The 72,089-nt window shown below is 37.4% G+C and overlaps 1 protein-coding gene across 1 annotated transcript; it reads right to left on the bottom strand.

Annotated features, from left to right (window-relative positions):
* Positions 1 to 35,176: 35,176 nt before the first annotated feature.
* Positions 35,177 to 58,910, bottom strand: LOC145669548 (dTTP/UTP pyrophosphatase). Its single transcript, XM_081737743.1, has 4 exons — positions 58,638 to 58,910; positions 46,799 to 47,040; positions 40,578 to 40,724; positions 35,177 to 36,051 (listed from the first exon to the last, which is right to left on the bottom strand). The coding sequence occupies exons 1-4, from the start codon at positions 58,725 to 58,727 to the stop codon at positions 35,913 to 35,915; spliced, it is 618 nt and encodes a 205-aa protein (XP_081593869.1). The 5' UTR covers positions 58,728 to 58,910; the 3' UTR covers positions 35,177 to 35,912.
* Between the last annotated feature and the right edge of the window lie 13,179 nt (positions 58,911 to 72,089).

The raw sequence follows: 72,089 nt of genomic DNA on the forward strand, positions 1-72,089 counted from the left end.
AGATTTTCAAACTAATTATTTAAATTTCGATTTGTGACATTGAGATAGTATATATAATATGAGGTCTATATATTATCTTAATGATTTGTGACAAAGTGAAATTCAGAATCATGAGTTGTGAGTAAAAGTTTGATCTGTTTTTGAACCACAATGGTAACCTAAGTTTAATATGTAGCTAAAGCCTCTCAACATTACGAATATTTAATAAGTCTCGTCGCCACTTTTATTCTTTCAGCCTACGAATTCAAAATTCAAGTACCGGTAAGATATGCTCAGGAAACTAATTTACATCTCAAAGTGTATAATTCACGTAGTTCAGCACTGGTTTATGTTTTGTTGTGGTTGGCATGCCAAAATATGGATATTATATGTATATTAAGATTGAATGCATGCGTGTGATGACATGAATGTGTGAGTGTAGTTAAGTAATTAGTGCAGATAGGAAACTGATGGAGTATGTTTAGTACAAGGGGTCCAGAAGCACGTAAAAAAAAAAAACAGAAAATTTACAGGAAAAATGAATGAAGCAAGTACTTAGACGTAACAGAACGTAACCAAATGTAACCTAACCTAACTTAAAGTAACCAAGCTAACCTGAACTAACCTAAACCAACCTACTATTAGTAGAAGTAAGCGAAATTCTATCATTCTTTGGAAAAGTATGCTGGACCCATACACTAATATAACATAAACTAGCCGAACCTAACCTAAACTTACCTAAATTAACATAAACTACCCTAAACTAACCTAATGTGAAAAGAAATGACCAAAATTGTAACATTTTTTAGAGAAAAGAGCTGGAGCCCTTCTGCTAAACATAGGCCAAACTGATAATGTTGTATTGTTGTTTTTCATCTTTATCGAACTGATTAAATCTCATTTTCATAGTCGTAATATTTTGTGTGTATGATCGGTGGCTTAGGTATGGAATAAGGGAGCTAATATTACTAATATAAGTGTGCAATTCAATATGATAAGTGTAGGAAGATATGCATGTACACTTTATTGAGATGTTATACATAGTCCATTGATGGAATGCTCTACGTCAATTCCGAATAGAAATGGAATGCCTGCATTCGGACAGTAAATATATATCCTATGGGTAAAGCTCAAGAGGACAATGGGAGTCCAGGAGCTAGCTACTGCAATAAGAGGTAGCCAATGAATTATTTTGTTCCATTCCTTTTTGTATGTGCTATAACTAGAGTAGTTTTTCATATCACTTTCAACATAATCACTAATTACCATGCGTGTTAGGTTAAGTAGTATACTGTGTAATTATGCATGTGTTTATATTATAAAGTTTCTTTGGGTAGAGCAATAAAATGTACTCGGAATTTGGACTTTCCCTTCACCTTTTTATTATAAAAAGTCTTCTTATATACACAATTATAATATGTAATTCCTCTAATATCTAATTGGGTAAGATTAAGATAGGAACCCGGTGACCAAGAGTCGTGGGCTTTGAGGTGAGATACTCGCGGTGACCGTGCCTCGTGAGAGGGGTCTAGATTAGGTGTTTCTTTCTCCGTGACCGTGCGTCGTGGGAAAGAGGAAAGGAACCCGGTGACCAAGCGTCGTGGGTTTAAGATGGGTACCTCTCGGTGACCAAGCGTCGTGAGAGGGGTTCTAGGTGTTTAGATCAATCAGGGTAGATTGATGTTGGTCGAGGCGTGCAGTTCCCTTTAATCCTGTTTTGTCGGCTTCCTTCGGCAATCCTCATCCTTCCGACTGCTGGTGATGGTGGACGACTCCTCTTCGGGATCGTCTGCTTGTTTGTGTTTATTATCAACATGTGTAGTACGCTTGGCTATTGCATGGTACGGCGACGTGGGGATCCTTACACCCCCGGGGCGTAGAAAAAATAAGCCACTGGATTATTTTTGTTGTTTGTGCCATCATGTGGAATCTGCATATTGGGCACAGTACACACTGGAAATGCACTATAACACTGGAACAGAAAAGTAAAGTTAAAAGCACTGGTCACTGATATCACTGTATGAGACACTATCACACAAATAGTTTAAAATGAAAGTTGAAGTTTGTCCTCTTAATCTAAGCAGGATCCATATATTACGTCATCTCCCTCAGAGGAGTGGTTGTCGAAGCTCTGGGGATTACAGTTAGTATTTATACACTAGGTCACTAATAGTGAGGGCCGTAGTATATTGTTGTAAAGTTCGCACGTCATATGATGTCATTATAAAAAAAAAGTTTCTAATATCGGTCTAGTTCTTACTAGTCGTATGTAATGGATGACAGAACACAAGAGAATGGCCAAAGTCATTACTTTGATAAATGTAGTCATACCGGAAAAAGGTTGCCAATCAAAAGTCCTGAATTTCTAAACACTCTGTATATGTAGGTCAATATGTTAGGGATAGGTATATGATTCGCAGCGGAGAAGCGAAGAGAAAAAATGTTGCTGGCCTTGTAAAGTTCGTTCGCTCGAAGCGGAAAGAAAATGCTGGCTTACAATTTTGTTCACTGAAGGAAATTGTATGTATGGATGCTTGTTTAAATGGCAGAATGCAGGTTGGTTAGGAATTATAAGAGAATAATAAAAAAAAAGAGACCGCGATTTGAATACTAAGGTAGGTACAAAATTTGGTCGCTTCAAATAGTTAGCTGTATCATATGGTGTATCTTGTTTTCTTCTATTCCATGTTTAATTTCTTGTCTCGCTTTTTTGTCTGCCGCTGAAACATGAAGAGTGCGCTTCGCATGTCGCTCGTTTATATCTGATCCGCTGCGTTCTTCATTATCTTCGTGTGATATGTGTTCTTCGCCATCATGGTAAAGTTTGATTCTATAGATGGAAATATTCTGTTCTGTCCCTGAAATTATGGGGCATGCGAACTCGATAGAGATTAGTTTGTTGTTTCTGTTTTTTGTTCTTTTTTATCAAAATATTTCTTTTGTTGTTCGTGAGCCTTCAATAAGTTTTGTGTCTTTTCTCGAAGTTTTACGAGTTAATCTCGCTCAAGCTGTAGCTGAGGGGTAATCTGTAGTTTGTAATCGCTGGTTGTCCTGCGTTCGTACCCAAACATAAGAAACTTGATTTCTTCCTACCTAATTGAGCGAAACTGTTTAAACCAAAAGTAATACGAGGTAATAATTTTGGCCAAGTTTCATAGTTTTGTTGGACGATAATTTTTAAGGAATTCTGCAGTGTTTTGTTCATGACCTCGACTAATCCTATGTCTTGATGGTTGAAAGCAGGGCAGAACTTAAATTCAAAATCATATATTTCTGCTAATTTTTGAAGTTTCTTCGCTCTGTGTACAGGATGTCTGTCCAGATGAAGGAAACGAAAGGCGCCGAATTTCAGAATTATTTCTTCCAAAAAGAAATGTTCAATTGTGTCTGCAGTGATCCCATTAACAGCCTTCGTCACTATATAACGTGTACTTGTTTCGATGGCGACCAAAACATTTTGGTTTTCCTTCGTACGGATAGGGTCCTAAACCGTCAAACATCCATCTTTCTCCTATGAGGCCTGGTGGTTGATGAGTTCTCCCTGTGACTTTCGATAGTTTTTTCAAGAGTTTGCATTCCTTACAGTTCTTGATTCTGAATGCCAAGTATGATTTCATGTTTGGCATGTAGTCTTTGTTAAGGACAGTTTTGTCTTTGAAAACCCAAAACGGGACGCTGACGGGTCTTTATGAATAGACTCGAACCACTGTCCTGCCAAGTTTTTCGGGATGCACAAAAGATGAAGTAGCCCAAATTCTGGATGTTTATATGTGCGATACAATACGTTGTCTTTTAATCGAAAATATTTGGCTGCTCTCGTGGTAGAACTTTTTGCCGGTTCTCCCCCTTCCAAAACTGCTATTATATCAGCGTATGCTTCATCTTTGCGCTGTTCTTCCCGTAAGTTCTTCAAAGATCCTGAGAATTCTATTTGGAGAATGAGTTCCTCTAGAGAATTGGATCTGTATGCATTTAGATCTTCGATTGCCTGATGTGGGTTTATGGGTTTTAAAGTATCAGTGCTATTCTGCTCTAAGCGGCTGATATCAGCCGGATGTTTCTTCCCTTCAATGTGGCAGATATCGAAATTATAGTCAACTAAGAAAAGTCTATAGCGAGTGTATTTTCCTAGTCTGTCCGGGTGTGTACGCAGAGAAGTTAGACATTTTGCGTCTGTAAACAATTTAAATTTACGATTAAGTAGGAAATATCTGAATTTACGCAGAGCATAAATAATAGCGTATAGTTCTTTTTGCCAGACTGAGCTCTTGGTCTCAGTTTTTGTGAGACGTCTGCTACAATAGGAAACGATTCTTCCTTCGTTGGTTTTGGGGTCATAACATGCTAATAGCCCGCTGAGCTCATGTGAGGACGCATCTGTATAAAGCCTTATCTCTAGCTTTTCGTCGAAATGGTAGAGAGATGGGCATTCAAAATATCTTCTTTCAGCTTCTAGAATAAATCATCGTGTTTTTCAGTTCATTTAAATTTAGCATTTTTAGTAAGGAGTTGCTGGAAAGGTTCTATCTTGGTCTGAAGTCCTTAATATGACTTCGTAGATAAGAGCATAGGCCTATAAAGCTCTTAAGTATTCGTTTAGTTGTCAACTTTTTAAAATTCTTGATCTTTGCTATTTTCGGTGAGATGCTCATCTTTTCTCCGGATACAAGGAATCCTAATACTGGAAGCTTGTTATATACTAGGTCCGTCTTCTTGGGGTTGGCTCTGAAGTCGTGCTTTCTTAATTTTTGGAATAAAAGCTCCAAATCTGAGAGTCGTTGTTTCCATGTATAAGAACCAATGACGATGTCATCAGCGAAATTGGTAATGCGTTCTGGTAAGCCGTCTTATAGCATTTTAATTACTATGGTTAAGGATTGGGAAGAGAAACAATGGCCCATTACGCATCTAAGGAATTTATAGCTTTTGCGTGTACGATTTACCTCGAAAGTAATGGATGCAATTTTTTTCTGGAAATAGGATTGAGAAATGTCAAGCGTTGTTATTAGGGTTTTCCCTTTTAAAACCTGCAAAACGTCCTCTGTAGACTGGAACGGGACGCTCAAATATTTGGTATAGCTATTACATGCCTGTAGATTCAATACAAGTCTGAAATCTAAACTGTTTGGCTTTTTGATCGCAATTAAAGACGAGGAGAAATTACTCGTCTGTGTCAGTTATTATTTTGGCATCTAGCAGTTGTTGCATCTGCTTATCAATTTGGTTTCTGATCCCTAATGGGATAGGTGGTAAGCGGTGATGGAATGACGCACTTTTATCTATACGGATTTTGTGTTCATATCCCCTAAATTAACATATAACTTCTGGACTCTATGAAAAATCGTCAATGTATTTGTACAATAAGTTGGCTACAGCTATTCGCCGGTATTGCGGTAAATCTGGATTTATATCAAAAAGGTTAATGTTAAAAGTTTTAGCTGTTTGTCTTAATCTTTCCTTTATCTCTTCTTGAGTACGAAATTGGTACGTTTTCTTTTCATCTTCTATTCTAAATGAAAATTCTTCCACGCCCTCCTCTGTATACGCCACTGGTGTACTTTTATTTAGCGTTATTATTCGTAGGATTGGAAATTAGTGACGTAAGGTCATTATCCTGTCCTTCCGACTGTTGGTGATGGTGGGCGACTCCTCTTCGGGATCGTCGTCTGCTTGTTTGTGTTTATTATCAACACGTGTAGTACACATGGCTATTGCATGGTACGGCGACGTGGGGATCCTTACAATATCTATGTGATACTAACCAAGTAATGCATATGAATCGATCAATAAGTCTATTAACGTAACTATGAACTTATAACTGTGTTGATTTGATATTGTAGAAGTTATTTAAACATTCCACATGAACACTCTGTTAATCTGATTATCCTGAAGTTTTAATATTCACTGAAAGTTGTATGGAAGTTTTTTTTTTCGTGGACGTACCATGTCCGAGATATCAACTTTAGTTCCAAATTAACAAAACAAATAATAATTAAAATAATCTGGAAATGAAGCTAAAGGACTCTTATCATTTTGTAGGTGTCAGTGCATCGAATTAATTAATATACAGTAGAATTCAAGTTTTAGGTACTACTGAATGAAATGAAATTTTGTTGTGCTTAAGCAATGATCTAGTGGATGGGGGAGTTCTGTCCCTGACAAGAACTTTGGACAGCGTTTAGTATTCTTTTCAATTATGATAAATTTCGGTCAAATGAACATAAAAATTCCGTTGCGCGACTTTTTTGTTTTGTTGTCGTTGGGTTGTTGTGTGTTTAAATTCGAGTCCGTTAGTGGTGTTCTGTGTTATTTTGAGTCTTCCCTGATTCGAAATGGACTAGTCCTGTTCTCTGATAGGCATCCATATTGCAAAATATTATCTGTAAACATTAGGCAATATTTCCAAAGGCCAATACGTGAATTATCGATCTGTGCAGAAGTTGGACTTTAACGTCTTGTCTGTTCAGTCCAGATCATAAATGTTAGACAATTCTGTTTCGCATTAAGATGTTAAAGTGATCATTCAATACATGCAATTGAAAATAGATTTTGGATTCATATTAGAAAACCGTATTTGTCCAGGGAAGAATGTTTTACTATTCTACAGTTTAAAAAAAGTAATGATTCTTTAGAACACCTCAGTTTTGAAACCACAACCACCAACGTATAAGTGCTTTAGTATATAACAACACAATTTTAACTGTAAGAGTGAATTTAGAATAATAATATAACAGCAAAATAAATATCATCGTTTATTCTATTTGTTATGACAAGTGATCTTTCCATGGTTTACAATTGTTACTAAGGTTGAAGTATAATATTAATAGTACACAGAAATTAAATAAAATAGATTGTTGTTTGTTTGTTGTTTTTTTAAATAAGTTTACAATGTTGTGCTTACGCATATGATTAGATTCTTAAGGCATCTAAAAAATTACAACAGCGTTACGTTAGAACATACTTAAAACAGTTTTTCACCATTAATATTGAACGATTTGTTTGAACTGAATGCTTACGAACACTTCAAGAAACTGAAAGAACTAAGAGAATATGATGAGATACCTTCGATGGACAAACTTTATCAACTTTTCATAAAAAGTCTTACAAATTGTATTCTATCATCTCATAGTTGTATCCTCAGCAACTTGTTTACTAACTGTCACGAGCTGAATGATGTTATTCTACTTGCAGGTGCAGGAATAAATCTGGAGTGGATCAACTCTTTTGTGGAGAAAGGCAGACACCTATATGTGGCTATGCAGGGAGTAAGAGAATGTGGAATCCTAATGTTAAACAAACAAATCAAGCAACTCTTCGTGCAACTGAATCCTTTGTCAGATATTGACGTGTCTAGATTCACTGTTCCTCCATATTTCAGAGGGTCTAATTCTCTAATACGATCAACATCCTCCTCATCTGTATTTGCTTTGGAGTCAACGAAACTAGCATATCTTTTTCTTATTCGCGCAAACATATCCATAGATGAAATAAAAAAAATATTTTAGTAAGTTATTCCGGGCTAAGAACTTTTAGGCACGACCTTCTACTGTGTGCTATGTACAGTACATGGTTAGATTTCAGAAGAGATAAACTTAAGTTGAGAAATTTCGATATGACCTTCGATGATCACATGGAAGGATTTTCGTCGCAAATAGAAGCTGCACATGCATTGGAATGCTCTACGATCCTGTGTCCAGAAATAAGTTCTCTGAAGATAACAGACGGCGTTTTTAAATCAGAGACATAACTCTCTTCAGCTTACTAACTGATTCTCGGATACTGAAGAATTTGTAATAAGGAAGAGCGAGACACCAGATAACGAAAGCAGTACCGGTAGTTCTGAAACGAATGGAGATAAAGACATTGGTGACTGGATAGAGTCGCCTGAGGATCAAAATGAAGAGACACTGGAAGATCTTGAAATTGTTGAAGAAGCGGTAGCTGAGAAAATCTATGAGCAGTCAGTGTATGTCCAGAATCAACACGATTTCAAACCAACTAATGTAGTTATAACGTACAGAAGAAATTGAAAATACTAATCATTGAAGGAACACATGAATTAGATATTGAACTCATTTTGTTCTTCTGTACCAACCTTACACATTTAGCAGTAATGTTCACCTCCTTCTTCACAAGACAAACAGATAGAAGATTGCCAGCAAACTTCTTAACGATACTAGGTTTTGATAATACCTAACGGGCAAACATTTCCTTGGCACTTGTGGCAGTTTGTGCTGAAAGACAAGGAACTAAGGAAGATTGATCTGGGAGGATCCCGTACCCAATACTTGCATATAGAAGAATCCCTATTTCATGAAGTCACGTTTCAAAAGAATTGGACTAATTTGTACTCCATTGTCTTTGACAAAATTCAAAACCTAAATTTAAATCATATTCTAGCTATACTTAACGCAAAGAATGAATTATCAGCGTTAGTTGTTTCAGTGTGTCCGCGAATAACGCTCGAAGCAGCTCAGAAAATAGAAAATGAAATAAATATCTTTCAAAGAATATGATGTAGATTTCATTTTCACTGAGAATTTGTGAAACTGAAAAAAAAATCTGAAAAATAAATTTTGGCTTTTAAATTCAACAAAACAAGTATCTTTAAAATAGTTTCCATAAACTTTTTCTCTATGTGCTGGAAACTGGCACTTAGCTAACGTTCAAATACGTTCCATACAGTTTGTGCTGCTCTACCTTTCAGATACTTACACAGATGTTTTAATGGTTCATTTTGTTAATTAGTTCTCTGTTTTATACGTTTAAAGTTATTTGTCAAGATATATATATATACATTGGAAAAATTCGAATGTTTTGTTACTGTTAAAAATCTATCTAATGATTTATCTGATACAGTATAAATAACTGATACATTGAGGAGAGTAATTAACTACGAGGTTTCATCTAAATAATTAAAGGTAACCTGATATTGATTATTCCAACATTTATACTATGTGGTTAAATAAAGAAAACATGATGCAAGCATAATAAACTACGCTTCGGCGATTTGCTTCCCCGTCTCTTAACATCCTCCAATGTTCGATATAATATAGAAACTGTACATTAACAATTTTTTTTAGTGAATTTCGTTGCTCATATATGTAGGGAGGATATAAGCCAATATAGGGGTGATGACATGGCAAGTTTTTAGAAATTCTCAACTTAAGCATACGATGTAGTCACATTAAATGTCACAGAGTTGTTAGTCTTCAAAAATAATGCTGGATTGTACCGTGAAAAGATAATCTATTAACCTACACCTGAAATAAAATAATATTATGGAAATGGTAGTCAATTGTGTCCGGTGTTGTGAACCTATTTTTTACAAGGTATACGAGAATAGTCATCATATGTATACTAATGATATTATGAGTTGAAATTATGGAAACTAAAATGGTGTATGGTGACAATGTAAGAATATGCTGTGAACAGCACATGAATTGTGTTTATATAATATGTGCATATCAAATTTTTGCTTTATTTTATGAATATTTAATCGTTTAATTAGGGGAATTTACATATTTCTTTTATTGGATTTGCATACGTAACAGCGACGAGCAGATGACTTATTTGCATTTCATGTATATATATTGGTTATTTAGAGTATTTAATTAAATATAGAGTAACAACAGGACAGGACTTCATACTGGTACAGAGATATTGTAATATAATTTAAATACTACAATGGAGAAGATAGAACATTTTGAGTTTCACATACGCTATTTTGCTTGTCGTAGAGGCAGAGAAGTCCTCAGAGAAAAAAAAACTTTAAGAAAGCTTGCTTTTCTGAAAGAGCCTTGTTCTACAACAGCGTGGGAATGAACAGTGAGCCAATGTAGCTACCTTTATTCGGATAGAATAACCATGAGCTCCACACTTCACCTATCAGCAGAGCTAGTCTCACTTTCTAGTGTAGTAATAGTTAGGGACATACACTGATACTATGGAGACAGCAAGTCCGTCTGCTCGATAGTTTCGAAGCAAGCAAAATTATAGCGTATCCGTGTCAATTTGTCCATACAATGGAGTGTGAAGTTTTCCAGACACACCCCTTTTTCGCGTCCTAGTTACAGGATGCGTCGCTTGGTCAACGAGCTTCTATCGGAGAGGAGAAGTTTGACAAATTTGAAATTTTGGACGAGTCCATTTTAGTCCTGGCTGTAATCGTTCAGAATTCTGGTTGTAATAGTGCAGAAACATCCGGGAGATGTCTCTGTTGTGTGATCATTTTCGTCTGCTTTCCCGTGCATGATTTGCTACAATAGTATGTTTTGTAATATGTAAATAAACTTTCTGGATGTATTCGTATTACTTAGATATATTTAAATCGATATTTAGTTTGCATTATGATAATGGCTTGTACTAATAGTAATTATAAGCCTGGTTGATGGTTTTGAGAGGTGATCGACAAACAAACACAAACCTTAGTTTTTTTGTTTTTTTTTAACATCGACCAGATTCCAATGTTGAATGGTGGAGAAGAGAACCCTCAAACCATATAATAATACTCGTTTTAATGTGTCAGATCATGACAGCCCGGTTTGGGACTCTTTTAACATAATATCATATGTGTAGTTTATTTAAATTGTAGTATTTACGCTGAGAAAGCATGTTAAAATCAAAACTCCTTCAATGTAAAAATTTCAGGTTTATGCGATTCTCAATGTAACTTGGACAAAAAGTTATGCTCTTCATTACGATATGACACCGCTCGTCAAGACAAGTCCGCGAACATGTTGAGTGACAAGTTTACTAAATTTTTGTGTGTTTATTTAAACATTGCCAATTAACACGGCATAGTGATTGTGGGTGTTATATACCATAGTAAAGCTTATTAAATAAGCTAGCAAGCACATATAGTGACATTTAACAGTTAAACAGACGTGAGATAGAAAACGCATAAAAATAAGCAAACCTGTTGAATGTAAGAGTTAAGTAGGTCACTGGAAAACTTCCGGTGAAGGAGGTACCTACCCCACCTATTTTGGGAGAAGCGTTGGATAGTGGTTTGACCCGACGCGGAGTTCAAACAGACAATGAACTTCGGGTGAAATAAAACCGGAGTGGACAGACCACAGTAGACAGTTGACAGTTGGCAGTTGATCTTCGTTTGCAAGGCATAAACATCGTTCGCGAAAATCTTGGTTTCTTCGAAAGGACAGTTCACTGTTGATTTTCGAAGTCGAAGTATACGCATCGTGTGTGTCGAACTTGAGTTTTGCGAAATGACCGTTAAAATTTTAGTTGTCGTAGTATAAGCTTCGTTTACTACAAACTCAGTTTTCTGAAGTGTTAGTGGAATGATAGTGTAGGAAGCACATTTAACATTTGCGAAAGTTCTGTTCTCTGAAATGTCAGTGATTTAATAGTTTTGTTACGTAAAAAAATGTACGGCAAATACGGGTTAAAGGGACATTTCTTCATAATAACTTGTGAAGTGCTTAGCCCATACTAGACGTTAGAATCGTAATTCCAGCGCCGTAAACATGTTTAGTGTTTATACGCAGTGATTACTAAGTTTTATTCTAAATTATTGGTCAAAACTAACTTAATGCCTGTCATGTGAGGCTGTGACCAATGGTGCGATACTTTGCAGCTTGCTTAAGTAATTAAAATACGGTACAAGAGACTTAGCTTACAGCCTTGTACATATCAGTCGTGTTTTAGAAGTATAAAAATTTACGTGCGTTCATGTAACTGCGAAATAGTACAAACTTCCACTACACATTCAAATGGTAAATAGTACCATGACCCAGAGGACAACCCGCTTCAGCGCCACTGACGGAGCGCAACTCAGGTGCTGGATGGACAAACACCTGTAGAAGGAGAGTAGCAGCGACCCAGAAGAAGAAGGAGAATGGTAAATGCAGACAACCTTGGCCGCCTACTTCGGAAGAAACATCATAGTGCAGTATAAGGAGTTTTAACACACATGGACACTTCAAGAAAGAAGAAATCTGCGAAATTAACTTAATAAACTACACGAACAATTTAAGCGAGATCTCCGCTTTGCAAAGTGTGATTTAACATTAAAAGAATATTTTTTTAATTTCCTTTTCTTCGTGTCTCATTTTGAGACTGCGCGCGAGTGCTTCTGTATCATATTATATAATTTTACGTGCTTGGAATGTTGGATCTGCACATTAAAAAGATTCCATCAGAAAATTTGGGATTCTCGTTTCCTTTCATCAGTTTGGCTACCAGGTATGTGTTACCATTTCTGTCTATTTGTTTGCTTTTCAGGCCAGATGCTGGGATTATGTATGAGTCGTGAATACGGTGAGCGTGTTTCATGCTTACATTGGGTAATTTTGACACTCAGGGTGGCTGTTAAAAGTGCGCGCACCCTGTAAATAAGAGTTTCATGCTACATATGTCATAATTTAACTTTTCAAAATTTAATTTTTACTAAATCAGACTCTACCGACTGAACTAAATTCATTTATTTAACTTTGTGAGTGAAGGGTGCGCAGGATTAGAGTAATTTTCAGCTTGCATGTGAAGTTTCCTCCCACACTTGCATTCTAATATAGTAATTAATATTCTAAATTATTCATCACGTGCATTAATCCTTTCCCCCGTTCACAAAGAACTTGGCTGCCGTTCGCGTGGGGCACGGCACACACCATCCTGAATGCAAATTTTGTATCAATGTCCCTTGCAAAATTTTGTTTTAAATATTTAACGTTGTGGCAAGAGAGTAAAGTTTAAAATTAAGTTTTCATTTGTTTGTTTTATTTGAAATATGTTGCGACAACAAGAAATGAAAATTACCCAACGGATTCACGACAATTAGCACAAGCCAGACGCGTGTCAGTAAATGTTTTTCTTTCAGGTTGTCGCGGGAAGCCATCCAGAAAGTTTATAATTTATTTGTGTTTTTATTTTGGTGTTATATGTGTATATCTCTTAAAGTGTGTTGAAATTTTAAAGCCCTTTGGAGGGGAATACTTTATTAGAGAATCAGTTAGGCACATTAGAGAATAAAATTTGTTTAGTAGTATTACGTAAAACACATTTATGGTAATAACTCGTAGTAAAGCGAAAGCAATGGAGGGCTCTGCAGACAACAGTCTAGTTCAAGAACATTTTGCGCAGGTTATTGTGTTCCCGTCGGAGTCTCAGGACACCGTTAGTGATGCTATAGGCGACGTAAATACTTCTCTCCAGGAAGTAGTTCCGCCTGGAGAAAGTACCGTAAGCACTGAAAGGGCAAACGAACCGGAGCAGGTTAGGGAACCGATTCCATCCACCTCAGCGCAAGTCACTACCGTTACTGACCCGTGTCTCGCGTCACTGTTTCATATGATCAAAGAGATGGCAGAGAGGCAAGAAAAGTCACTTTTGGAGATTTCTGATAAACTAGAAAAGCAAGAAAAGAAGCAAGAAAAGCAAGAAAGGGTACAGGAGAGGACATTAGAGGAAATAGCGAACAGGCAGGAGAACTCTAGTAGAATTATGCTAGAGAAGTTAGAGGCTGTTGAGAAGCAAATTACTGCCAGCTTCAGGCAGGAAATGCTTCAAAATGTATCAGAGCTAGAGGCAAGGATTGATTCCTCAGCGGAAGCTCTCGAGTCAAAGATCACAGCATCCTGCCAGGAGTTGAAAAGTTCGGTAGAGGCAACGGAAGACAGAATTAACCAGCTTGAAGTAAATACAGAGAGTAGGATAGGCGAGATTTCAGAGGTCCTTGGTTCGGATCTGGCTCAGGTCTCTCGTGATGTCAATCATTTACGTGGTGACATGGAGAGAGTGGGTGAGAATGTAGCCGCTGTGTCAAGTGAGGTAGATAGAGTAAAGGCCACCGTTGACAGTTCTGTAGGACATCTACAATCAAAATTACGCCGTGCAGAAATGAGATGGGAGGAACAGTTGGAACTGTTAAGGGAGTCGGTGCGAGAAAGCAGTTCCAGCTGTCAAAACACAGCCTCTGTTTCGCATGAAAGAGTTGACACGCCGGTCGCTGGACCGAGCCATGCGAGACAGTTCCCTGAGCTCCCCAGACGTGAGAGTTCAGATGAGCAGGCTGCCTCTCCCACCACCAACAACAATAACACCAGCAATAGTAGTGGTAGTGTTGCTACCTGTCAAGTAGTATCAGCGCTAGGGCTACTACATAGGGATCTATCTCTTCCTACGTTTACTGGTTGTGAATCAGAAGTCCAAGCCCACAACTTTCTAGTTGAGTTAGAAAACTATTTTGATTTGACTGGTGTGCCAGAAGAGAGACGGCTTGCATTTTCATCCCACTGTTTTCGTGGTATCTCACGGCAATGGGTGCAGGTCACGTTAAAGAAGTGCCACAGCTATCAGGACCTCATAAAGCACTTCAAAGAGGCCTATCTAAGTGAAGAGAAGCTCGCTAACCTCCGCGCCTCTATTCTAACGTCGAGATTCGAGACACGGGGCAATAATAAACCAACAGAATACTTGTTAGAGTTGTTACACACCAACAGTATTCTAGACCCCCCTTTGCCTCCTCAAGTTTTGTTGAGGGTATTGCCGCGACAATTGCCGTTCTCGATCTATAGGTGCATAGTTTCGTCGAAACCGCGCTCTATAGACGAGTTACTAAGTATAGTAGGTGAGCTGCAGTCCACCTACCAGCCACCGAATACAAATAATAGGAGGGGAATCAATGCTCTCACAGTTGAAGAAGAAGAAACAGGGCGATTTCCCCCCCCCCAAGAAACAGTAGGCCGAGTAACCCCACGAGAAGCAGGAGGTTCCATAGGGACAATGGGCCTTATCAGAATAGGGGTAATAGAAGAGGCAATGGTAATAGAGATACCAATCCAAACGGCAATTGGCGTTCGAGAAACTCCAATGGTCAGTCTCGTGACGATGGAGGGTCTCGAACGGGGAACCAGAGTAATAGGGGGCAAAGACGTGGTAGAAACAGGGGTCGTGGCAACATGCAGCAGAGATAATAATCGCAATAATGACTATGCTGCAGAGGTGAACTAGCTCTGTGTTCAAGATCAAAGGGCTACGCAGTCCACGAGACAAGTCTCGTCTCGAGGCAATTCTCGTGCGAATAGCCCAGGGAACAATCAGCGCAACTGAGAACTGTCCGCATGTTCTCAGAACGGTACCTTGGATACTTGCGTGCTGAATATTCATGGACAACCGGCGAATTTTCATGCTGAGAATGTGCGTAATAGTGTATTGGAACATAGCAATGAGTTAGAAGAAAAGGAAGAAGATAGTTGTGAGACACAAGTAAAAAGTATTGAGACACTAGAGAATGATGACTGCGATACTTGTAAACGAATTATAGGCACCACACATTTCAATCGTGGAGGAAACGACATTCGTCATTCTGAAATTATGTTTTTGAAGAGAAATGGGAACAAAATTAAAATAGATAGGAATTTGTTCGATGAGACGAATGCGATTTTCAGGGATCTTTTAGAAACTTCAACTGAGAAACTACCTACTGATAATTTAGTGACACTTCCAGAAGTAGAAGTAGGTTTGTTTGAAAACAAAATTCTGGCATTATTAGATAGCGGAGCTAGTATTTCGGCGATCTCGCTCCAATGTTGGGAAGTTATACGTCAGCGAGACCCCCCACCAGCGTTTATCAAGTCATCTAACATACGTGTCAGTTCACCGTTCGGTCGTTCCGTTGCGTCGATCATCGGTCAAGTGTTATTAGAACTAATTATTGCGGGTAAGGAGTTCTATACTTCGGCAATAATTGTGAAAGAGCTCAACCGTGAACTCATTTTGGGTTCACAGTTTTTTGTAGAGAGTAGAGCAATTTTGGATTACGAGAGAAACGTCCTTTTGTTGAATCACCCCCACCACATAGAAGTTTCTTTTCGAGACATAGAGGTCGAGGAAGAAGACCTATTTATAAGAAAATTATCCTGGGATTTCGAAGATGATGTGGTTGATTTATATAATCCCACTGTTAGTAGTATGTGCGCGTCAAGGATACGACCGCTGACTACGCCGCAGTTCGCGCGAGCGTCAGCAGATGGATGCCACCAGCAAGAGTTGGCTACTCTGCGCAGCCAGTTGGATGATGGGAAATTCCCAACTGCAGCCGAACTTGCGAATGTTGTGTACTCGCCACAGGAATGGGCGAAGGTTCGAACCCAGGCTACACCCAACGATATTAGAGACCATGTCGAAAAGTATACGGATTTGAGTGGGGATGAGAAACAAAAGTTGTACGCCGTGCTCTACAGACAGAGAGATCTTTGATGAGAAGCCCGGTACAGTAAGGGACTACCACCACACCACAGAAGTGACCGATGACCGACCAATGAAGACACGGATGTATCCATACCCGCTACGGCACAGAACTGCTGTCACGAATACTATTAATCGTTGGTTGGCGTGGGGAATCATAACGGAGCATCCCACTTCTTATCTAAGTCCGCTGGTCATAGTACCGAAGAAGAATGCGTTACTCCGTATATGCCTGAATGCGCGAAAGCTCGGAGCCATTACGCGCTGTCAATTCGACCAGCCAATCCCTGCACTTAGTACTCTTCAGGATTTAAGTGAAAGGCGCTGGTTTAGCAGCTTGGATGCAGTGGATTCTTTCCAACAAATTCTCGTTGAAGAAAATAGCCAGAAATATTTAGGTTTCCTTCACGATGGAATAACGTATGTTTTTAAGAAACTACCATTTGGCACGAAGCAGAGCTTGGCTTCATGTGTGCGTGCGATCAATTCCATTCTCGGGGATGAGTGTCGTGATTTCTGCGGCCATTATGTCGATGATGTGACAATATCGTCATTTTCTTTTGAAGAACACATGCGCCATCTAGATGTAGTCTTAGGAAAGTTGAAATTAGGAGGTCTTACACTGAGACTTAAAAAGTGTCAATTTGCTCGCCGTAGAATTTCAATTCTAGGTTATGACCTCTCGCCTGCTGGAATTGAGAAGTCGCAGGAGAAACTAGAGAAGGTCATGGAGTTCAGAAAACCCAGAAATGTCAAGGAATTAAGGAGTTTTATTGGGTACTGTCAATTTTACAGAATATTCAGTACGCAGTATTCAGAGATATTGTATCCCTTATTTCAGTTGCTAAAGAAGGGAGTGAAATTTAAATGGCTTCCCTGTCATGACGAAGCGTTTCAAAGGATACGTGAAGTCTTTAGAGAAAAAGTAGTGCTAAAAAAGCCACTCCCTGACAGACAGCTTATTTTGGAATGCGACGCATCCGACGTAAGTTGTTCGTCACATCTTTATCAACTTGATGATAATGGTGAGGTCCGTGTAATTGGGATGACGTCACGCATCTTCAATGCAGCAGAAAGGAACTATGGAATTTCTGAGAAGGAAATGGCAGGAGTAATAGATGGGGTCAGCAAGTTTAAACACTATTTAGTAGGAAACCATTTCAAAATTCGCAGTGACCATCAATCTATCCGTTTCTTGCTGTTATGTAGGCTAACTTCACAGCGTCTCATGCGTTAGGTGCTTACTTTGAGTATGCTATCATTCGAGTTTCAGTATATGAAATCAAAGGACAACTTGAGTGGTTATCATTCTAGGTACCCACCAAATACAGGTGTTCAATTTGATAAGGCGAAGAAGCTTGTTTTGAACGAATCTCTCATGACCATTCTGACACACATTCCTAGTCAGATGAGAGAACTGATTGCAGTGTTGCCAGAACTGCAAACATCTGACCCTGTATTTGGCGACATCAAGAGAAAGCTGCAGTCAGGAAAACTCTGGGAAAACCGTCAGTGAGAATCACCAGTACTTACTCTCAAATAAACGGCTATGTAAACGTGACCGGTCTGGTCTACGGATTTGCATACCGGAAGTACTTGTGCAGCCATTGTTGGAATACTACCACAATGAGCGAGGACATCTGTCTGCTAGTAAGCTCGTGCCGATGCTAACAGAGTACTTTGTTTGGCCGAAGATGAGAAGTGCCATCAAGAAATTCTCAGCTTACTGTGGTTTGTGCCAGAAAGCATTCCCCCCTCACATATATCGTTCGGGACCACTGAACCCAGTTTTAGTTCGTCGTCCTGGGTATATGATATGCCTGGACTGGTTGGGGCCTCTCCCTGTGGGGGTAGGCAACGTGAGTTACATTCTTGTATGCGTGGATGCTTTCTCAAAATTAATAGGGTTATACGCTTGCAGAAGGGCCACCACAGATACAGCGTTGAAGAAGCTGAAGGAGTTCCTGAAACTGTGCCCGTCCGCCGAGATCATTTTGACAGACAATGGGACACAGTTCTCAAGTGCGAAGTGGAAGAAGGAACTCTCGGACTTAAACCTAAAGCCCATCTATAGTACACCGTACTATCCTCAAGGAAACATGGCCGAGGTGGGTGTGAAATCGACAGTGAGAATGTTAAGAAAATTGTGCCATGACAAGCAGAAAGAATGGCCCAAACATCTAGAGAAAATAGAAAAGTGTCTCAATTCAAGTATACATCTGTCGACTGGTTTAAGTCCATATCAAGTACACCTGGGAGAATCACCATCACGAGAATTGGCGAAAATATTTGAGATCCCAGAAGTAGAGAGACACAAGTCATTGCGATATTACGCAGAGTTAGCAGCAAGAAATTTGAAGAAGTCTGCACAGAGAAGAAAAAAGGCCTTCGATAAACGTCGCGAGCCAGCGCGTTTCGAGGTTGGAGAATTGGTACTGGTCAGAGCTTTTCCCAAGTCTGACGCTTTCTCGGGAATAACAAAAAAGATGCTCCTCCTTTACACGGGACCGTACACCATTCTTTCCACATCGAATAATAATGTGTGCACTCTCGGTGATCCTGAGACGAGAGAAGTTACTATGAAACGAAACGTGTTTCATTTGAAGAAGTACATACAGCGTGAAGCCGCATCTCCGCAGCAACCAGCTGACCTGATGACGTCGTAGGAGAAGAAGGTAAACACAACGCGTCATACAGGAAGGAAGGCTGATGAAGCAATCACTCACAGACGCACCTCGCTACTACTGGCACAAAAGAGAGTTGTTGCGCTGAGTGTTATATTGCAGAGAGATAATTTGTGTATTGATTATGCCGTATTAATGATTAGTTTTCCTTTTATTATTGTGAGAATATATTCATGTATGTTAGGGATATTTTGTTTAAATTACAGTATATACGGATTATGTATGATAGTTGCATAAAGTGTTTTGTCACCACTTCTGAGAAAATGCAACGATTAAGCAATTAACGGTTGCGTTTCCTTAGGAGGGGAATAATGTGAACAGCACATGAATTGTGTTTATATAATATGTGCATATCAAATTTTTGCTTTATTTTATGAATATTTAATCGTTTAATTAGGGGAATTTACATATTTCTTTTATTGGATTTGCATACGTAACAGCGACGAGCAGATGACTTATTTGCATTTCATGTATATATATTGGTTATTTAGAGTATTTAATTAAATATAGAGTAACAACAGGACAGGACTTCATACTGGTACAGAGATATTGTAATATAATTTAAATACTACAATGGAGAAGATAGAACATTTTGAGTTTCACATACGCTATTTTGCTTGTCGTAGAGGCAGAGAAGTCCTCAGAGAAAAAAAAACTTTAAGAAAGATTGCTTTTCTGAAGGAGCCTTGTTCTACAACAGCGTGGGAATGAACAGTGAGCCAATGTAGCTACCTTTATTCGGATAGAATAACCATGAGCTCCACACTTCACCTATCAGCAGAGCTAGTCTCACTTTCTAGTGTAGTAATAGTTAGGGACATACACTGATACTATGGAGACAGCAAGTCCGTCTGCTCGATAGTTTCGAAGCAAGCAAAATTATAGCGTATCCGTGTCAATTTGTCCATACAATGGAGTGTGAAGTTTTCCAGACACACCCCTTTTTCGCGTCCTAGTTACAGGATGCGTCGCTTGGTCAACGAGCTTCTATCGGAGAGAAGTTTGACAAATTTGAAATTTTGGACGACTCCATTTTAGTCCTGGCTGTAATCGTTCAGAATTCTGGTTGTAATAGTGCAGAAACATCCGGGAGATGTCTCTGTTGTGTGATCATTTTCGTCTGCTTTCCCGTGCATGATTTGCTACAATAGTATGTTTTGTAATATGTAAATAAACTTTCTGGATGTATCCGTATTACTTAGATATATTTAAATCGATATTTAGTTTGCATTATGATAATGGCTTGTACTAATAGTAATTATAAGCCTGGTTGATGGTTTTGAGAGGTGATCGACAGACAAACACAAACCTTAGTTTTTTTTTTTTTTTTTAACATCGACCAGATTCCAATGTTGAATGGTGGAGAAGAGAACCCCCAAACCATATAATAATACTCGTTTTAATGTGTCAGATCATGACAGCTCGGTTTGGGACTCTTTTAACATAATATCATATGTGTAGTTTATTTAAATTGTAGTATTTACGCTGAGAAAGCATGTTAAAATCAAAACTCTTTCAATGTAAAAATTCCAGGTTTATGCGATTCTCAATGTAACTTGGACAAAAAGTTATGCTCTTCATTACGAGATGGCACCGCTCGTCAAGACAAGTCCGCGAACATGTTGAGTGACAAGTTTACTAAATTTTTGTGTGTTTATTTAAACATTGCCAATTAACACGGCATAGTGATTGTGGGTGTTATATACCATAGTAAAGCTTATTAAATAAGCTAGCAAGCACATATAGTGACATTTAACAGTTAAACAGACGTGAGATAGAAAACGCATAAAAATAAGCAAACCTGTTGAATGTAAGAGTTAAGTAGGTCACTGGAAAACTTCCGGTGAAGGAGGTACCTACCCCACCTATTTTGGGAGAAGCGTTGGATAGTGGTTTGACCCGACGCGGAGTTCAAACAGACAATGAACTTCGGGTGAAATAAAACCGGAGTGGACAGACCACAGTAGACAGTTGACAGTTGGCAGTTGATCTTCGTTTGCAAGGCATAAACATCGTTCGCGAAAATCTTGGTTTCTTCGAAAGGACAGTTCACTGTTGATTTTCGAGGTCGAAGTATACGCATCGTGTGTGTCGAACCTGAGTTTTGCGAAATGACCGTTAAAATTTTAGTTGTCGTAGTATAAGCTTCGTTTACTACAAACTCAGTTTTCTGAAGTGTTAGTGGAATGATAGTGTAGGAAGCACACTTAACATTTGCGAAAGTTCTGTTCTCTGAAATGTCAGTGATTTAATAGTTTTGTTACGTAAAAAAAATGTACGGCAAATACGGGTTTAAAGTGACATTTCTTCATAATAACTTGTGAAGTGCTTAGCCCATACTAGACGTTAGAATCGTAATTCCAGCGCCGTAAACATGTTTAGTGTTTATACGCAGTGATTACTAAGTTTTATTCTAAATTATTGGTCAAAACTAACTTAATGCCTGTCATGTGAGGCTGTGACCAATGGTGCGATACTTTGCAGCTTGCTTAAGTAATTAAAATACGGTACAAGAGACTTAGCTTACAGCCTTGTACATATCAGTCGTGTTTTAGAAGTATAAAAATTTACGTGCGTTCATGTAACTGCGAAATAGTACAAACTTCCACTACACATTCAAATGGTAAATAGTACCATGACCCAGAGGACAACCCGCTTCAGCGCCACTGACGGAGCGCAACTCAGGTGCTGGATGGACAAACACCTGTAGAAGGAGAGTAGCAGCGACCCAGAAGAAGAAGGAGAATGGTAAATGCAGACAACCTTGGCCGCCTACTTCGGAAGAAACATCATAGTGCAGTATAAGGAGTTTTAACACACATGGACACTTCAAGAAAGAAGAAATCGGCGAAATTAACTTAATAAAGTGCACGAACAATTTAAGCGAGATCTCCGCTTTGCAAAGTGTGATTTAACATTAAAAGAATATTTTTTTTATTTCCTTTTCTTCGTGTCTCATTTTGAGACTGCGTGCGAGTGCTTCTGTATCATATTATATAATTTTACGTGCTTGGAATGTTGGATCTGCACATTAAAAAGGTTCCATCAGAAAATTTGGGATTCTCCTTTCCTTTCATCAGTTTGGCTGCCAGGTATGTGTTACCATTTCTGTCTATTTGTTTGCTTTTCAGGCCAGATGCTGGGATTATGTATGAGTCGTGAATACGGTGAGCGTGTTTCATGCTTACATTGGGTAATTTTGACACTCAGGGTGGCTGTGCGCGCACCCTGTAAAAAGAGTTTCATGCTACATATGTCATAATTTAACTTTTCAAAATTTAATTTTTACTAAATCAGACTCTACCGACTGAACTAAATTCATTTATTTAACTTTGTGAGTGAAGGGTGCGCAGGATTAGAGTAATTTTCAGCTTGCATGTGAAGTTTCCTCCCACATTTGCATTCTAATATAGTAATTAATATTCTAAATTATTCATCACATGCATTAATCCTTTCCCCCGTTCACAATGCGCACGGATACTTGCAATTATAGAGGACTAATACTTAAATCTTTTAAAGCTATTGCTGTACGATCAAAATAGTTGATATTATCAAAGAAATTGCTCACTCGTATTGGTAACGCAGACTGGCATATCCGTCTCCTCTCTACTACTACTACTACTAACTATGATAACACAGCTAACCCCGTCCATAAATTGTAGTGCATGTATCAATCTTGTATTCAATTTTCTGATCTGTTGCCGTATTTACATTGAGATTAACAATATAAGTAACTGTATATGGTCTTATTATAAAATCTGTGGTTATTAACTAATTGTAGTCGTAGTATGTGTATTTAGCTGCATGAGATTCCGGAAATATGAAAGTGACGTTTAGGTTTTACTCTTTCTACCGAACGTTGTTAGAAAATAGTACCACGTTCTGCACTACTTTCCATTACCGAATCTGGAATCAGATAATTAAAGTTTTCCCCCAGAACAGAGTGGACTGAATACTGGGACAACTTTAGTTCTTCGTGGAATAACTCGTCGTGTACTACGAGCGACTGAATTTATTAAAATAGAAGGTTGCCCATAAAATGGTTTGTATCTACCTCTCCAATCACGAGAGTCCCGTATTTCGTGAGAAGTGAAGTGGGATAAAGAAAGCTGCAGATCCGCTGTGTTATTTTGCGCGATCTGCCGTGGACGACGCGGAGAGAGGGGCAGGACAAAGAATGAGTAGACCGCAGTCAGGATTTATTTAATAAAGTTTAAAGGAAACCATTTGTCTGATATGAACTGAGAAATAATTGCTGACTAGACCGCCGAAAACTCGAAAATTCTGATGTAGTATTGTCGATGAAGAAGGTTCATACGCGAATCAATTTTGTAAGAATTTCCAAGAATGGAATTGGTGTGTGTAGACATCGGAATGTGTAAACTTTAGATGACAAATCAAAAGAATGGTATAAATAATCGGAGGGAAACAAGTGACAAGAAGAAAATCCCCAAGAAGCGAATTAAATGAATAAAATGCCAAAAGTAACCAAGAAAAATACTATGCATAAGGACAATGATAAGGTGTATGGGTGCTGTGTCGATCTGATAGTGTCGATGGACAGTGACAGTGCCGAAATTAAAAATTCCGTGTTGTGCAATAAGTGTAAGCATTGGTTTCACTTTCGATGCCTGAATATCTCAAACGAGCAATATCAACGTTTAAGCAAGAAAACTGTAAAATAGAGTTGTGCAAAGTGTACCGCAACGGAGGAAAAGAGGAACGAGAAAACGGAGAAACTGATTAGAAAGACTAACACAGAACAAGAGAAAGAAGTGTCTGATGAAGAAGAGGAGGAAAAAGAAGAAATCCCGGAGGAGTTGATGACAAATATTGACCATGACATAAATAAAAGTCAAAAGGGAGAAAATTCTAATTCTGAAGAAATCAGAGTTATAAAGGAATTCATAGCTGTTGACGTAGATTCAGAAAATGTGACTACTAATGATACGAATGTAACTACCGTTGCTAAAACTATATCAGGGACTCCAGAAGGACTTCTACAATTACTGTTACAGAAAATGGACAAATTATCAAATAAGATGACAGAAACTAAAGAGGAAACTTTGCTGAAACTTGACAAGAAGTTGGAGATTGGTATGAAACAACTTAGGCAAAAAGATAAAAGAAGTTAAGCTGAGCTGTCAAAAGAAACTGAAAGGATCGTTTGATCAAGTGATGGAGCCAATTCAAGAAACAAAAGAAAACGTGAAGCAACAAGAAAGCCGTATAGTAAAAGTGGAAAGTCAGATGATTAGCATTAAGGAAATGAATGAAATAAATGCCAGTATTGAAGCCTTAAGAACTGAACATTCTATCTGCAAAAGAAATATGGATACCAACACAATTTATATAACAAAAGTGAAAGATGACTTAACTAACAAATTGGCGCGTATCGAAGAAAGGCTAAATGCGATGACTCGGAATGATGGGAGACATGAAAATAGAAATTATTTCATGTTACAAAAAGAAAATAATAACACTGAAACTGAAATCACTATGACATCTAGATCTGAAATGATGGAAGACAATGGAAATAAGCTACGGAATCATGTGCATGATTAGGCTGCTTCGAAACGAGACCATATGTTGTCAGTGGAAGGGAGTAGGGCCTGGACATCTCATATCACTTACAGAGATTTACGTGGTTTTCCTAAATTTGATGGACAAATAACTTCCGGCTATGCAAAATCGTTCGTGGCAGAATTCACGCAAGCTTTAGATCTATTTAAATTGCAAGACAACGAAAAATTAGTAGTGACAAAGGCCGCAGGAATGTGGGTCGGAGGTATCTCACACACAGTCAAAACTTATGACGATTTTGTATCACAATTTAAGCAGAAGTAGCTATCTCCAAGGATCGAGAGAGCACAAAAACGGCAGTAACATACATGCGATATGACCGTACTAAAGATACATCAGTAGTAGATTTTGCGTGAAAGTTAGTGAACCGTTATCGAAATATTATACAAACCGTTGATGAAGACGAATTAATGGAATTGATTCTCGGTGCTATTCCCGAACAGGAGGCCAAAATATTACGAGCGACGCCACGCGAAAATCATGTTATGCTATTGCGCTTGATAAATACGGAGGGGAATAATCCTAATAAAAATCATTGGGAATCTCGAGAGAATAAACGCACTCGTCCACCTAGGATAAATTATGTGAAGCGACATAGAACCGACACAGGTATACAAACAGATACTGATATTAATAATTGACGATGACAATGTTTCCCAGAAACGAAAATGAAAATCGGTGTGAGGGAAATCAGAACTGGTGAAACAAACGCTGTAATCGTGATGCAAGACGTAGTAGAAATCAACTTCGACGGAATGTGCCACATCATCGGCGAAGAGCTGTCTCCATGTACACTGTAGCAACGACGACTACTGACTTAGTTACTGAGCCGAATTCTAACTTTGGTTCGACTCAGGTTCAAACTGTAATACGGGAAAACTACATCCGCAATCGGAGAAGGGAAAACCCGATTGCGTTAAAGACTATATAATTACACTGGACCCTATATAGTGGAAAATCTACTTCCGGGTTTAAGTCCCCCTTAAGTACGCCACTGGTTATTGATATCATACTAGTTATGTTAGTGTTGTAATATTTGTAACACTTATGTACTGTTTATAATTTAAAATGCTAATTGGCATTGGTAATTTTAAATAACAATGAAAAGTAACAATTGGCAACATAAGACGTTCATATTTCCATAGTTTGTAAATGTTGTTTGAATAACAAGACAAAATAAATATTGGAACGTCTTACTGTCATGGGTCCAAGGAAAACCTCAGTAAATAATTTGTAAATGATGTTTGAATAACAAGACAAAATAAATATTGGGTCGTCTTACTGTCATGGCTCCAAGGAAAAGCTCAGTAAATAATTTGTAAATGATGTTTGAATAACAAGACAAAATAAATATTGGATCGTCTGACTGTCATGCTCCAAGGAGAAGCTCAGTAAATACTTTGTAAATGATGTTTGAATAACAAGACAAAATAAATATTAGATCGTCCTAATGTCATGGCTCCAAAGAAAAGCTCAGTAAATAATTTGTAAATGATGTTTGAATAACAAGACAAAATAAATATTAGATCGTCCTAATGTCATGGCTCCAAGGAAAAGCTCAGTAAATAATTTGTAAATGATGTTTGAATAACAAGACAAAATAAATATTAGATCGTCCTAATGTCATGGCTCCAAGGAAAAGCTCAGTAAATAATTTGTAAATGATGTTTGAATAACAAGACAAAATAAATATTGGATCGTCCTACTGTCATGCTCCAAGGAGAAGCTCAGTAAATACTTTGTAAATGATGTTTGAATAACAAGACAAAATAAATATTGGATCGTCTTACTGTCATGGCTCCAAGGAAAAATCAAGTAGAAAGTTTATATATGCTGTGCCTTCGTATGGGATTTATTAGGGCATCTAGAAATTACAAGAGTGTCACGTTAGAACATATTGTAAATAGTTTGTCGCCATTCATATTAAACGATTTATTTGAACTTAATGCTCATGAATACTGCAAGAAAGTAAAAGAATGTACTGAATATGATGAGATACCTTCGATGGACAATCTTTATGAGCTTTTCGTAGAAAATCTTACAAATTGTTTTATATCATCTCATAACGATATTTCAAGCAATTCATTTACTAAGTGTCAAAACCTCAGTGATGTTATTCTAGTTGAAGCGTCAGGAATAAATGCGAAGTCGATCAGTTCTTTTGTGGAGAAATGAAGATACCTATATGTGGCTACGCAGGGAGTAAAAGAATGTGGAATTCTAACGTTGAAAAAAGAAATCAAGCGACTCCTTGTGCAACTAGATCCTTTGTTGGATATTGATGTGTCTGTATTCACTATTCCTCAGTATTTGAGAGAATCTAATTGTCTAATACGATCATCATCAACCTCGTATGTATTTAATTTGGAACCAAGGAAATTACACATCTTTTTCTAACAGTCACAAATATATCCATAGACGAAATAAAGAATATTTTAGCAAGTTATCCCGGACTAAGAACTTTTAGACACGATCTTCTATTATGTGCTCTGTACAGCCTTGGTTAGACTTAAGAAGAGATCAACTTAAGTTGAGAAATCTGGATATGATATTCGATTATCACATAGAAGGATTTTCGCCGCAAATAGAAGCTGCACATGCATTGGAACGCTCTACGATCCTGTGCCCAGAAATAAGATCTGTGAAGATGAAAGACGGCGTTTATAAATCAGACGACTTAACTCTTCAGCTTACTAACAAGATTCTCGGATACTGAAGAATTTGTAATAAGGAAGAGCGAGACACCAGATAACGAAAGCAGTACCGGTAGTTCTGAAACAAATGTAGATAAACGACATTCGCGACTGTATAGAGCGTCTGAGGATCAGAATGAAGAGACACTGGAAGATCTTGAAATTGTTGAAGAAGCGGTAGAATATGATGAGATACCTTCGATGGACAATCTTCAACTTTTCATTAAAAATCTTACAAATTGTATTGTATCATCTCATAATTGTATCTCAAGCAACTTGTTTACAGTTTGTAAAAAAATAACTGCATCACTTGCTAAAAGTATGGCAGGACATCTAAAGAATAACAGTAGTTACTTTTAGTAGTGATATGCATTCATAGATTTTCATAAAAACAAATCACGTGTGGTTCTCTAACACAGTCTTTTGTTTTGTTGTTATTTGTTTCCCCTTTTTGTCACTAGGTGGGTCTGTTGTTGGCTAGTGTCGTTGAAAAACTGCATATGCAGCTCGGGTGGAGATTGATAAAGTAATGCACATTGTTCTTATCGCGTGATTGTTTGCCTGATTGGTGTTGCAGTGTTTGCTTTTATAGTGTTCTGAAGTTTATAAATATATAAGCAGTGTTTTTAATGAGAATAGATTGTTATTGATTTGACGAATCATGAGCTTGAGAGACACTTCACCTCACAAACAAGGACAAATATTGGCCCTACACAAGGAAGGAATAAGTCAAAGAGAAATTGGTAGAAAAGTTAACGTTCATCAGTCTACAGTGTCAAGAATCATTAAGAAACAGCTAGAATTTGGACACTGTTCGCTTAGAAACAGGTGGAAGGAAGAAGAAAACATCTACGAGGGTTGATCGAAAATTGAAGTCACTAGCGTTGCAGAAAAGAAGCATGAGTTCACGTCAACTGGCTGCACAAATGGAAATGGAGTTAGGTATTAGAGTGAGCCATTCAACAGTAGTGTCTAGACTGAAACCTTTTGGATTGGACAAGAAAAAGCCGCGAAGAAAACCGCAACTGACAAAGAGACATAAGGCTGCAAGGAACATTTTTGTGCAAAGGTACGGGGAATGGCCAGAGGAAGACTGGGATTGTGTGATTTTTTTCGGACGGAAAGAAGTTTAATGTTGTTGGAAAGGATGCTAGAGTGAAGCTTTGGATGCGTAAGGGGGAGGAATTAAATGATAATTGTATATCTGAGATACAGAAGTTCTCGGCAAGTGTTATGTTGTGGGGTTGCTTAACATCGAGAGGAATTGGAAAAATTGAAATTTGTAATGGTTTAGTTAACAGCGAAAAGTACATACAAATTCTTGATCATAAATTAATTCCAACAGCTAGGACTTGTTTTACAGGGGCAAATCTGAGCAAATTCTACTTTCAGGATGACAATGCCTCATGCCATCGATCTCGTTCAGTCAATAATTAGTTTAAGGAGCTGGATATAGAGAGAATCTGGTGGCCTCCTAATTCACCAGATTTAAATCCTATCGAAAACCTGTGGCATATTATGAACAAGAAACTGCGGAGAAGGTGTTTTGGAAACAGGAACCAGCTAATGGCAGTAATTGTACATACTTAGTACCATGATTTAGACACGTTAACATGCCGCAATCTTGTTCACAGTATGCCCAGAAGAATTCAGGCTGTCAGGAAGGCTAAAGGAGGCCATACAAAATACTAAATGAAGGACAGAATTAAAAATGATGATATTGTGTTATTCAGTCGCTTGGAAATTACGAAAAAAAAATATTTTTTTTTTGCTAAATGTTACCTTATAAGATAATTTTTCAATTAGTTTCTTGCAAAATATTTTGGTAATATAGCTGTGTGTGTTCTAGAGGTACTTAATTTTACATTAATTTTGTAAATAATTGTAGACAAAATGTGTTTGAACTAATTTAGCAGCTACAATAAACATCCAGTAACATGCTGGTTAAATTTTAAATATGTTATGCTGTAACTTACAATTTGTATGACCCAAATAAGAAAATTTATTGCCATAAATCTAAGTGATGCAGTTATTTTTTTACAAACTGTACTATCAAGAGGTGAATGAAGGTGCAGGAATAAATCTGGAGAGGATCAATTCTTTTATTGAGGAAGGAAGACACCTGTATGTGGCTACGCGGGAAGTAATAGAATATGGACTGCTAATGTTAAAAACACAAATCAAGCAACTCTTCGTGCAACTGGATCCTTTGTCGGATATTGATGTGTCCACACTCACTGTTCCTCCATATTTCAGAGGGTCTAATTCTCCAATACGATCAACATCGTCCTCGTCTATATTTCATTTGGAATCAACGAAACTAATACATCTTTTTCTAACTCGCACAAATATATCCATAGATGAAATAAAGCATATTTTAGGAAGTTATCCCGGACTAAGACCTTTTAGGCACGATCTTCTATTATGTGCTCTGTACAGTCTATGGTTAGACTTCAGAAGAGATCAACTTAAGTTGAGAAATCTGGATATGACCTTCGGTGATCACATAGAAGGATTTTCGCCCAAATAGAAGCTGCACATGCATTGGAATGCTCAACGATTCTGTGTCCAGAAGTAAGATCTGTTAAGATAAGAGATGGCATTTTTAAACCAGACGACTTAACTCTCTTCAGCTTACTAACAAGACTCCCGAATACTAAAGAACTAATAATAAGAATGAACGACAGACCAAATGACGGAAGCAGTAGTTTTGAAACGAATGAAGATAAAGATATTGGTGACTGGATAGAGGCTGAACAACAGAATGAAGAGACACTAGATGATCTTGAAATTGAAGAAGCGGTAGAAGAGAAAATGTATGAGCAGTCAGTATATATCCAGAATCAACACCATTTCATACCAATTAATGTTGTTACAACATACAGAAGAAACCCTAAAATTCTAACCATTGAAGTAGTACATGAGATATTGAACTCATTCTGTTCTTTTGTGAGAACCTCCAACATCTAGCGCTACTCTTCACCTCCCTCTTCACAAGGAATATTGACAGCAGATTGCCCGTTACTTTGTTAACGAAACTAGAGGTTCTGATTATTTCGAATGCACAAAATTTTCTCATTTATGGCAGCATTTTTAAAAGGCAAGGAACTAAGCAGGATTGATTTGGGAGGATCCAGCACAAAATACTTAAATATAGAGGAACACCTACTTGACGAAGTCACGTTTGAAAGCAGTTGGACAAATTTGCAGTCCATTGTCTTTGACAAAATTGTAAACATAAATTTAAATCATATTCTAGGTCTACTTAACACAACGAATGAATTGACAACGTTAGTTGTTTCAGAATGTCCCAAAATAACACTGGAAGAAGCTAAGAAAATAGACAATGAAATATCCTTGATAGAATATGATGTAGACTTCATTTTCACTGAGAATTTGTGAAACTAACAATGAGAGTTTGTGAAACTAACAAAAAGAAATCTGGAAAATGAATTTCGCCTTTGAAATTCATGAAATTCTTGCTGTGTTCTTCACCTCCTTCTTCACAAGAAATATTGACAACAGATTGCCCGTTACTTTGTTAACGAAACTAGAGGTTCTGATTATACCGAATGGACAAAATTTTCCTTCCCATTTGTGGCAGTTTGTATTAAAAGGCAAGGAACTAAGCAGAATTGATTTGAGAGGATCCAACACAAAACATTTAAACATAGAGGAATCCCTACTTGACGAAGTCAGGTCTAAAAGCAGTTGGACAAATTTCCAATCCATTGTCTTTGACATAATTGAAAAAATAAATCATATTCAAGGTCTACTTAACACAACGAATGAATTGACAACTGTAGTTGCCCAAAATAACACTGGAAGAAGCTAACAAAATAGACAATGAAATATCCTTGAAAAAATATGATGTAGACTTCATTTTCACTGAGAATTTGTGAAACTAACAAGAAATCTGGAAAATAAATTTCGCCTTTGAAACTCATGAAATTCTTGCTGTGTTCTTCACCTCCTTCTTCACAAGAAATATTGACAACATATATCTCGTTACTTTGTTAACGAAACTAGAGGTTCTGATTATTCCGAATGGACAAAATTTTCCTTCCCATTTGTGGCAGTTTGTATTAAAAGGCAAGGAACTAAGAAGAATTGATTTGAGAGGATCCAACATAAAACATTTAAACATAGAGGAATCCCTACTTGACGAAGTCACGTTTAAAAGCAGTTGGACGAATTTCCAGTCCATCGTCTTTGACATAATTGAAAACATAAATTTAAATCATATTCTAGGTCTACTTAACACAAGGAATGAATTAGCAACATTAGTTGTTTCAGAATGTCCCCAAATAACGCTCGAAGAAGCTAAGAAAATAGGGAATGAAATATTCTTGAAAGAATACGGTGTAGACTTCATTTTCACTGAGAATTTGTGAAACTGACAAAAAAATCTGGAAAATAAATTTTGCCTTTGAAATTCATGAAAACATATTTAAAATAGTTTCCATAAACTCATTCTTCCTGTGCTGAGTACTAGCACTTAGCTAACGTTCAAATAACACGTTCCATACAGTTTAATGGAACATCTGAGCAAGGTTGGTAACGGAATTTTAACGTCGCACAGTGGAGTATTTGCCCTGAAAACGCGGACAAAAGTACAAAACATGAAGTGTCCCAAACAGCAGAGCAATATACGGGTTCGGTCAGCTGAAGGAGTATTACGTCATCTAGTGGCAACAGCAGTTGCGTTATGCCCGAACCTGATTCACTGTTCAGTTGGAAGTTAGGTGTTCCGTGTGCTGCCGCTATTGGTCGCGCCGCAGTCAGTCGACACGGGAACTTGGAATGAGATGGTGTATACGTTTGAAGTGGAGCTGGGAGACAAGCGTGGTGGCTGTGAAAGGGGAAGGTATGGACAACCTAAACAAGCTTTTTGTAGCAAGACTTCAAAAGTGCATTTTACCATCCCAGAATACTAATGATAGTGAATTGGTTAGCAGATGTATTGAAATCAATGAAATAACTCTGGTAGGAAGCGCAGGAGTATCCTTGGATTTAATACAGTCACTTATGTGAAGAGCAAAGCATCTCTACGTTGCATCCACGGGCGTTCGAGAGTGTCGAATGATAATTGCACATAGAGCAATTAGACGAATGTTTATGCAACTAGACTCTCTAGCTGATATTGAGGATTAAAGGTTTTGTGTGTCACCGCACTTCAGAGGATCGAACTCAGTAACACAGTCAGTCTCTGGAGCTGAACCCAACTTTGTGAAACCAATTCATCTGTATCTAAGCAATGCAAATCTAAACGTGGAGGATATTCAAAATATTTTAGTTAGTTATCCCATTCTGTGGACCTTGCGACACGAGCTCCTCTTATCCGCTGTGCATAGGCTGTACTTAGATTACAGACGAGATCCTCTCCAAATAAGGAACCTAGACATGAGTTTTTCACATGAAACAGAAGCGTTTCCTGACGAAAGAGAAGCTGGTGAAGCACTCGAATGTGCAACGTTCTTATGTCCGGAAGTAATTTCCATAAAAATGGTAGATGGTATTTACAGACCAAAGCAATTACCTCTTTTTAAGTTATTTTCAAGATTCAAGGATGTTCAAGAGTTTATAGTACGAAAAGACAACAAATCGCATGACAGCACTTCGTCTGATTCGTCACAAAGTAATGGAAGTGGAGATGATATTGCGGACTTGGAAGAGCCGGAAAATGAAAATGGAGACTCATTCGAAGAAACTGATACTGTAGAAGCAGCTCTTTTTGGTAGCATTTACGATCAGTCATGTATCGAAGATGAAGATTTTCAAGTAGAAAACACAGTTGTAATATACAAAAGAAACTTACGAGTTTTAGCGATTGAACGAGCTAGGGAACTTGATATTGAATTAATTTTATTCTTTTGCACTAACCTGACTCATTTGACAATAATGTTTAGTTCATTCTTAACTAGAGACGTGCAGAGAAGACTCGCTGTTAACTTGCTGACAAAACTAGAGGTACTTATTATTACAAATGCTGAAAGTTTTCCTTTTTACTTATGGCAATATATTTTGAAAAGGAAAAAAAAATGCAGAGAATGGAACTTGGAGGTTCTACAACGAACTATGTAGGCATAGAAGAATCCATACTTGATGAGGTGATCTTTGGAAACTACTGGACAAACTTAAATGTCATTGTGTTCGACAAAATAGAACATTTAACCTTAGACCACACTCTAGCGACAATTAACGCAAAAAATGATTTATCTACTCTCGTAGTGTCAGACTGTCCAAAAATAAGACTTGAAGAAGCTAAAGAAGTAGGTGATCGAATAGCTCTCAAAAATTATGACATAGATTTCATATATAGTGAGAACTTGTAAAGTTGATCCAAAAATGTTATCACACATTTTTCGTGACTAAAAAGTAATCCATATTTATTGATTCTTGTGATAGAACCGCGTGAATTGTGATAGATTCTTGAACCGCGTGAAGGAATGAAATAAGGAAGAGCCTAAACTCTGTACTGACGTGTGCTCAGCACGAGCAAAGTAGGATGGATTTGCTCTGCTTCTCGAACACATTCATATTAAAGACTGGTTCATATTACTTTTATTTCATGGTAAAGAGCATTCCATAGTAGAATTTCGATCATTGGTTGTTTGCGATACTTATACAGAGGTTGATTAGTTTACATTGATCCAAATTTAAATGTGCCGCTTAACTAGGAAATGTCGTGTTTCAACCATTGGTTGTGCTCGATCTGCAAGTCACCTCTACTAACAAGGGAAGGTCATGAAGTGGTCCCGTCAAGATCGTGGTGTTACAGATACGCTAGTTGATGGGAACAATTCCGTAGTCACATCGCTTGTTCCTCCGGCATTTTCTTTGATGTTACCAATTGCAGCCAATTCACTAGTATAAGCAGCTGGGTTATCACCAATTAAAGTTGATGTTAGTTGTGATATTTTGCTGCATGTCTTTGAGCTATCTCCTAATTCATCTCGTCTTTTTTCCTTCCGATACTGAGCTCCGTTTTTCCGTTTCTTTTTGATTGGAGGTGACAGTCTTTCAGTAGACATAATCTGAAATATAATACAAAAATAGGAAATGTATAGGCTATATCATTATTTCTATAGGAGGGAGGGCAAGGTGCGACCGAAAGTTAGCAGTGGGTATACGGGAAAGGTATATTTCTCTTAACAAGAACTATTCGCATTCTCTAAAAGAAACAGCAAATTGAAATATTTTCACGAGTTCAAGATTGCATTCAAGAAGCTTTTAAACATGTATAGATTTTCAAACAAGACGAAATCACCAGAATACTGTTATTTTGATTTGAAAGTATCACAAGTTTCAGTTTAAAGCCCTTGTCCAGTGTGCAAATTGACTGATTCGTATATCTTAAGCAAGGTAAACAAGAGGCGCTCACAATTCATTTCAAACAATTATCAGTTTTCTACGCCTTCTGCAAAGCCGAGAAATCCTCTTAAAAAACGTACAAACGATGACGACATGGCAGCGAAGAAATGCAACCGCCCTCATATTGTTTAAAATTCCTTGTGAAAGCATCTTATTTCATAAACACAAGAAACTACTTAAACTTAAGTCAGCAGTTTTTGTGAAGATAAATTCTTTTTTAAAACTAGGAAAAATTAACCTATCTTGTCTCTAGGCGCTAATAATTGCACTTATTCCACTATCAACCACACTGTTCAGAGTCAACCACACAACACATTTCTATCCTCTTCCTCGGAGTCCAAGTCTCTCACTCGAAGCCAAGGGCATATACACCAAAGGCCTTTAAATAAGACACTGACCAACAGGCTCGTATCCAGGGAGGTCTAGGTGGCCGGCCCCCCTAAATTTTTACTGGCCCCCTCTGAATATATAAAACAAAAATTTCAGGAACGGCGTTCCAGTTCAACTAAATCATTGTTGCTATGTCCTTTTAGACTGACCCGGGACGGATGATGTGTACACGGAAGTAAGAAATGAAGTAATTTGGTGAAAAATGAAATGAGATGAAATGAAATCTTTTAGGTATAACCATTATGCACTTTAGGCTAAAGGAGACGGAAGATTAGTGAAGGTAAGTGATTATGAAAGGGATTGATGGAATGAGAAACGGGAATACCAAGAGAATATCCATTAACACAATGTTGTCCATCACGAATTCACATGGCCTGGAATAGAACCAGGCACCCTCGCACCAGGAGAAGCAATTCGTTGAATGAATATAGGGAAAAAAATAGGAGAAACGAAAGCCCACAGAGACGGTATCTCCACTATAAATTACATGGCTAGCATCAAATTAGGAATGCTTTGTACAGTAAGTAACGCCTGGACCTCGTGCCTCTTATCAGATGACTTTTAACAAGAAATGGAGCCAAACAATACGAATTTGAAAAACACTTTACCTTTATGTATTGGTTGCTTGAAGATAATGATCTAACGAGCTTACGAAGTTTATTTTATACTGTAAGTCATAAAATTCTATCTTCTGTTAAACTACTCTGCCGAAGTATGTATCCTTGTGTGACAAATCTAAATATACATTTAACATTAACATACATAATCCGACACATCTAACAACAAAAGTACTGCAAAGCAGTACAGAGACGATACACACTCATGTAATATAAAATCGTACAACATTCAGGTGAGTTGATCAGAAAATTCAACCTCTTATTTTAAACGCTGGTGTTTCAATGATCACAGATCCTGTCGCACTGGACCAAGGCTGATAAACGGTCGCCATCTGTTCCATATCAGTACTTTGTTCGAAGCGTATATCACTACAACTTCAACACGGTCACTTCACTGCTAGCATTTCTGATAGTCGCTTGCAAAAATGATGTAAAGGGAAACCCATTACATTAAAATAGTCGCCGTTTATTTTCTCTATAAGTGTTCCTCCTATTCCTTGAATTCCATAGCCACCAGCTTTGTCCCTAAGTGAAGCAAAGAATAAACAATTATTTACAAAATAACCACAAAATACAAATACATAATTATTAAGTAACTAGTTGAATATACCCATGTTTCACACGGGGGCTGTATTTGGAAGTCAACGCCTGTGGGAGTATCACCATTGATCTCAGCGACAGCGAAAACTATGGATTTGATACTAATATCAGTCATTTTGGGCTATTTTTTACATGTCTCGATATCCCTCCCCCTCCCGCTGACTCCCGGTCCGCATGCAATTGTAACTAAATTTGCAAGTCATCGCTAATGGAAATGTCACCATTGATTTCAGCGACCGCGAAAATATGAATTCGACACTAATATCGGTCATTTTCTACTACCTTTACATGTCCCAGTAAGCGTTCCCTGAGACCCCCCCTGGTTCGAATTTCGACAAAAACGTTTAACTCTGGTCTGGAGCCTGGACCAAGGTATTTGTGACTAAAATTTGGTAACTCTCGGTGAATTTTCCTGGTTCCCAAGCCGGTTCCGGTAGACGTTCCCCCCCCCCTGAGACCCCTCTGGTTCGAAATTTGAAAAAAGGGCTTCGTCTTGATCTGGGGCCTGGGCCAAGGTACCCCTGACCAAAATTTGGTAACTCTCGGTCCACTCGTCTGGTCCCCAGGCCACAGACAGACAAACACACAAACAAACTCTTTAAGCTCTTTATTTTATTTGTATTAGAAGATAGATTAACGGACCCAAACTATATCCACCCAAAGAAATTAAATATCAACTTGAAAGCAGGGAATTCGTGTTATTATTCAGTCCAAAATCGTTTCCCTTCGCAAATTCTGCCGAAAAATTTGAAGCTTACAATATGTAGAACGATATCTATACCTGTGATACTGTATGGCTGCGAAACATGGTCGCTTATCTTGAGGGAAGAACACAGATTGAAAGTATTTGAGGATAAAATCCTGAATTGAATATTTGGACTCAAGAGGGTCGGGAATAGGGAGTAGTGGAAATCTCATTACGATGAACTGAAAAATTTGTACGGTTTACCTAACATTGTTAGGGTCATTATATGTAGCAGATCAGGTGGGCTGGTCATGTAGTCAGAATGAAAGAAAATAGCAACACTTTTAATCTTTTAACTGAAAAATCAATCGCAAAAAAGAGTATTAGGAAGACCTAGGCGCAGATGGGAGGCCAATATTAAGATATTAAAATATTAAAAAATGCAAAAGGAATACATTGTAAATAAGTATATAGGTAAACTGAATTCTTTCAAGTTAGGCCATGCAGTGCAATTTAAACCAACTTAAATTTCTGAGTGTTGTTAAATATCAGGGCTTGAAATGAGAACAAGAGACCCCATTTAAAATACAATTTATTATGCCTGAATCGTACAAAAATGAAAATAAAATCTTTGAAACTGAACTGTACAGAGGGTTGCGTGTCCCCAGGAGACTTGTACCCACAATGATGAATGACTTTCCTACTCATACATGCCAGATGGCAGAGTTTTAGTGAAACTCCTCCCCAAAGTAGAGAAGGGATATCATAGGAAAAAAGAAAAGGTACTTACAAAGCAAGCGTCCCAAACTCCATGGCGGTTACTGAAGATTTGACTCAGAACGTATAATTCGACAGAGAGGTGAATTGTGATGATCCATGCCTCTTGCCCGTGCTTTTTATATTATTCAACCTCGTGACGTATCATGCAGAAAAATAATTTTTAAAAAAAATGTTTTTCAATAAGTATTTTTGTTGTTGCTACGAGTATTTTTCTTTTGGGAAGTCCATGCATTTGTTTTCTATATCACGTCACCAGACGTGTTTATGTTTGGTAAAAGCAACGGGCCGAGAAGCTGACGTAGAGGTCAACTGGCTGTTGTTGCTTTTGATGGGAAAGTTTGTTTTTCTATTCACATAACTAACCTTCACCATGTGTTATCGCTTTCTATTTACTATTTTTCACCTTCCGTGTACGAAAATGTACACTGAAAATATGATTCCAATCATTTCAATTTTATATTTAAAAAAAAAAAAAAAAAAAACTTATGCATTATTATGTGCCAATTTCTTATATGACAATATATCTCACAGAAATAGGAGTGCAAAGTAGAAACGTTCCAGTTGGCTAAAGGCACAAGTCAGTGAACAGCTTTTGTGAACGCGACACCGAACCTCCGGGTTCCATAGGCCATAGAATTAATTAGTTAATTGAAAATGAAAAGTCTTACGTCCCACGATTAAGCCGGCTAGGCTAAAGGAGACGGCGATGATGAGAAATGAAGGAAATGATGGAATGAAGAAAGTGGGAGGAAACGGGAGAACACCTAGAAAACCCATGCACAAGATGTTTGTCCACTACAAAGCTCACTTGGCACGAACTAAGATCGAACCAAGGACCACATGCACCACAGGTGAACGCTCTATTACTAAGCCACCGCAGCCCCCATGGAATTAATAAGTTCATTATCAAGTAATAAATGTAATACAAACAAGGTACAAAAAGCTCTGATTTCAATGATACGTTTGATATGCACACACACTCTGATTTTAATACATACTAATTCTAACTTAAATGATAGTTCTAGAGTGAATATGAACTCTCATTTCAATACCAAAACTTAGCTGCAAATAAGCTGTGCTTGCTAAGACTCAGAGTAGTTGTACAAAATGTAAACGTTCCCCGTTATTACTTATTCTTTTCTTATTAGGAACTATCTTAGAGTCCATAACTTGCTAAAAATACTTTCAAGTGAGTAGCATATCGTTTTTATATTTTGGGGTTCCACGTCATGCTGTGGTGATCATATGACAGTATAGCACAAGTAGAATCTTATCCAAGCAACTTTTTTTTTTTTTTTTTTTTTTTTTTAAATAAAGTTGCAATACTATTTCTTAATGAAAAACTTGTGAATCTTCCTCCTCCTCTAAGGCAATACCTTGTGCAATGACCCAGAGTTATGCACGCTCTGAAAGTATCTTCTGTTCTGCGTATCTTGCTTCTTTTTTTTAACATTCTAGGCCAATTAGGGACGGATGTATAGATATTTGAACGTAACACGGAATCCTACTAAAAATCGGCTAGGCACTAACAGCCTTCCACTGTGAAAGAAGCTTAGTCTCCAAGAAGTTAAAATACTAAGCCATTCGTTGACTTGGGTAAGGCCAGATGGCAGCATCATCCGGTTCGTAAATAGATCATAGTGATGTCGCGTGGTGAATGTTATTTTAGGTACAAATGATGGAAGATGTTTACGATTCGAAGAACAGAGCATTATTATCCGTTTCACCAAATACGTGTAATAACACCCATCGAAATACATAGTCAATCGAGGCTGACATGTAGTAATGGCATCTCCCTCATATTTTGACTGCTTCAACATGGTAATGGTTTGGATTTGGGTTTTGCTTCATCCATTTATATACAATAAACCGAATACTCATTCATGTCTATTGTGGTTACATTGTGGTTGTGGAAGGAAAATCCGGTTCCGGAACCGGTTTCTCGCGGAACCGGAACTTTGCGGCCATCCCTAGTTTGAAGTGCAAGTTGTTGGTATATCGATGAGTGCTACTGACGTTTGCCAGTTTTCAGTTGGCCCTCCTTTCCATTTGAAATTCTTAGTCTGACACCCCTCTTTCCGGGAGAGGGAGATTCTGCAAAAATTTAAACACTGTCAACATATTTTCGCATGACTATTTGTTATGTTCAGATATTGGTAAAGCTGCATAAACGGATTTTCTAGTTCGCTATTTCAGGTTTAATGTAATGTAAACATTTTCGTGCAACGCCCTGTCGTTATTTTCTAAAGGTGCAACTGCTAAACCCGAGCTGCTGGCAGGCTGTCAACAGTCTGCTAGATGAAGTGGAAGAGACAGGCAGGCAGCGGCCGCTTGTGTTATTTGGCTAAACATCCACTGGTGGACCATTTTTTTTCTGGGGGGCACAACGGGGTCTGAAGGGGGGAAGGGCACAAGCGCATGGTCCTCTTTGCAGTGTTTTGAAGGTCAACTTTGTGCCCCTTTTACGGGTCTTTGGGGGAAAGGTTTCGGATCCAGGTCTAGAACCGGCTCCGGAACCGGGTTTTTCGGGTCCAGGTCTGGAACCGGTTCCGGAACCGGGTCTTTCGAGTCCACGTCTGGAACCGGTTTCTCGCGGAACCGGAACTTTGTGGCCACCCCTAGTTCTTTCTTCCTAATTGAGAAAGTGTGTGTTGAGTTGGAAGTTACACAAACAAATCTTTCTTATTCTAGCCTCAGTATTCGAAATCAGTGATCTCAGAAAACATCTATACTGGGTTTTAGAGAGACTAAATTATGTTTTTGACTTTTGGCCACATTTTTTGGCAATTGGGACCACTGTGCGCTGTGAACAGACTTGAGTTCTCGCTATGCAAATTAACTACTCGGTTCCAGAGAAGTACTAAAAAACTAGTTTAAAAAAAACTAAAACTTAAAGTTGCGAACAAATTCTAAAAAGTAAAAAGTGAAGAACATAAGATACAAGTACAATATATACAGTACTTTTACAATTCTGGTGTTTACTTACATAGGTTCCCCAGTTTGAATGTAAGCTTTTATGATTTCAGGTGTTAGTTTTGCCACCCAAACTTCGGTTCCTTCATGAAATTTTACAACAGAATTTCTTTTTTTTATTACAACTCCAGTATAAACCATATGAGATCGTCCACTAAACCTATGAACGTAAAAAGGAAAAAAAAAGTAACGTTAAAGATTTGTTTCTTTTAATTTTATATATCGAAATTACAGCTATAATATCCTTATCTATCAGTAGTTTAATAACAAATTAAAGATAAAAATGAGATATTTAAGATTCACAAGAAGCCGGGTGGCTCAGTGGTAGAGCGTTCACCTCTGGTGCACGGGGGTCCTTGGTTCGATCCCAGCTCGTGCCAAGTGAGCTTTCTGGTGGATAAACACCGTGTGCGTGGGTTTGCTCAAGGTTCTTCCGTTTCGTTCCACTTTCTTCATTCCACCATTTCATTAATTTCTCATCATCACCGTCTCTTTAGCCTAGTCAGCATAACCATGGGACGTAAAGCTTAAAGATTTCATTTCAAAATTCATAATACATTCTCACAATCAAACAGAACAAATATATATCCATACTCTTAAGGAAAAACACATTAATTCAAACGTGAAATCTCTGGACAAAGCTGGCACAGTATAATAAATTTATAACAAAAATTCCCAATTAGAGATACAAAACAGAAAAAAAAAAAGTCAGTAAAACATTACCTTAAAGATAGCATCACAGTCAAACGCATAACAATAAGCTTATCCTATTTTCGAAAATAGCACTTAAAAAAAAAAAAAAAAAAAAAAAAAACCCAATATACTAACACGCTTAGGAATACTTACAATCATTTGACTTACAGCTAATTGGAGTTTCTGAAAACGCCTTGCATCTCCGAAACTTCCGCTTTCCTCTGGAAACTTGGTCACGGAGATTAAAAAAGTAAAAAGTAAAATAGAAACAAATTTCTTTTTGGTAAGTGATCGGGAGCTGACACTATTCAACTCTGGTGAGACTTTTTTTTTTTCTTTCTTGTCTGATGTTTATTATTATTCCTTCTCCCATTTTTAATCTCTGTGACCAAGGCTTCAGGGCAGAACCGAAAGGCCTGAAGGTACAAGGTGTTTTCAGGAAAAAAGAGATTAAAAGTAAAATGATAGTAAGTAAAATGATAGTAAAATGAGATACCTGTAAGTAAAATGATAGTATTTTCAACGCACTTAAAAAGTTTGTTACCGAATTCTCTATGTCTGTGTGTGTATATATATAAGTCTGTTATTTGCGAATTTTTCAATTTTGAGTCCTCCATTCAACAGAGCATCAAAAACTATCTGAAAAAAGTGATGGAATTTTTCGCGTCACTCTTATTGTTCCCGAGATATAGGCCAAAAATATTGAGAGATTTAAGGCGCGAGCTATATCTCGGGAACTGTAAGTCATAGAGAGCTGATATTTTGCGAATTTTTCAATTTTGAGCCCTCCATTTTGAGCATGCGTCTTCGTAAAACAACATATCGCAGAATGTTTTAACGGAACTCTTACAGAAAACATGTGGGGAAAAATTAGTACTCAAGGAAATTATAAATGGATAGATATATTACAAGAATTGTTTAATGAGTATAATAATAAAGTACAAGAACAATTGGTATAAAGCCTGTAGAAGTTAATAAGAAAAATTAATTCTTTTTAAGTTCGTTCTGGCAATGCTCTTGGAGCATTCTCGACTGCGTTGTTCAATTTGCTCTACAACAGAAGTGTTTTATTTCAAAAAGTAAGGAATTAAAATAAATTTGGGATTATGCAAACTTGTGATTTAATCAATACGTAGTAGGAATGTCTACTTCATCTGACTTCAGAAATATGTTTATATATACTCGGTTATCGAGAGTGGCTACGATTCGGAGAGCATGGAAGAAAGTTAACCCATATTCTTTGTCCCTATAGTAAATCTCGTCTAGCCAGAAGAAAGTATGCTTTTCTTGCAAATCTTTCAGTAAAGGTAATGGAAAAACTGAGAAAATTAAATAGTAATTATGGCAATCAAGAAGTATAAGGAACACTTGCTTCCATGCATTCGGACAATAGGATTTGGTGTTTTCCAAACTAATCGGTCTTCTTCTGGCCGAAATAAATTGTGATTTAAAATTTTTCTATTTCTTCTTACATTTAAGATTCACTAAAAATCCTTAGCAGTGTGAATCTTCTATCAAATTTACGTAAAATACTATATACTGCAAGGCACACCTTGCTGGTTACTTAATATTCTTATATAAATGTATGATTTACACTGTAATTAATAATATGCAAATAGAATTAGTATATATCAGGCCTGATCTTAGTTATATTTATAAATAATTAATTTATATATATAGAGGGAGTAGTATATTTAGTTAACTTGTGCATTGAATTTGTAAATGACTTGTATTTTATGTATGTTTAATAACTTTTCGTTAGGGTGGAAACACTTCTCGCCGAAATTACAGAAGCATTTTTTTTTCTTCTTCTTTCTTGTGGAGGAAACTCTTGTTCACGCACTCCGCGAAAGGTTCCTTAGCTAGTCTTCGTGGACTGTTATAAATACGGACAAAAATTGGGTAACAGGACTTCTTCACTTTCTGGAGACAGCCACTGAATGATATGGTTTTTGTAGGTTGGAGGTTCTGAATGAGGACCTGTTTAGGCTGAAATACTTTTGATTCTAGTCCTGAACGATGTGGCTGTATAGGATGGTTCCTAGTGAGAACCAAAGTATAGATTCAGTTTGTTAGGAATACTACTGAGTAATGTGATCTTGGGGTTTTTGGTTCTAAGTGGGAAACAAGGTTACAGAATTTTAACATTAGTGGGCTATTCCTTAAAATTTAGTTAGTTCTTAGTAAACTTAGTTATGTTGAGTTACATAATATTTGATTTGTTCGGATTTAGGTTGGGAAATTTTGAGAAGCGTTTAGATGGAATTTAGCTAGGGAGTAATTAAATTTCAATTTCTCGATTCCCAAAAGAGGGAGGATTAGGAAAGGAATAGAGGAGATTGGACATAAATGATGTTCCATAGAGCACACAGCGAGTGCTTGTTTTATAATATTATGAGTAAGAATTCTACAGCCGGGATTCTACATTATTGAGGCCTAGTCTTGAAACATAGACGAAGCTGATAGAGAAATTCCTTAGTTAAGAATTCTACGTGGGATTCAATGTACAGACCCAAATTATACCTTTACCTAACCTACACCACACCTGAATAAATTAGCTTGTTTCCTTAAGTGGAAAGGAATCTAGGTAGGATGAGTTCCACGACAGGAGTTTAGATGACACACTCTATAAGTGACTAGCAGTGCTGATAGAAACTAATTAAGTAGTGTACTAACAGCTTGTAAGTGAACGCGAGTTAGTAACTCTATAGACCCATCCCCATTAGTGTTCTATAAACAAATTGGAGATACAAGCTAAATTAAGAATTCTAGTCACGAACAAGTAGAAATTCACAAACCAAAGCACTCTTTAATTCGTAAATAAATTAATAAAGTAAAAGTGTTCTATGAGTTCTATATCTAAAAAATCGTACCCGAGAGATTAAGTAAGAGATAAATTCCCCTAGATACTTTAGTATAATTTATAGTAAGCGAGTCTAATTGCGTAAACCTACTTCTCGATGAGTTAAAGGAAAAGACAAGGAATTCTACAAGAGAAAAGGTAAGACGATAGATCCATTTATCAATTCATAGCGAGGACTATTGGGATAGTAAAGTGGAAGGTCAAAGAGGGAGAAGAGGAATTGAGATATTTCGCGAGAATAGTACATTCTTGGATACTGGGTATAGTTCAATTAAATCTTTTTCTTCATTTCGTTACGGATTTAATTGGATTTTCTACATAGTGGATTTATTCCTTTGATAAGAACGGGAAGCGTATTGTACGAAAAAGGACGGTAGTTGCTGCATATGGGTGGGTATCGTGTTGTAGCAAAGTGTGGACTTTAATTGTCGAGTAGGCGAGGCCGTCGATGTATTTCGCTGTTGCAATACATATACAGGGTGTTTCAAAAAGAGTAATCTGATTTTAAAAGTCCATATGTATTGATGAAAACACTACAAAATGGGATAAATTGCAAAATACTCACAAAATCTTTACGTTTTAGCTATGCTATTATAAATGCTCTATGTATCCACCACCAGCAGCATTCCGCTCAAATATCTGCCAGAATGTTACCACTATTTCATTGGAAGTGCGAGGCCAACCTGGACTCTTGCCTTTGCACAAGCATCCTCTCTTCAAATTGGCAACACCAACGACGAATGTTCTTGGGTGCAGGCGGATCAATGCCAAAACGCCGACGAAAAGCACGCTGGACCAAAATCACTGACTCAATCCTTGCAAACTGCAGCGCACAAAACGCCTTCCGTTAAGCGGACGCCATCTTACTTCTGACTGACTGCAAACTGAGAAGACGAATTCACTGACACCTAACAGCGATTTTCTGAAACTCTAGGCCACGCCCATTCAAACAACACTCATTTCCTTACCGGCACGTCCCGTGTTCCGTAATTATTACTGTCCAAAAGCAGGTCATTTTTTTTAAACACAGTGTATATAAATATAAACTTGAAAGAAAATTAATATCAAAGTATCTATAAAATATACTTTTATAAGTTCAATGCATCGAACTACATAACCTCTTTTAAATATAAATATAACATATGGTTAACTAACACTAACCTCTAATGTGCCTGGAAATCTTAAAAGGATTGCTATATTGCTAGTATGATTTCGGCAACCAATCTTATTGACTTCGACAACTATACAGTAATGAAGAAGTTCCAGGGATCACACAAAAATGTTGAACTCAAATTCCCTGAATTTTCCAGGTTTTCCAGGTATTAATTTTGCAATTTCCAGGTATAATGGAAGAAACTAACAGTAAGAGAAGACACAAATTTTAAGAATAATATATTTATATATTTAAGAATGGCCACCCTTCTCCCCAATTAACGATTGAAATTAAATATTGAGTCACAAGAAAATAAATAATTAAAATAAATAAAATTTAAAATATCCAAAACTTTGTTCTATACTTGAACACATTCAAAGTATACAAAAATATTGAACTCAATTTCCCTGAATTATCCAAGATTTTTTCTCCCAAAATCAATTTCCCTGAGATTTCCAGGTTTCTCAGGTTTTCCAGGTAGTGTATGACCCTGACTTCTATATCTCCATCACTTCTGAATTTAGTACAGAAATTAGAATGGAAATGGAATATTGATTGAAGAAAGCTTCTCAGTACGTAAACCCGCTTTATACTCAATAGGAGCAACGTCATCACCGGAAGAGATTGACTTCTGCCACGTTTACCTTGAATAAACAATTAAGAGAGAAGATGTTACCTATTCTTCGAACGCTGAATCAATTCCAGAAAAACAACTTCTTGCTATCTATAATACTTTTAACTCTATAACAATCACCGTTAAAAGCCTAAATGGTTTATTTATACCACTTCCGGTTCAAATATCATTTCCGCCAACGAATTCAATTCGTAATTTTTGATCCTCCGCGTCGTGGTCAAAATTGATTGTGATCCATCAAGTAGTTATGAATTCTTTTTTTTGTCTCCCAGACGGGAAGGGTAAGTATAAAGGAGTTCGATCGGACATACGGACAGACAGGATAAACACAGAAAGGAGTTTGGACGGACACATGGACACACGGTAAAAACAGAAAGGAGTTTGGACGGACACATGGACAGACAGGGTAAACACAGAAAGGAGTTTGGACGGACACATGGACAAACAGGGTAAACACAGAAAGGAGTTTGGACGGACACATGGACAGACAGGGTAAACACAGAAAGGAGTTTGGACGGACACATGGACAGACAGGGTAAACACAGAAAGGAGTTTGGACGGACACATGGACAAACAGGGTAAACACAGAAAGGAGTTTGGACGGACACATGGACAGACAGGGTAAACACAGAAAGGAGTTTGGACGGACACATGGACAGACAGGGTAAACACAGAAAGGAGTTTGGACGGACACATGGACAGATACGATAAACACAGAAAGGAGTTTGAGCGGAAACATGGACAGATAGGGTAAATATATAAAGGAGTTTGAACGGACACACGGACAGACAGAGTAAATATATAAAGGAGTTTGGACGGACACATGGACTGATAGGTTAAATATATATAGGAAGGACTTTTGGTAAACCAAACTTTAAAAAAAATACTTACTCAGTCAGCATTCTAAATGCATCATTTTCATCCTTTGGCTTCCCATATACAACGTCATCCATAGTAACACAAGTATCGGCTCCAATTACGATGTCCGGCTTCACAGTGTCACGCTGCAATCTCTCAGCAACCTCCAGCACTTTATGGTATGCGGTGTCCGTAACATAGTCCGAAGGGTGGCCGTAGTCTTCTGGACGAAGAGTTTCTTCAAATTTAGAACTCACCACCTCAAATTTTAAGCCCTGCATGAAATGTACTTTGTTACAATACAGTATCAGAAAAGAGAGGACCAAACACATCACTCTGCTATGTAATGACGTAAAGGGCCTGCGTCTGGCAACATATGAGGCGTCCCGACTAGTAAGGCTGAACTCAACATCAAGTCATTTTTATTTACACGAAGTAGTTATAGTAATTATTATTATTATTATTATTATTATTATTATTATTATTATTATTATTATTATTATTATTGGCGCTTTAAGAATATCAATAACTAATGAATACAGGAACGTTTTGCTGAGTTCGCCCTTACGAAGAATCCGGAATGCCTCAGATAATTAGGTAACAAATAAATCAAGAAATTACAGTATAAATAAGAAACCTATGAGCAACAACAAAAATTCCTTTAAGATTTTGGCTTACCTTTGCGCTGTTAAGTTTCAATTTGCCAAAAAGTTTTTAACCTCCACGAGTGTTTTGTTTGTCTGGGTGTAAAGTTAAAAGAAAACATAATACAAAAGACTGGGAGAAAAATGCACGACTAGATCGAGAATCAAACTCGGATCTCCACTTTGCCATACCAATGCGTCAATTACTACAGGGTGGCGCACGAAATGATCCTCCATTTTCTTTTTAAATAAAAACTTTATTCACAATTAGAACAGAAAGAAATGCACGTCACAAGAAAGAGTGTGTGTGGAAAAATGTTCTAATTCTAAACATGTTCAATGTGGCCTCCATTGTTGATCTGAACTGTATTTAATCGAACACTGACGTTAAATTAGGAGAATCTTTGAGCAACAATAACACTTTTTGATTCATGGATCAAAAGCACGATTGTTGAGCGCTGCTCTGTGGTCAGTCTGCTCTTGTCAACCATCTTGAAAACTAGCCCTCTAGCGGCGGCAGGGTGAGTTACCTGTCAATTTCTTCTTCAACAGTTTCTCCAAAATGTACTGCTACTACTGTAAAAGTGTACATTGCGATTTCTTGTTCCCCAGAAACGAAAAAAAAAACAAAACAACAAATGGTTGATCATTTCGTGCGCCACTCTGTATGTTATCCTATTTCCCCCTTGCACATTCTATTTCTCCCTGTTTACATATATAATAATCATCATAGTCAACCGCTGTAAATCCACTGCTGGATGAAGGTCTTACCAACTCTTCTCCACAACCTAGAGATACGATAACTTAGTGGTAGAGTATTTACCTCTAGTGTGTGAGGTCCCTGATTCTATTCCCGGCCAAGTGAGTTTGTGGTGGACAAGATTGTGTTCGTGGGGCTTCTTGGGCTAATCCCATTTCCCTCACATTCTCATTCCACCATTTCTTCTATCATCATTCACTTGCCTTAATCATCCGTCTCCCTTAGCCTAAAGGGCATAATGGTTGGACGTTAAACTGAAAAAAATATAAATGTAACCAAACAATCGCATTGTTGTCAAATGGCTGATCATTCATCACTTAACGAAAATCATTTGGCAGGCATGGAAAACTCAGTAACAATCACATTGGTGTATGTGTCGAGACAACGCATCATTTAAATATAAGCTGACTGGTAGACCTAGAAACTCACGAAGAATTGCGTTGGGGTAGATGTGCAGACCACAATCCACTCAGATAAAAGCTTTGATAGGATCAAAAATATTGTAACAGTCGCGTTGGGGTCAGTGTGTGCTGACCACACTAAGGTGACCAGAAGTACTGATTTTAGCAGTACAGTACTGTTTTTCAAAGAGGCTGTCCTGCGTGTTGCGAAGACGCCTAGAAAATCCAGAAATGTCCTTCTTTTTTTAGAATGTCCTGCGAAATGTCCTGAGTTAACGTATTTGTAATATCTTACTGTTTCATTCTTTATTCACATTTTGAATCACAGGCACTCTTTTCCTGAATGATGAACTGCTGTGTTTTTTAAGTCTTCAAAAGATTAGGGATAGAGAACGGTTGTTTTGTTTTTACTAAGAAGGGCTTATTGAGATATCGGTAAGGTAGGAAAGGTTTCTTTTTCAACTTATGACAGTGATGCTAACCAAATTAAGTAGTAGTTCCCCCGTGACGGCCTAAATTTTTTCTCATTCCTTAAAATACCACGCTCCAAAGATCGATTTAAAAAAAAAAATCTTTAGCCCAACACCAAGTTTTACTGTACGTTCATAAAAATAAACCAATTTGTCATTTATCAAAGCATTTGGAGTTGTGTTGAATTCCTTCAATGCTTTTCTTAAAAAAAAAAAAAAAAAAAAAAAAGATTAACCTAAGGTTAACGTTAAATTAAATAAGGACATGCGTATTGCCGAGGCAATAAACTATCATATACTATTATACTTGTGTCCTACTTTTCGCTTGTCAGAATCTGGTCTCCCTAGACCACACACACCACTCAACTAAAAGCTATCTGTTATACCTAGAACCCTCAGTAACAATCACGTTTGGGCCGATGTGCTGAGCACACATTCATCAATTAAAAACATTCTGTTGCGCCTGGAAATCAAGTAAAAATCACGTTGGCGTCTATGGCTGAACACATATCACAAGTAAATAGCCATCTGGTAGGTCTGAAAACCCCAGTAAATCCCGTGGAGACCAATGTGTAGACCATACATTCCTTAACTTAAAAGCCATCTCGCACATCTAGAAACCTAGTAACAATCGCGTTGGGATCGATGTGCTGACCACACGTCACTCAGGTAAAACTGTTTGGTAAACCAGAGTTCGTGATGTGTACTATACTGTGTTACAAGGATTCTATTTGTGTGATGAAAATTAATGATTCTAAAGGAATGTAAGGCGTTAAATTCAAATCTGAAATCAGAATTTTGCAGTCAGTGATAAAATTTCAGTAATTCCAGTAAATTATACTATAATTTGAATGTATAGATATTAAAGAATTGACAGCGGTAAAGTCAAATCTGAAATAAGAATTCTGATATCCAGGGTAGATTCCAGTAATTTTGAATAATTAACTCCATTAATTACAATTTGAACGAATAGTTAATATGATTCTTCACTATTTGTAACAAATATTAATTTTGGAAAGATTTGGTAACATTACATTTGCTTTTTTTAAAGGTTGTCATTAATGGTCACCCTACTATTTTAGAAGCTGTCACCTTACACTAATCTTAGTTCTTTGGAAATTGATGTGGGCCCAAATTAAATTGAGGGAACTTACAGTCTTAAGAAATACAGGGTGGTCCATAAGACTTAGTACAGTGGATTATTTTGAAAACAAACATGATTAAAGCAAATCTGACTAGCGGAGGGCGGACTTGAGTAAAGGAGCTACCGATTGATGCATGCGTGGTGAATGGCCGCCATCTTGGATCCAGGTTATTTTTTTTTTTCAAATAGGAAGGTAGGCATGTGCCATCAATTAACATTTTCTTTTCCCAGGGAAATGCAGTCCCGCAAGCAGAAATGCGTTATCATGTCCCGTTTCAAAGTTATGACGCCAAAGTTGACGGTTTTCTGTTTCCTTGCAGGGAGAACGAAATGACACTAACGCTGCAAGAAAGACGCGACGCCCCAAATTTGACAGGTCGTCTTTTCGTTGCAGGTAGAGCGAGATGGCGCTGACGAAGCAGGAAAGAATTGAGATATCCAAATGTCTGGGGAAAGTAGCAGTCGTGTAATTGCCCAGGAGTTCAACGCGCGCCACCCCGAAAAACCTGCAATAAGTTACAACACAGTTAGCTACCTCATTAGGAAATTCAGTGTAACTGGTAATGTTGCCGACAGGTCACGGTCAGGTCCCCCACGAACCGCGACAGATGAGGATGATACTCCCCTCTCGTCGACACCACTGCGATGTAGTCACACGTTCTTCTTTCGATGCATCTTCTATTGTCATTACAGAATGGACTTTCTTCAAAGCAGCATAAGACGAAGACTGGGGTAAGTAGTCAAATCAACGCAACGGAAAAGAATAGGACACGTCACACTACGGGAACGCGGAAGCACTCACGATAGGCGACGTGAACGGCCCGAGTCGCCACCTTAGGATGACATCCGAAGCAAGAAAACACAAACAAACGCCTCCAGATGCGGAATGGGGAGAGAATCTGTACCCAAAGAATCGAACATATGAAGCTGAAAAAGATCTTGATAAAACAATAAGATTAATATGACCCAAAAAAAAATTCAAACTATTATTACAGACAGTAAGCCTGAAACGAAATAAATTAACGCAGAACTTATACATAATACATATATACATTTACATGCAAAGGTATTATCCAAAACTTATTATCTGCATTTTATACATAATTCTTGTTTCCCGTTTTTTCCGGATTGTAATCGCTGACTTCCATTCATGATGTGACTGGGACAACGATCTTCGTTATACGGTAAGTATCCTTTTATTTTATTTTAGTAATTTTAGTATATTTGGATGTAGTTATAAACCTATATATATATATATATGCTAGCATATTTTTTAGATTGTTTTATTCCATAGTTGCATACTGTGTTTGTGTTATGATTATTGTGCGTTCATTGAGTCGAATTAGCAACATTGCTTAATATCTAACAGGGTTGCCTGGTTTAAACCAAGATGGTTTAAACCAGCTCTTTTTTTTTTTTTTCAAAAAGACCAACTGGTTTAAACCAAGAAACAAAAAATAATTGGAAAAGTGTAAGTGTTCGTAAAATCTTAATGAACACACATTTGTGGGTTATCGCGTGTCACTCCCGCATATTATTCGTATTATATTCAGACCTAAATTCCCCATTCATTACTCAAAGAGATTATACTACAAAAGCAACTTTTTTTTATATAAGTTTATCAATGTTTCTTTTGTGATTTTTTATAGTTTTTTTTTTTATTATTGTTATGCAATTTCAATCAAAAATTCTTGTTTCGTTTTAATAATGTTTACTATTGATAAAATACTTCGAAAGACCGTACCTTTTTGGGGGGTTATACAAACCCTACGAGAGGGATTTACTGATATCAGAAGTATCTTTGGTATCTATTTATGTATAAATGGGTCAGAGCCAAAGTGGACTCAAATAATTCTTATCTTTATTCACTTTTCTTACTGATATGCAAATTAACTCGTTGCATTTCTTTAATTTGGACTAATAAAAGTCGTAGTGAACTAACTTCGATTTAATTAGTTCTTCTGTACTCGGCAGTATTTTGAAATTATCCAAATGTAATTCTGTATAATGGTTTCACATTATCCATATGCAATTCTGTATAATGGTTTCACTTACGCAACTGTTTATCTTTTTGTCCTTCTCAAATGACTCTTGCCAGTTAGACAATTATATTAAAAATATATAAAGATCAGTACAAAGTATCAGGATTCCTTTGTGAGTAAGTCGGCAAACGAATCGCATTTGTGGCCAATTAGTCACGGTTTCGAGTTCAAATGGAGGACAATTTGTTTCGGATGCAAGTCGAGAAATGGTTTGGACTCCGCTTTAAGATTATGTGACCCCTTCCAGCATAACCCAGTTGTTGTATAATAACACTAAGGTGAAACAAACTTATATCTATCCATATGTGATATAAATACATAGAGCAAAAAAACCTGGTTTAAACAAAAAAAAAAAAAAAAAAAAAAGGTTTAAACCAAAGAAAACAGTTTTTTTTTCAATGAAAAGCATGGTTTTTGCCAACCCTGGTATCTAATCAGGTTTATGAATAGTAGTTCGTAGACGTATTTCATTATTCTTTGTTTATAACTGTCTAATTATATTTGTATTTATCTTTATAATTATATTCATTAAAACATGTAGTATTTTTACCCTCATACATTACTAATAAAAATCTAATTAATTCTTCGAGTATCTTTCATTTTAATTCTTCCGTATTATTTGTAACTAAAACATACCTGAAGTTATACGCCCATGTCACTAAATTTTAATCACAGCACGCTCAAGCACATCCTATGGTTTTCTAATAAGTATGATATTACAAAATATATGCAGCATATCCTGGTAGAATACCAATAGATTTCTGTTAAAGCAGCAGATACTTCCAAATGTTACGCCATCCGATACCACATACATAGATAATAGATTTGTTGGCTTGTGTATAGCCCGCTCCCCCTAGTTCTTTGTCACCGGAACTGGAAGTCACTACTACTACTTATATCGAGAACAGAACCCAACCAACACCTGCGGGCTTCTAACCCGTTCCTCCTACTACTACTACTATTGCTACTAACTACCACCACTACTACTACTACTATTCCTACTAACTACTACTACTACTGCTACTACTATTACTTATACTAAAACTTCCTTACCACAAAATTTAAATCTTAAATCTTTATAACATGCGATTCCGATTCATTATGAACTAGTATGAATCGTTAGAATCACAATGATTAGTTTAAAATCACTGGGGGAGCGGGCTATACTCAATCCGATTTGTTTACTGAGAATTTTGATGAAGATTTAGAAATCAATACAATTAGCTGATCATCGGGATATTGCTGATGAGAACCCGGAGCGGGTTTTCTTATTAATGCTCAATAGCTTCAAATGCCATCTCACTTGAATAATAACATAACCAACATCACAATATAAATACTTTTCAGTTTTACTTTTTGTTTGAAACTTACTTAATGCAATTGACTCTCTAAAATTCACAAATAATTACTTTAAACATTCAATACTCTGCTTCGATATTGTAAATTAAAACTGGTTCTTTATATTTGTTTGTTGGTTGTCGAAAACTCTAGAACATCTACCTTTTTTCGAAGTCTTATTTATTTTTTTCTTTTGTGCTAAAATTTTCGGGTGCAGACTTGTACACTTTTCGCCAATACATGGAATTCATGTAGTTTTGACATTACGTTGAAATTTTAGAAAAATTAAAAATTGGATAATTTCATTATCATTATTCTGAACAAATAAAAACATATTAAATAATCGTACTGCTATCTACGAGTTTATAATGCCATCATGGAAAATGGGGCATTACAATGAGACATCTACAATGGTGCTTGCTGCGAGTGTGAAAAGTCCGAAGCGCAGCACAAGGCAATTATCAGCGATAACAGGCGTACCACGTGCTTCTGTGATGAAGATTCTCTATACTAACAAGTGGCATTCCTTCAAGCTGCACCTTGTCCACAACCGACAATGATCCAGACCGGCGCATGGAATTCGCCAATTAGGCTTTGTCACAATATGACCGAGATCTGCATTTCGCAGCCAGCGTTCTCTTCACAGACGAGGCAAACTTTTATTTGGATGGGGAAGCGAATTGCCAGAACATGCGATATAGGTCGGATGCAAATCCACATGCATTCAATCCCTGCAAGAGGGTTATCCCTGCTCATATCATGATGTGGTATGGCAAAGGCACACGTCGATCATAGGAATCTTATTCGTTTCTGGTACCCTAAATGGTGTCAGATATCTGGACATGTTACAGGAGTTGGTGTTTTTGTTGCTTCTCCGCCCTTATGCCGCGATATTTTCAAAAAGATGGTGTCCCACCGCACTATGCTCTTCCTGTGCAAGAATGCTTGGATCTGCATTTTCCTGGACGTTGGATCGGTCGCCGAGGCCATGTGGAGTGGCCAGCTCGGTTGCTGGCCCTCACTCCCTTGGATTTTTTTAATGGAGACACTTAAAACTCCTGATGTATCAGGAAAAGATTCGGGATGTTGCACACCTACAGGGACGTATTCAGGACGCCTGTGATAGCATCATCCACGTTGTGTTGTTGTTACGGGTTCAGAAGGAATGGATTAAGAGACTCCGGTTGTGTGTTGCAATGGACGGGCAACACGTGGACTTTGGGGCGTCCTGTAGGTGGGACTTTGCGGCGTCATAACTTTGGAACGGGACATGATAACGCATTTCTGCTTCCGGGGACTACATTCCCCTGAACAAAACAAAACAAAAAAAAAATGTTAATTGATGTGTTACATGCCTACCTTCCCCTTTGAAAAATTAACCTGGATCAAAGATGGCCGCCATTCACTACGTATGCATCAATCGGTAGCTCCTTTACCCAAATCCGCCCTCCGCTAGTACATATTATTTGTGGTGGCCTTAATGATATTTTACGGAACTGGACTCAGATTACATTTTTGTTTTATTTAAGATACTTGTTATGTTACTTTTAGGATTCAGTGAGCCTGTTTATGTTTCATTTATCCATTCATATTCGTATCATTTCATGTGAACTAAGACAGTTTTATCTTGAAGTGGGCCCCCATTCGAACGGTGGGGAGTTTTAATGGGAGGGTGTGAGTTTTAATGGGGCGTTTTAATGGGGCAGAAACATGGACATTACGTAAAAGTGATGGAAAGAAACAGCATGCTTTCAAAATGCGGGTGTAGAGAAGAATGGAAAGAATAATCTAGGTCGAACGGAAACGAATTATGACGTGTTAGAAACATGTGGGGGTGAAGAGAATAATTTTAAATGTAATCAGAAAGAAGATAAACTGGATGGGACATTGATTGAGAAGGAATTGTACAGTATTATTCTGTATGAAAGACGCGCTAATAGGTATGGTACCACTAAACAGAGGGAGGTGCAAAAACAGTTGTAGTTGATGAGTATTGTATTAACAGAAACTTCCTATGTGAAGACGAAGAGGTCAGCTGAAAGCCGTGGTGTGATGGAAACTTCTCAGTTGCGTCAAGTTTCTTGCCATAATAGCAGAATACCTATTATTCTTCCACCTATTATAACCAGGGATCACACATACCAGAGATAAATACTCTACCACTGAGCCCAGGAGCCCCCTATTGGTGACTTCCAGTTTTAATGCAATCAATAAGCGAATTCAGGGACTTTTATAATGAAAGCACTTGTACTGAAAAGAGTGTTACCACACAATCATTATCTTTTCCAGTATTCGCCGATGTGCGTTCGCATCCTCAAGCAAGACTTCTGTTTCTTTAGAGTTGAGAAAAACTCATAAAATGCTTCGAGTGGAGTATTGTTCTGTATAGGTAAGAAACATGGACATTATGCAAAAAAATGAAAAACGAACGGAAGCTTTCGAAATGTGGATGTTAAGAAGAATGGCGTGAATTTGCAGGGTCGAGCGGAAAACGAATGACAGGGTGTTGGAAATGGTAGAAAGAAAAGAACTATTTTAGATATATTACTGGATGGGACACTAGATAAGAAGGAATTGTATAATGAAGGACGTGCTAGAGGGTATGGTGGCAGGAAAGAGAGGAAGAGGGCGAAGGAGACTACAATTAATGGACGATATCAAAACAGAAAAATCGTACGTGATGACGTAGACGGTAGCGGAAGACCGTGGAGCATGGAAGATTCTCAGTTGCGGTAAGTGACCTGCCAACAATGGCAGAATACCTATGATGATGATGATGATAACAAAGGGTGAATTTGCCCTTCAATCTCTTAGTAATTTCTTACACTGAGTACACTACTTCAATATTAGCGTATATTTACATTTACAATATATTTACCGTATACTGCATACAACTACCACATGAACTGTGAATAATATAAATTCGTATAGCGTCACTTTAATGGATACCTCTCATTTACGGCCATATAAATATGTCGAATCTGTGTCCGCTATTCAGAGGTTTTACTGCATTACAATTTAATTTTTAGTTACAAAGTAACAAATCTATGAACAACCCTCCTACAAATGTTTATATCATATTATAAAATCTTTGTTTCAAATTGAATTGTTTTGTTGCTCCTGCTTCGTGGATTACAACAGCGTAAGTAATGTATTAATAAATCTTGCCTGTATGACTACCTAGCACAAGTTGGTGCGTATTTTTCTCAAATAATTTTTTGTATGTAGATGGTGGGCAAGCGCCAAGAAAATAAGAAGATATTAGATGATAACTAATGAAAGAACTGTAATTTTTCGACAATTATTTATGGCAGGGCCTTTCAAATTGGCCTGTTCCAAGTAGGGTATTGACACACGCCAACGAGTGCAGACGACATAATGATACTGCTTCCACAAAGAAATGTAAATTTACTGGGCATTACTCGAGCAGACGGTTCTACCAGATTTTGACACATTTCTTACATTTTCAGGTTAGGTTGGAGCTTTGTATTTCCTTTACCAGAGCATACACTAAGTGAGGAGCTTCATTACTAGTTACAGATTGACTTCAAGGGGCTCACTATAAATACAGTGAGGACGTATGGTATAAAAACTGAAGTTCATAAAACAAGAATTGACTTGCGCTAGATGACCACAAAAAAGCACGAATGCTATTTAACCGAGTCAATGCAGGAGGGCAGCAGGTGGAGCCCGAGCGGTAGCAAGGGAGTGCGGCCGTAGGGAGTAGGTGCGTCAGCGACGGGGGTATACAGATAAACGAGGATAATGGAAGAGCGCACTTACACATACAATATTTTCACTACATTCAGTATCACTTAACAATATGCTGTGCACTGACATTAATTAATTATATTCGCACTCTCATTTCTTCACGAAAAACAATTTACATCGCATTTTACCTATAAGTATTCGGGATAATTTTGGAACTTGGGGGCCAAAATCAGGTAAAATCACCATGTTTACAGAAGAACTGAGTTGATGTTACGTAAGTGTAATTACTAGGTACTGAGATAATCTAAGCTAAACTAATCTAATCTAGCCTAAACTATCAAAAACACAGAAAATATGGGAAGAACTACGAATGGTAATAGTATACATGAGAACCCCCTGTCTTCCGTGCGCGAGGATACTTCATATTATATATTTATACGTTACCAAATTAAATCACTGCGTTGTCTTCATTATATGTGCTTAACATTCTATTTTTACTTTCTAGAATAAATTTTGTTGATTTCGATTCGAAAAATGTTAAATATTTTTAAATTTATATCATGATGCAGACCAAAATCCTTGTTGCATATAATGTAATGCGCTATAGCATATAAAGTACAAGGGCAAATAGGTACGTTCATTTTTATTTTCGTATCAGTGGATAAGTAAATGAAAGTGGGTTTGTTACCCCCTTTCTAAGTTCGTAGATACTCAATGAATAATCCCTAAAAGTATGAGCGTCCAGCTTCTTCTGGAACTCAGACGGTCTTACGTATACTATATCCCTACGAATTTTAAGCAAAGAATTCTGGCCTCCCAAATCCAAATATCCTAACCTAGCCTACCTAAACCATCAAAAATATAGCAAGAAAGCACGAAATTTAAATATTCTGGTTCCCCAGATCCAAAAATATGCCAAGTATTTTATTTTGTCGAACCATCTACTTGAGTAAACCCATTTACTGTTGTATAATTTCATTCCCGTATTCTTAACCTGTAAGAAAGTATATTTCATATTTTAGCTCATATTTAGTACCTCCCCAATCTTGCACATGTAAGATCTCCAGTGTTACTTCACAAAATATAGCTGAGCGACCGAAGGGGTTAGAGGTCCCGCAGGGCCCGTTTTTTCATACCTTTATCACAAAAGCAAGGTACTCGATTCTGAAGCTATGAAACGAGTTGGGGGAGATACTAAATGCTATTCCATATTATTTCTTATTGCCGACAGCTCGTCAATCTGACTGAAAACAATTTTATTATATACATCGAATACATTGTTTATATTTACCTTGCACTACATCAGTTAAGCTTATAGGAAAATAATTTATATGTTTTAGTTATATCAATGCGTTTACTTACTATATTCTCTAATATTTCTTTCCTGCGAGGAGAAGAACTCGCTAAAATTATTTTTTGAGAGGCGAGAGTAAGTTTCAAAGGCTCCAACATACCGGTGTGATTGTGTATTGCAGAACATACGTGCGAAACAGTTGAAGAACGAAAATGTCATTGTAAGAATCAAGGCTAAGAATGGCGAGAATGAGATGAAGAAATGAAGAACGAAGGCGCGACAATTTGTTATTTGAGTTGATTCAATGTAAAGAACCGTATAAACTTGTCAGCAGGGTCATTCCATGTCAAATCATCTAGAGCACTGTGCTTCAATGTAGTGATGGGTCGTTACTTGCGGAGTCGTTACAAAGTAACGACTCTTCTTGAGTACTCAAAGGAACGAATACCGAAAAGAACTCAAAGGACTCGGATTCACTTCAGAATCTTTTGAGTCCAAGGACTCAAAGTATTCATTTGGATTCGGATTTAAAGTTAGACATATGATTCCTGGAATCAATTCGCGTCTGCATTGGACAGATTGACAAGATTTAGTAACGAATACTCACACGAAACATACAAAAAGACACGTTGGAAGCATATGGGTATTATAGTGCGCATGCGTTAAGAAAAAAAATCTTCATTGCTTGATTCTTCTGCTTGTTGAGTGCTCTCTCTCTTCGCCCTTATGCACGCATCGTAAACAGGACGACAAAGCTAAACTGTTTCCCTCCCCTTTCTCACGGCATGGCAACTTTTAACATCCAGCGGTCAGAATCCACGGCTTTAGATATACAAGCGAACAAACAACAATGTAATAAAAAAAGTGTGGTGCCGTCTATTCTCTAGTGATATACAAATTGTTTTAAATGTATTTACAACTATTTACACTGACAGTCTTCCTTACATATTTTCATATAAAAACAGAATTTGGGAGACTTTGGAAGATTGCAATCACCTGCGTGCAGTTAGCACCCCCCTTACAAAAAATTAAAATTATTTTTATGTCAATCGTGTGATCAGGTATGCTCAACAATTTTTAAGGTTTGATCAGATTTACTAACATAAATATGAGCTATACTTAGTAGGGGTGGAGTAACTACATGCTAGTCCCCTGGACGCCTGATTCTGCATTTTTCGATGCCAATTCAGTAGCGTCATTTCAGATTTGGCTTGGGGGACAAGACCCCCTGATATATGTAAAATTTCGCGTTTTTCACTGGCTTACTACTATTCTATTGGTAAAATCTAAATAAATCTCAAAACTCAGGGGGCAAATGCCCTCCCTGCCGCCCCCCTAAATGACGCCCCTGTGCCAATTGTTCGATCAAGTTTGATCAACGATTTTCAACGTTTGATCAACTTTACTAACATAGAAATAATGGTTAGAAAATGAAGGGGCCAGTCCTCCTACACCGCGATTCGACTTTTTCTTATGTCAATAATTTGATCACCAATTTTTAACGTTTGATCAGCTTTAGTAACATAAATTTAGTATATTTAGTAGGGGCTAACTACACGCTAGCCCCCTCTCCGGCTATGGCTTAAGGAACCAGATAGTTCACAGCAGCAGAAACAAAATGTCTCCATCTGTTGCCATTTCGAGCAGCCCCAATTCAATATGAATCCTTATACGGCTGTGTTCTAATTGTCAAATATACGGCTGTGTTCTAATTGTCTAGTACTTTTATTACATTTGTAATAAGCAAAATCGTTTTGAAATACAATTATTGGAATTAAGTAGATGTAATATTTTAAAATACCGCAACGATAACACAATTTCTCATTTAATGTAGTTAAATTCATTTTTCTAGTCGCTTTCTTCACATAGATTTTTTGAATCGTAATTTGTGGTAACACTGCAAATGTCTACAGATATCAACGCTAATGGTTGCTTTTATGTATCTTTCCTGGTGCATAACACCATTATTTATGATTATAGTTATTCACATTCCAGTATTTGCTTTCATTCTTGACAAACTAACAGACAAAAGAAAAAACGTTAAAATGTCACCAGAGTCAACGTATTACCTGCTCTCAAAAATTCTATTTCATCCGTAGGATTATAAGATTAGGAATTAGGTTTCTGGACTTTCAGCATAGGTGGCTACGTTACCCCGTCAAGTAAAGGGGATGACGTCCTCGGCTATCCGGGGGAAGGGGAAGGAATTAAGTGGCCTAGGATCTATATATTAGGTACCATCCCGGCATTTGTCTGCTGTGAATGAGGAAAAACAGGAAATTCAATCAGGATGGCTGGCCTCAGAAAGATTTTACACTTTTTCGACCGAGTGTACCACCGGGAATAGAACTCGGGACCGCTCGCACCAAAGGCGAGAGAGTGTTAGCGGCTACGCTATGCGAGGCCACTCTTACAATTCTTGCGCAGAAAGTACCGGTACCTTAAATTTTTGAACCTTGTCGAATTTGTCACTTATAGTCAGTATACTAATTAATTTATTTACGGAGGACAGAACCCAAGTTCTATTTAGTCACGAAAGATTTCAATTTTTCCGGGGGAGGAATTCCAAGGTATTCTTCAAGCAGTACGCACACTGGTTGTAGCTGTTGTTTGTAAAGGCTTGATTTGTAATGGAGACCAGAAAGTTTTGCGTTCTACATTTTTTAAATCTCAAATTTCATTCTATTTTCCCGATATTTTCTTACTTTCGAAGGATATCATGTTAATTCACTTCAAATTTATGTAAATAACCAACACTATTTTTTTTTTTAAAGTATATTAAAATACAGTGAAACATAGCCCTTCATTCTTTGTCTTATTTAGCCACCCCACAGTTATTCATAATAATACTATCAAACTTATGGCAGTTCTACGTTGGGTGTTCATTAAGTTAGGAAGAATGAAAACAACTATTTTCCACCGCTCGCTGGTGTCACTCCCTCTAAAGAGGATGAAGCGGGAGGTGCTATTTTCTTTTAAAGTCAGTTGCCTAAAAATATTCTTTCCTTTTCTCCCTTTCACTCACCCGAAGCAGAATTCTACTTGATTGCTTTATGAATAGTATGCTGCCGAAGATATACGAACTACTACGAAGCCAAACTGAATACACTGACGGAAACGAGGAATCAAGCTTTTGAAAACGTGTTTGAGTACGGGTAATCAGAACTGAGGGAAAGAAACCCAAAAGGCAACTGAGTACAGGGATTCAGAGGGACATATGAGTCCTTGTAATCAAAGTAACGAAAGTAGTCGTTACTTTTTATGATTCCTTGAACGCAACGAATCCAAAGGAATCGAATACCAGAAAGGAATCAGAATTCCCATCACTACTTCAATGTCTCAGATTCTGTTCGAATTTTTTTCGTACATAAATACCACTGAAATTATGCTAAATTATTTGTTTTCCGATTTTTTGGATGAGAAATGGGCCGGGGAGAATTTTTTGAAAAATGTTAATTTGGCGCCAATTTTATTTTCTGGTAATCAACATCATGGAATTAAAATTACCATAACTTCCTTATTTTTGAAGTTATTGGGCTCATCCAGGTGTCAAATAAAAGCTTAAGAGGGAGAAGGAATGCGCCACAGCGGCCGGAATATTGGTGTTCAATTTAACATGGGATCTCAACCATTTTTTAGGCAAATCACGGTTTCATTTCGTTCTTTCGCAAAAATGTCTCAGTAGCGCACTAAATATGATGCATCTCATTTTAAAGGTGCAATTTGAACGCAGTGCGTGATATATTCTTCTTATAAATACAGATAATTATAATCCAAATTCCCATAAGAAAATGATCAAAATCAGACGGAAAAGTCTTCTGTGTTTTTACAGTAAGGAAAAGAGCTAAAAACTCCGGACTTTTTTGAGAATGGAGTACAATCTTTGTATTTGTGCGCTACTGTACTATTTTTTTCGCTGTTTCCAAAGACATCCACTTCACAATCGATGAGAAATTATATCCTTCATAATTGAATCTACAGAAATCAGAAATCAGATTTTTTCGTGTTCACGTACTTGGCCGTATAACTGCTAGATGGCACTATAGTCATTCCTCATCCCACTTTCCTTCTCAGCGGGAGCCAGTCCTTTTGAAAATCTACTTTGAACTTCTTAACAGGGGCGGGAGGAAGGAAATCATTGTGAAGAACGGGAACTTCAAACACGAGGAATGGCAAAATTTATGACCTCTTTGGTTGATGGTTTCTGTTTCAGCAGTACAGTGTGTTTGTAGATGGTTTCTGTGAGAAGTAATTTGTGTTTGTAGCGATAAAGTCAACCTTTCGACAAAAATTTGTGAAGGAGAAGCCGAACCAAAGTCTTCGTTTATCTATTCCAAGAAAGAAATGAAAACTTCCTGCAGGACTATGAATATACATGCAAGAGAAAAAATAAGATACATTATTATAATCTTTAGGATAGATTAATTCCCGAAATATTCTTTGTTTACCTGTCAAAAAATCAAGAATAATATGGTATAAAGCTCTTTCATCAGCTTCCATCGTACAACATACTAGACACACACATTTATATACATACATACATGTACATATATATGTATATATAGTGGCGGATCCAGGATATGATCAAGGGAGGAGCTAAACCATAGTTTGCCTCTTTATCCAGAGTAAACAGGATTGAAGCCCATTTTATCCAGTGTATACCTGAGCGTCAAGGGGGGAGGGCTATAGCCTCTATAGCCACCCTTGGATCCGCGCCTGTATATGTATACTATTTACAGTGCCGGAGTTACGTGTAAGCTAAACAAGCTATAGCTTAGGGCCCCGCTCTCTTGGGGGCCCCAAAATCTAAAGAAAAACTGGATTTCTAAAATATAAGAAAATTTTAAAAAATAAAATAAAATTTATATATACGTAGCAACAGTGCTTCCTGCTGTGTAGCCTACGTTCGTGTAATTAATAGGGCTCCTTCTACCAGTCTGCTTCCTAAATTATCTCTAGTTTCTTCATTGCTGTATGTAGGGTGCCTATGTTCATCTGGACACATAAAGGACCCCATTACCTTCAACAGCTTGAGGCCCCACTAAACCTAAATCCGACTTTGACTATTTATGCATGTTTGCTCCCTATTTTTTCGAAGCAGTGTTTCTTTGATATTGCTTCCAATTCCGGCAGGTTTTACCAAGGGGGGAAGAGTCCTTACTCATTCCAGGCATTCAAAGTAGGGACTAGACTACTTGCTTCCAACATTCTGTCCCCCATGTTTCCCGGTCTGAATCAATTGTCTAAAGCCCATAAAACATTCAAATTCATATGTAGATGTTGCTCATCAGTGTCGACACCTAAATATTTCTCAATCAACGGTAGGGGTGTTTGGTATCCTCAATCTGTCTCCCTCTTATTAGCGGAGCGGTAGTAATATTCGGTAGTAATTCTTTAAAAAGAATGCTTTTTAATGTATGTAGTAACGCATAGGAAACTAAATTTTAATATACCCTAGTAGTATAGAAACGTACCATACGGTACCTTACCAAAATAACACCCTATGCCAAGGACGCAAACATTAACAATAATAAAAAAAGATAATAATAAACATTTTAAAGACATTCTTTCATTAATCAAGTCACACTTAAAAGTTAAAAAAAAATGTTTATGTGTGACTAAAAAAAAAAGGGATGCGCTCTCATATAGGCTTACAGTTACTTTATAAAATTCTTAAAATGACGCGCTCCATTCTTTTTATTTAGTCTTGCATAAACAAAATTATTTTTAATTTTTTAGTGGGAATTTATTAACAAAAGAATGTCTTTAAAAGGTGTCTTATCATTTTTTTAATTCGTTGGGCACCTTTTCCAAATCCTAAAGTGATATGCAACCAGGGATACCAGGGCTGGTTAAAGGCTAGTATTTATTTTAGGATAAGGAAGTTGAAAATAAAAACATTAAAATTTGCTTTTAAAATAAATAGATATATTGCAAAGTATGAACGTAAGAATGGAATGTTGTATTGTCACCGGACTTACATCGCTCTGCAACAGTTCTTAGTTCTATGACGTCAGGAAATAAGTTCAATTTATACGAACTCTTATTTAATGTTTGAAACAAACACCTGTTACATCCTTGTACACTCATGTCCAAAATGATTGTCGCATATCTATAACTGTCTTCTTGTAAAAATATCATGTAATAATGATTTTGCAGGAGACTTTTAATACTGATACTATGTGTACAATCGGGAAATATATGTGGTAAATTTCATTGGAAAATACAGTAATTATAAATACGAAGATTAGAATGAGTAAAATAAAATGTTGCTAAATGGACACGGAAGTTTTGTTTTCGTTTTATTGTTCTTATTTACTGCTCTTTTGACATGAAATTTGCCACATACATGTCTTTGCCGATTGTACGCATACTAACATTATAAGAAATACCGGGTGAATTCGTTATCAAATTATATTCCTACAATAACATATTTATAGACATGCGACAATAATTTTGGACATGAGTGACACATCTTTTAATTCTATTGTTAATGAAGTGGTCTATTTCCCCCAATAAAAACCAACATCAAGCAGGGCATGTGCTCCCTCCTGTCCTTCTAAGCCGGCCCCCAAGGCTGAATGTAACATTGCGGCTTTTTCCTGTTATAATAGGAAAAACTCAGGATGGTCAGCAACTGGTATCGAACCCAGGACCATTCGAATGTGAAGGCGAGAGAGAGGGTAAATCTGGTAGTCATATTTTGAAAAGAAAATAAGGAAATGGATTCCACTAAAAAAATGATTCACATTGTCAATACATTTCAAATCTTTGTCTGGGTTTTCTGCCTTTCAATTCCAAGTTTTTTTTTTCTTTTTTAAACCACGAAGGCCCTAAATAAATTAGAATATCGACTCTCCCGTGTTTTTTTTTTTTTTTTTAATATTGGCATGGTTCTTCATTTTATATCAGATTCTTCCCGCACTATTCTGTTATTTACCATAGGTAGAATCCTTTGAGAAAGAGACAGGCGACAAGTGCTTTAGTTCTCTATGGTATGTTTGTGACCGTTGTAGATATTTGAGTGGCTCTCTGACACGGAGCTGACGGCTGATATCATGTTGGTCCCTCTTATTTATTTGTTTCTTCAGTTCTGTTTCTCTTTTAGCCAAAAGAAAAGAATTTCACTCTTCTGTCCCTTTTACAGCCGTAACCATCCCCCTCCTACGCTGTCCAACTTTGACCACATGCAGGGGAAAACGAAGGAAAAGGACGGGTGCATTTGCTTTGACGGCATTTCAGCGACAACCCCATCTGTTGCCAAAATAAGTAAACACTTTGAACTGCAAGGAGAAACTCTATCTTCGATTTGTCAAGGTCACTTGAGTCCCGCCGGCTCTTAACTTTTGCTCTTTCAGTAGATCTTAAGAAACATTGCAAAAGGTTACACTGCCATGCATTAATAGACAGTGGCGGCTAATGTTAGTGTTGCAGCGTTGCGCAACGACTAAAGATTTTCAAGAAAAAAATATTAGCAGTAGCAGTAAAGAAGTGAAGAATGTTACTTTCTATTACTCCTTCACATACCTTAAATCAGTGGCGGCCGGTGGTTTGTGGTTTCGGGTGTTGCAGTACGAACGATCGGAGACAGAAGACATAAAGTGGACTCATTGACTAATCAGCATAACTTTAGATGCAAATGCTATGTGACCTGTTAAATTAAATAAAAATCTGTTTTTAAAAAATAAAAAATGAAGAACATTTAATCCGATTAATCACCTTATTTAATTAGTAAGTTCATTCTTCTCTCTTTGATTGGAACAAATCTGCCTAATACATGCTGGTTGAAGTCTAGTATTCTTATTGTCAGGTCTTTTTCGATGGAAAGCATAACCAATGGTGATAACCTTTCTTGGGACATTCAATTTCTTGAAAGTGTCAATTCTTTTTGATGTGAAAAAGAACTTTTCTTCTTTTACTGACGCCATAGGTACAGTTAATATTAATTGCAGAAGCTTTGTAGATTCACTAAATATTTTTTCTAGATTTTTGTGAACAATTCATTCTAGCAAACTCAGTCCCTGACAGTAATCCGAATTCCTCTTCAGTGTAGACTGAAGAGAGTTCGTAGCAGATATTAATGTTATAAAAAAAAATGTACATTGAACACGTTTTATTCACAATTTATCTAGGAAAATTTCAAGTAAATTGTGGAAATGTACCTAGTGCATACAACATTACTGCCATAAGGTGTCCTGTAAACTTAAACCATTTTTTTCGAACACTCTCCTGAATTGCACTTTGCTTGTTTTGTCTAAGCCTTAATTGTAAGTTTTTCCTCAGAAGAAAGCTGGGCTTTTTTGGTCATGATATGCAATTCATTCAGAATTTGTACGTTATGTACAGAATTAAAGCACACACAATAAAATTAAATCTAATAACTAATAACCAAAACAGCTGATACAAAAGAGATACTTGTATATGAATTGCGAATGTCACATATTCATACATAGGGCTGTAAACTGGCCGGCTTTCCATTGGTCTGGCCGAAAAAATTGATGTTATTTTGATTAAAGCCGGTGACGGGTACAAACTTCTCACCAGCCCCTTTATAACCGGTTTTTTTTTTCAAATTTGTATCTAGTTCGAAGTATAGATATTGAAAAATAGCCGTCATTCTGTAAACTCAAAACTATTACCTTTCACCGTGTATCAACGATTAATATATTTTGTTCACCTGTTTAGAAAATTTTAGAGAGATGACAGGGACTGTATCAGAGAAAATTTGAAATTTACTTTCAAGGAATTTTATACATTTATTAAGAGTGGAAAATGACTTCTTAAAGCAATTTCCTATAGTTGAAGTAGAGACTATATGTTTAAAGAGTGAATTTCATTTTCCAAATCCAAAATTGTCACGTAAAGATTATTATACTTTTGTTCATCTGTTTCGATAATTTTAAAGGAATGGTAGTTACTGGTAAATACAATAAATTGATCAATGCCGATTGATCAATTTCAGTTTCTCATTTATAGCACAATGTATCTATTAAGCTTATTAGTGAATATTCTAAGGACATACAGAATATATGTGTTAATGCACTTTCGTTCACGATAGTACATTTCCTTTCCATGGATAGGTCCGAACAGAGATACTTCACGCTGAGACCTATAGCACAGAGAATTTTGAGGAAGTGTCTTTTTATTATTATTATTATTATTTTACAGAGTTGGCAACCCTATTCATATATCAACACACACACACACTTGTGCGTAAAAGAAAAAAAGAACTACATTCCAAATCATCCGTCTTGGCTGTTACGCAATGCACGATGAACACAATATACTTCCACATGAGGGGAAACAATGTTTATCAATGTCATACATTCTGGAAAGCAACCTTGAAACTCGCCAGATATATGAACAACATGTTAGCTGGGAGGGGTCCAAAGTATTTGAGGAAGGTCCAATACGTCTACGTAATAACGAACCTGTCTTTTACTGTACCCGAAAAGATAAGTAATTCTTAATTACTGTCACCTATATTTTTAGAAAAAATGATAGAACGATTATTTCTATAAGAAAAATAAAGAGAACATGATGAGGCGTAAAATAAAATATTTAGCTTACATCAATCATTTCTCTGTTAAACAAGTATAGTTCGTTAAGAAAGTCTACAAATGCTAGTCGAGTTTCGAAATTTTTGGGAGGTCCCGGTGGACCCCCGTCGTGGCTACGCCTCTGAGCATTGCTAACTACTCCCAAATTCAATGTGGCGTTCCCCACCATACACTTCTATCAAGAGTATAAAATATACTTATTTTATAAAAGAAATATGTATATACTAAAATACTATCCACAGAGGGGGGGGGGATTCTGCATATTGACTTATTAATATTTGGTTCACAAATTACTGTAGAAGAAATTTTCATTATCTATATAAGCTAAGAATTAACTTGTAAATGCGGATCTACTTTCATTTGATTTCTGCTCTACTATATTTCTTTTTTATTTTGTAATTCTGTTATCACTTTTTTTTAATTGTCATCATATTGATTTGCTTCAGTATAAGTACTGTAATATAAAAATATGAATGCATAAAAACAAATTCCATTTGTTAATTGCTAGTGAAATAAAATTTAGAAATCTTATTTAGCGCGAAAAACCTTCTCGTTCACTGGAAACCGTGCTGTGTTGCAGAAGCACTGCAACGACCAGACCCTTTAACTTCTGAGATAGGGGAAAGGAGACTTAACATTTGCTCCAATTCCCGCGCTGAAGGAATCTGGTCGTTGTATGCTCGCTGCAACACAATATAAATTAGAGATTCTGTGACGGATTATTTGTCGCTTTTTAAAACGGATTAACGAAACGGGCAGTTAGAGAAGTACAAAAATGTTATTTAAAGTATATATGGGAGTATTAGAAAGTTTTTTTTCTGTTCTTTACTACTATTGCTAATAATATTTTTTCTTGAAATACTTTGGTCGTTGCGCAACGCTGCAACACTAACATTAGCCGCCACTGCCTTAAATAACATATTTTTTACTTCTATAACTGTAAAATACATTAATCCGTTTTAAAAAGCAGAAAATAATCCGTCAGAGAATCTCTAATTTATGTTACGTTGCAGCCAGCATACAACGACCAGATTTCTACAACGCGGACATTGGAGCTTTTCCCCTCTCTCAGGAGTTAAAACACCTCGTCGTTGCAGTGCTCTTGCAACGCGGGACGATTTTCAGTGAACGAGAAGACTTTTTGTACTAAATAAAATTTATAAATATTATTTCACTAGCAATTAACAAGTGGTATTCATTTTTGTGAATTTATGATTATATTTAAATTATGGAATTGTGCTTAAGCAAATCAATATAATAATCATTGGTGTATTTAAAGAGGGAAGCTTCCGGGCTTAAGCCCCCCCCCCCCCGAAATCTTACTTACTTACTATAGTAAATTATATGAAATATCTTGCAGAATTTTCACATTTTCAGGCAAAGACCCCCGAAAGTTAGCAAAGCCCCTCCCGAAACAAAATCGTAAATACGCCACTAATAATAATACATTTTTTTTTTAAAAAAAAAAGTTGATCGCAGAATTACAAAATAAGAGAAAATATGTAGTAGTGCAGAAAACAAATGAAAGTAAACACGCATTTACAATTTAATTATTAGTTTATATAGATAACGAAGACTTCTTATACAGTAATGTGTGAACCAAATAATAATAATAATAATAATAAGTCAATATACCCCATGGGGAATTATCGCCGATGTCCGCCTCCACAGCGAAAGGGCCACCCGCGACTGTCCGACTCGCGTAAAATATGCTACGAAAGTAACCGTGCCGGACACCGGCAAAAGGGGAGACGAGAAAATGAAAACTTGTTGACTAAAAGAAAAGAAAGGGAAGTTGAATCTTGATTGTTGGTTTAAAATATGAATTGTAGGCTGTCCAGTGACCACGCAGATTTTCTGAAGTAGAGGCGGAAACGGCGCGACGCATGACCAAATGCTGCTGTCAGCGGTAAAATTGTCGGGAGTTGGAAGAGGGCCATCTCCTACGACAAAAAATAGAAATGACTGTATAATCTCTGAAAATGATGTGAAATTTGAGACTATAAGAAAAAAAATCACCTGCTGTATTGAGGCAATTTTATTAATAGCATAAGTGAATTTACAGTCGGACAAAGGCGTTGTGTCGGAAGTGGGCCGTTGGCTCAAAGAAAGGAGTGGACCCAGAGGTGGCCTGACAGTGTACTGCTAGGAATCAGTATAGAAAGTAATTTACAACTTCCCCAACAAATGGATTCTATTGAAACAAATGTATTGAAATGTAGACAGTATCCTTACATATCTTACCTTGTTTTCATATATGCAATAATAACCGAGTTGGCCTATGGGCTCCAACTTTTGATTCACACTGTGCTGGGAACAAATAATAAGTGGAAAACAGCTGGCCAGGCGGCGGCATAGCAGTTGGAAAGTTGGCGAATAGTCGACCGGCCGCAGGTAGAGTTCGGGTCGGAAAGACTACATTCCAACAGTTGATTTACGGTTATCAAAGCGGCGACGTAGCAGTGGGCGGTATGGCGTTTCGAAGGCTGGTTTAGGGTAGAGAACCCCATGTGCAAAGTGCCGCCAACTATCATTGGTCCGCTATCGCCTTTTGGCGCATAGCCGCCGAAGTCAGGGAAACTTGACAGTTCGAAGAGGAAATCCATAGAAACGGAAGTGAAGCGGCTGCCGTCGTCGTAAAGTTAGATGGTAGTTGTCGTTTTCCCGCCTGGCGGTGTTATAAAGACTTTTCGACGAATGACCGCTGAATGATTGTGAGCACTCGGTAAATTCCACTGAGCCAGGATATGACCAACAGGTGGCAGCACTGTACTCATGTAACTATTGTCAGACATTTCGTAAGCTTACAAAAGTATTTTCGTGACTGGTTACAGCAGAACATGTTGCGTTATTTGTTACTTAAAAAATATCAAAGATACTCCCTAAATTCCGAGAATTCCAACACATGAATGAAGGCAAGGGCTTCGGCCCGAAACTTCCCACAGAGGTCCAAGGCTTGCCAAGAACAAACTGAACTGAAATTGGTGTCATGTTGTCTTCATTAATTCAGGTGTTCCACAAGGTTCCGCCCTTTCACCTTTACTTTATCTCTTATACGTAGCGGACTTTCCTCGCCTTCCCTTAAATGTTAGTCTCTTCCAATACGCTGATGACACAGCATTCCTAGCTACTGGTAACACCATTCATCAGATCAACCATATTCTCCAACAGGCCATAAATTCTTTCTACTCCTGGTGTGAACACTGGCGTCTCAAAATCAATGCAGATAAGACTCAGGCACTTGTTTTTCTTCCTCCACGTACTCGCAGTCGTATTCATCGTAACCCCACCAGGCTCCACATACAAGTCGATAATTCACCTATATCCGTAAGTAAAACAGTTACATATCTCGGCATAACCTTCGATTCACATCTCAAATGGAATGCTCATCTTAAACGTATTACAACCAAAGCCACAAACCGCCTTAACCTCCTCTGCCGCCTCATAGGTACCACTTGGGGTCTCCAAGCAACTACCGTCTTAAATACCTACAAAGTCTTCATGCGTCCCGTCTTGATGTATGGATATACAGCTTGGGTCGATGCACCAACTTCCTTTTACAAACGCTTACTCATTTTAGAACGCCATGACCTACGTCTTGCTTACCGCATCAGGCTTCCTAGTCCTACACGAGACCTATATGCTCGGACCCCCTTCGCCAACCTTCTGTACCACCTTGAAGACTTGCGACTTCGCTATATAACGAAGCGATTCCAGACACACCATCCTATGCTATTCGACACCATGCATCGTGATGCTACTTTCCGCAAGACCTCTGCTCTCTTACGCCATACACCGTTATCTATATTATTCACTCTTTACCATTACACTCTCCCGCCCAATAGTCCATTTCTACCCCTCATCGAAGATTACATCACTGACTTGCACTCACCTTACATTCTTCCATCATATGTCGCACAGTAATCCTTCCGTATTAACAGGGCTCCCCATGTCTCCATT

The sequence above is a fragment of the Thermobia domestica genome, chromosome 14, assembly GCF_964235325.1.
Source record: "Thermobia domestica chromosome 14, izTheDome1.hap1.1, whole genome shotgun sequence".
In the NCBI taxonomy this organism is placed as follows: domain Eukaryota; kingdom Metazoa; phylum Arthropoda; class Insecta; order Zygentoma; family Lepismatidae; genus Thermobia; species Thermobia domestica.

Coding starts and splice junctions, on each gene's coding strand:
- LOC145669548 (XM_081737743.1), bottom strand. CDS start 58,727: ATGTTGGAGCCTTTGAAACTTACTCTCGCCTCTCAAAAAATAATTTTA. Junction 47,041..58,637: donor AAGAAATATTAGAGAATATA/GTAAGTAAACGC, acceptor CATTTCATGCAG/GGCTTAAAATTTGAGGTGGT. Junction 36,052..40,577: donor ATTCAAACTGGGGAACCTAT/GTAAGTAAACAC, acceptor TGCTTCACTTAG/GGACAAAGCTGGTGGCTATG.